This window comes from Callospermophilus lateralis, unplaced genomic scaffold (assembly GCF_048772815.1).
Source record: "Callospermophilus lateralis isolate mCalLat2 unplaced genomic scaffold, mCalLat2.hap1 Scaffold_89, whole genome shotgun sequence".
Taxonomy (NCBI): Eukaryota; Metazoa; Chordata; class Mammalia; order Rodentia; family Sciuridae; genus Callospermophilus; species Callospermophilus lateralis.
The window spans coordinates 1636482-1708570 of record NW_027517018.1 but is presented as its reverse complement, the minus strand read 5'-3'; positions in this window follow the sequence as shown (position 1 = coordinate 1708570).

Below are 72089 nucleotides of genomic sequence, written 5' to 3'. Positions count from 1 at the left end.
TTGATGTAAGCTTGTGAAGTACTTTTAGATATCCATTTTTTTCCATGATGATTACCATCTGACACTGTGCAAACATTTTTATGTGAAATACCACCAGAATAATTATGGGGTATTTGAAATCTCTTTATTTCTTTGTGTGTGTTTTTTTCTCTTTCTTTGTTATTTAATTGTTATTAATTATTAATATTTATTATTTAATTATTATTATTAATAATTATTTAATTATTTTTGTAATTTAATTGTTATTTGATTATTTAATGTTCAACATAGGGTAATGTTGCAAAAGTATATCCATTTTGCCATACAATTTACCATTCTTGGTTGGCTTATATGGACCACCACAAGTCCAAGTGGGTGGTATTCTGCACCTGTAGTAAAACAGCTACTAATAAAGTTACTTTCCGTAATGTTATACAAGGCCTTATTTAAGAATCAGTTTGATCTTTCCTTTTCTATCTTTCAATTTTATTTTAGCTTCTTGTCTAAGATAATACCTCTCAGCCCAACAATATTGATTCTTAACACAAAGCTAACTATTAGACAATGAGAAGAGCCACAAGATGAAGGAGCCTGGGCCCTGAATCATAAACAGAGGAAAGCTGCCCTTCTAATAAGAACACCCAGGGTCTCTGGTGTGAGCTGCACAAAATTTTCTATGGTGAGCCATTAGAAATGTAGAATGTTTCTATACCTAACCTAATTATTTACAAGTAAATAATAAGACATCATTGATACTGGTCACTGGATTTGAGGTTGATATTTCATGACAATTCATATTTCATGACAATCCTTGCTTAACCTTATGACAGAATACATGAAATTGTGTAAAATTTTTACATCTTCATTTATATATCTATTGTCAGAATGAAAAAATTAAAAAGGAAAATGTCTAAATTTTAAAATGTATTTGTAATATAGATAACCAAGTTAACCTAATAGTTTTTTATTCTAATTTAGGTTCCCTTTTGGAAGTGTCTTGTTGTAGACATAAGAGTTTTCATTTTACTTTAAATTTTTATAGTTGACCAGAAAAACTATATTAGTGATTTTGTGGAAATATGAAATTTTAAAAATCAAAAATAAAAACATTGATTGAATCAATAATCAGAAATTGACATCAGATTAAAGGAAACAAGACCTATCTAAACTTGATATTCTCTTGCATAGAACACTGCATGATCTCTGTTTAAAACTTCCTTTATGTGTTTAATCCAGCTTAGCATATTATTTGATAGGTTAGGTATAGAAACATTCTACATTTCTAATGGCTCACCATAGAAAATTTTGTGCAGCTCACACCAGAGACACTGGGTGTTCTGATTAGAAGGGCAGCTTTCCTCTGTTTATGATCAGGGGCCCAGGCTCCTTCATCTTGTGGCTCTTCTCATTGTCTAATAGTTAGCTTTGTGTTAAGAATCAATATTGTTGGGGTGAGAGGTATAGTCAGTACTAGAGTGCTTGCCTCACTTGCAGGAGAACTGGGTCCCATCTCAAGCACCAAAAAAGAAATTATAGGTTTTTCGCTAATCATGTAATCTTGGTGGACACTCAGTAAAGGCTTATTTAATCAGTAAGGGTTCCCATGTCTTCCTTTAATAAATCGGTGGCTTTTTGGAAGGTTGTTCCCTTTAGGTCATTTTTTCCTTTTCTTTTCCATACCAGAGGTGGATATATAAATTGATGCCTGCTAAAATTTAAACAGATTTATACACTTTTTTTATGTGTCCATGGATCCTTTTCTCCATACTGGGGAAGCAAAGAAGAAAGGAAAAATATGAACATTAATGATATGAATTAGTTTGAAATTATCTCCTTTCAAAATGGCATAGATGACATGATTATATATTCGTGTATCTTGTGCATGTGTACATTAACTGTCTGAATACACATCCAGAATCTATGCTGAGACCGACCAGGAACCTGGAAGTGGAAGTAAACCTAGATTCGGTATAACTATCTATGTTGTTTGCACTTTATCCTGTTAATATATTGTTTTTTTATAAAAAGAATTTATATATATTTAGTTGTCAACAGACCTTTTTTATTTATATGCAGTGATGACATTTGAACCCAGTGCCTCACATATGCTAGGCAAGTGCTTTATCATTGAGCTACAATCCCAGCTTCAAGTATAGTTTTTAAATCTTTACCTACAAAGGTCTTTACATTCAAAGGTCTTGACCAAGTAATCAGATGTTATTAATTTATTTTTTTTTATTTAGGGGAGTAACATCACTGACACCTGTACTGAAATGTTGTTGTGTGGAGTCTTACTGAAAATTTCCTCTGGAAATATTCAAGAATGGGTGTTTTTTTCTTTTTCTTTTTGATAACCTTTTGGTGTACTGCAAAAGGAAACACAGGTAAGATCATAAACAAATTACACTTCAGAAATGATCCATCCACCTCACAGCTCCCTATTTTCTTTTATGTTTCCCAGAGCTTATTCTTTCACCAGTAAATTGCTTTACTTCCTCAGCCTGTCTGATTGTTCTCTTCATCTTCTTGGTAGAACTCACACAAGTGTCACTACCATATCATGACACTGACTCCCCAGAGCCTTGGCAAGAAGAGGTGTTGGTTCCTCACCTGTATACCTCAAGGCCTACGGGAGAGGGCCATGTGTCTTCCCCCTTTCCCAATCCTGCTTTTTAACCATATCCACACCCACCCCACTTCCGTCAAGAATCTCAGCAAATGTGAAGTTCATGTCTTTCTGACCCACTGACTTTTCTGGTGACTCTCTTAACATCTCCCTGTTATACCCAATTCAGTGATTGCTTTAGCTCTTGGGGTACTATCTTTCCACCCTATGCTTGTCCCGATTTTTTGAGTGTTCAAAATCCATATAGAGATCTGTCCAGACTTTGGGACCTGAAAGTGCACAGTATCTTTACCTGCACTGATCCTTTTCCTCCATTACACTTGAGCCTCCTGTCCTGTGAGTGTCTTTACCTTGTCAATACCAGCACTTTTGAAATTGAAAATCTTCATTGTAAGCATCCCACTCTGAACACCATTCCCTGTCCTGCTACTTCTCTTCTAATGTTCTCACTGAAGCTACTCTCTGATCCTTGAGCCTATTACTTTGACTTCACATATTGCTTACTATCTCTACTCTTTAAAAAAGAAATGTATCTCTTATGTACCACTCTCTCCTATCTCTCTGCTCTCTTTCATAACTAACTTTCTATGAAGAGTTTTAGGTTGTCATTTTTCTAATCCCTTACTTATTTATCCCCCTATACAACATTCAATGAGACTTTTCCAAGAGCCGAGCCAATAGGAATGAAGCATGGCATTTTTGGTTGAAAAGGGGACACCAGCAAGCCATTGAGATGATAATGGTTATGTTAAGATGTGTATTGAATTGGATATTAGACCCCTGCTGTCTGCCTCAACCTGTTACTTTGGAGCTCTGGTTGGGGATGTGTGGTAGGAGGGATTTCCGGAGGAAGGATCTCCTGTTGGTGTGCTGAGGATCAAACCCAGGGCCTCGCACATATTAGGCGAGCACTCTTCCACTGAGCCACAATCTTAGCCCCCATGTGGTTCTGCAGATGCTTGGTTAGTGGCTGAGCTGTGCTCTGACTTGTACATGGTATTTTGGCCATTGAACACTACTGTGTTGCATGAACTTTCCTTTTGTAGAGGTGGACAGTTATGAAGAGTTGGTGAATTTGGGTCATGGAGGTCTTTTGTTACAGAATAGAGGATAACTTTGTAACTATTACAGAAACAAGCTGTTGTCTGATCTGTTTCTTCATCCTTCTCTGACTTTGATGGTGAAGAATTCTCTGATGGGTTTTCTGATAGTTGTGTGAGGGCCTCTATGGCGACCAATTGCTCTGTAGTTAAATTCTTATCATGCATCATGGATAAAATACATAATATAACTGGAGACCCATCTTTTGTTTCTTTACTTGGTATGTTCTCAGGAGGTTTTGGTTGATCACCTTCATTGTGTGCATTAGTATGACTATTTAAGTTTGCAGAATTTTCAATGAATGTGCAGTTAAAGCCAGGCTTTGGAAGGGTAACATGTGACTCTTCCTTTTGAGATGACCACCACTTCCACTAGAAGAAATAGAGCTCATGGCATTGTTATGATTGGCAGTATCTTTCAAAAATGTACAGGGATTGTTTTCCAATGACTTATCAAATTCTTCAATATTAAATTTGTTAAATGACACATTTGTTTCACTTGGTAAACACTGTACATTTGTAATGCCATTTTTACTCTTGGTACAAACAACTTAGGAGGTTTAATTTCTTCCTTATCATCTTCAGAGTTTTTTTATTTTATTATTTTTTTTATTTTTCAGCCTCTATTACACTTTCTCCTTTGACCTAATTTGTTAAATGTATTTTCTTGTTTTGTGTCCACCTCTCCACCTTGATACCTGTCATGCTTTCTTCATTTTTAGTTACATTTTCAAGGATATGTGTGTTCAATTTCAAACTATTTTCTTCCCCATAACCACATCTGCTGTATTCCATGGATTTTGACTTGGGGCCATTTAGTGATTTGTTGTGAAAATCTACTTTAGCAACTTTTCTCATCCCAATATTCTTCCATCTCTCTCTACTCTGTCCATAATCAGCAGCTGAACCCACTTAGTTGGAGTCAAAGAAAAGCCACTCAAGCAGGAACAAACTTTATTTCCAAAACTCCCGTGAATGCCACGCATGCAGCCTTCTCTCCGGACACACCACACTAACAGGAGATCCCTCCTCCGGAAATCCCTCTTACCACACTTCCCCAACCAATGGGAGCTCCAAAGTAGCAGGCTGAGGCGGACAGCAGGAGTCTAATATCCAATTGAATACACATCTTAACATAAGCATTATCATCTCAATGGCTTGCTGGCATCACCTTTCAACCAAAAATGCTGTGCGTCATTTCTACTGGGCTATGACTCTCAGTAAGACTTTAGTCTGCAAACCTGCTCTTTTCTAATAAACCACCATGTTTCCTAATCTAGTTGTCACTTTTCTACTCTTGAAGGTTTTACTTGTTTTCTTAGTAGCATTTAACTGGTTGAGTACTTCTCAAAATGCTAACTGTAGCTGGGACACAGGTTTCAGGAGATGGTACCAGTAGGCTTCATTCAATTCATAGGCACAGCAGAAGTTTGGAAGGTCAGGATTTTGAGTGATTGGATATGCTAAGTTCAGAAGTGAGAAAACTTACCAATCATTTTATATTAGAGTGAGAATGAGAGACACAAAACTGATTTACTAGGCAGAATTAAGGGAGCTTCAATCTAATTTCTCTTGAAATGAGTTTTCCTAATTCTGTTAGCAAGATGCCCAGAGGAAATTAATGAAAATTTGGCAGCTAAGTTGATGATATATGGCAATAAAGCACATGGATTATAGTACTAGAATTATCTAACAATAGATAGTAGTTTTAAAAATGCAATGACACGAAGAAAGAAAACATAGAACTGTAACATTTACCCTCATGAAAGGGAACAGGTCAGGAATTAAATTAAATTGTTAAATTGTCATCATCTCTATCTTAAAGTAGTTAAAAGAAATTCTGCCCTCCCACCCATCCTACTTTTTTGAGATGGGATCCTGCTGTGTTGTTCAGATTGGTCTTGAACTTTTGGGCTCAAGACATCCTCCTACCTTAGTTTTCAGAAGAGCAGGGACCACAGGCATGTGCCATGGTGTCCAGCTCAAAATTTCTTTTTACTATATGAAAATAAACTTACTAATATCTTTTATTGTTCTTTTCTAAATTTTTGGGTTTGATAGCATAGGGGCTAATAACAGGTTAATATATGTAAGCTTTAGGAAGTTTTACCCATGTACAACTAATCAAAAATTATAATGTGACCATGCACAGTGACACATGCCTATAATCCCCGGGAGTTAGGAGGTAGAAGCAGGAAAATCACAACTTCTTGGCCAGTGTAAGCTACTTAGTAAGGCCCTGACTCAAAAAATAAAAGGGCTGGGATATAGCTTATTGGTAAAGCACCCCTGAGTTTGACTCCCCAGTACTACACACACAAAAAAAAATGGTTAATGTGAATGAAGGTGTTTTGGTGGAAGAATTAAGGGCATCTGTTTGAGAATGAGATATTTTTTTCATGACAGTTGATATTGTTGATATTAATATTATTGTCTATCTATCTGTCTTGCTGCCATCAAATCCACAGCTTTGGCAAAATTAACATCAGTGTACCAATTGATGTTCTGTGATGGCTGTATTTGTTAAATAAGTTAACAGAAAAGCTTTACAAAGTTAAATTCCTGCTATTTAGTGGGCATCCTTAATGAATGTAAAATCTGACCTTCAGTGATGCCAATTTTCATAGTTACCTGTCCTGAATTCCTGATTTAAGGATTTATTTAGGCTTATTAACTAAGGACACTTGGAGGTTGCTGTCAACATGAAATGGGGAATGCAGAAGGATGAAAGTTTAGGGATGACAGATTCTCCAGTGAGATTAATTATCAGCTTAGTTTTATTACTAGTGATAAAGGACTATTAAGTCTGATGAGGGTTTAGGAATGATAGACCAGGTTTATACAGACTTTTTCAAGGAAGGAGCCCTATGTGTGTGGTGGGGAGCAGTGTGACAGTACCTTGAGACACCTCCTGTGTACATTCATTCACTTCAGGGCAGGCTCAGTTAGACGAGATGCTACAGGTAGTGAAAAGGTACATCTTGTTCTAGGTGTGTCTATATAGCACAGTAAATTAGTCATTGTTTGTGTCTATTCAACTGATAGCCAGACTTTTGTTAGTAAATCAAACTGAGGAGTCTGGGTCACTGAAATCTTTTGAGTGACTAATGTATTTTTTAAACCTCCTTGAATCATTTCTCAGACTCTTTTCTGTTTAATTTGAAAAAAAATATTTTGTTGTTTAAAAACACTTAAAATTGTTAAGAATTCTCATACACAACTACCTAGTTCATTGTTAACATTCATCTGTAAACCTTGGTGTTTTATTGTGTTATAAACTACTTGTGATTAAAGGTTGGTACTAGACATACCATACACAGATTTTTAAAAAAATGTTTTGAGTTATTTTTAAAATAAATGTGACCATTGGTTAGGATTATAAATGCATTAAAAGACTTGTTCAATAAGCCTACAGTAATCATATCATAAAATGAGTATAGGAGAATTTTTTTAATAGCTGAATGTCACTCAGTTTAAGAACTTCTAGCATAGCAGTTGTTTTGAAGAAGGAAGTACTCACTGAATTTGTTTAACAGAAAATTTTTAAAATGGGAATGACTGGCTACTGAACAATGAGAAATGAAGGTGAAATTAACCAAATTGTAGCATCAAAATATTCAACCTTTAGTGTGTGTCACAGTTTCATTGGGCAAGGCAGCAAAAGCATATGCTCAGCTCTCCTACCTGTGTATGATCTTTAGCCCCCAACTGCCATTTATTTGAAGAAATTAGTACATCAGTCACATCTTGTAAAGGAACTAGGACATAAGTCTGATCACTAAGTGCCAAAAAACTGTTGTAATGTTGATTTAATTGATCTCTCTCTCTCTCTCTCTCTCTTTAAAGAATCAAGAAAGTGTGATGTTTTAACATTGTTCTGCATGAGGTTTAGTAACAAAGTTTTTGTGGTTTCATTCATTTAAAGACACTTGAAGAACAGCAAGGCATCCACAGATGGACACCGGTACCTATTTTGGGGCCAGATCAACTCCAAAGTGATGGAGGTGGAGAATGTGAATGATGGCACCGGTGAGTGATGTAGAGTGAAAATGGAATGCCAATAGTGAAGTCCCTCAGAAAATGGAGTTCTCAGTTGAATAATTTATCTGCATGCATTATACCTTAGGAATATTTTGTCAGAGAGCCATCAGGCTAAGGGTGGAAAAAGGTTCGGTAAATGAGTGCAGGACTGTTGTGAACATGAAGAATTATGTTTGACTGAAACTCTGGCATTAATACAAGAATATTGAGGGAAGTCTAAGTGGTGTTCTATCTGAGAATGGCCATTTTGCTTTAATCCCACAGGATGTGCACAACTCCTGGTTTATAAAGTGGAAAATAACTCAGATCTCATAAGGTTGTACTTTATTGTATCAGTATATGTATGACGTTTTGTTCCTATAACAAATTCACCACAGAATGTAACAAACTGCAGATTTGTTTTTTGTTGTACAACTATGACTAATATAGACAGGCTTTCACTTTGCTTAAGAGAGGAAAGTCTTGGATAGAGATGATTTGTGTAATTTTAAATGCTTATTTTAAATACCTTATGACTCAAAGATAGCACATTTTTGTTTAGTAAATTTGAAGATATGGACCTTTTCAAGCAAGCTCATGAAATTATGATTAGTCACAAGCATTAAATAAAATGAAGTTAAAATAAATTTTATTTTCGATTTGAAAGAAGTTATCTATAAATTGAGTGCTTAGTAAATTGAATCACATTTTCCCCAATGATTTGTATTATAATTTCAAAGATAGACTAGGGAAAGTTATAGGATGAAATAAAATATATTAATTGTTGCTGAGTGACTTTTCATTTCTTTTCTATATGAAAGAAAATAATTTGCTCTATATTTTGCTCTGTCTTTATAATATTCATTATAAGCATGGGATTGGGGCACAGTTCAGCTGTCTATCTCCCATGTACCTCTTTTTTTTAAAGAATTTTTTTAAATTTTATATATTTTTAAAAATTTCATATTTTTTATGTGGTGTTGAGGATCATGCCAGGGGAGTGTACTACCACTTGAGCCATGCCCAGCCCCCCATGTACCTTTATTGTCATTATGGGGTCCCAGAGAAAAGAATGCTTATCACCTGTTAGAGGTAGAGATTTTTTTCATATGCTCACTTGTTTTCTATTTTTCTATCCCATTGTGAATATCATGTCATATAGTCTGGTACTTAAAAGAGTGAACCATGATTATGGAAATTGGGGGGGGAAGGCAGACGTTGGGAAAAACTTGGAGGTTCTTGAGACTAGGAATCACCTTTGAATCACATAGTCCTGTGGAGGGGATCCTTATTGACTAACTATGAGGCAGAGTGTGGGCCCATCAGACACTTGGCAGAGGTGACGCATTTCAAATCCCTTTCTGTGCTGCAGGCTAATACAGTTGCAGATGTTACCAGCAGACTACCTTTCCATAGCAGGATGGACCTATTATTTTTCCTTATGTGGCAGTAATTCATTTTATGCTAAGACTATGTGATGACATTTAAAAACATCATCTATCCATAATGTTATGATCCATCTTGCCTCAGTAATCTGAATGTTCAAGAGGATGTACAGAGCCGATTTTGCCCAAGAGTCAGCAGATAGAACTCAAAACCTTGACTCTTTTTTTTTAATTTGTCCTTTCTCTAATGGACCTCTCCCCTCCATTTAGTCACTACTTTTATTTTGTTTCTTTTTTATGCTTTTCCATAAGCTTAGAGGTCCTGGCCTTACTTCCTGAGGGATGGAACCTCTACCCCTTGTGTTCAAGTTCCTTCTCTATCCCACAAATGGTGTGATCACCACCATTGGTACCATCTGCCCTAGTGGTCAAAGTGAATTTTGATGATGTTGGTGAGAAACTGAGGCACTAGATGAAGAAGTAGAAGGGCACAGGGCCTTTGGAATTGTGGGCATGTAATGCAAAGTTAGGTGGACAGGGAGTGAGATCCTATGGGGAGTTATTTGGACAGAGATTTTATACAAATGGTCCTTGGATTCAGTCCCATCAAAAAGTTGTCCTGGGGCTGTGAAGATTACAGTGTTTTGGACCTCAGATCCTGGGGATAGGAACATTTTAGAAGACAGCCTAGTACCATTTTGGCTATAACTAAGGTGAAGGTGGGACATTTACTTGTCATAAGTTAGTTGTTTGACGGAGACTCTTTGGGCAAATTTGTAAGGTTCAGCTTTCATTGAAATTCATTAGACTATTATTCTCCGGGGCTATTTTGCCAGACAACCATACATAAGCAGTATGTTGCAGGAATTTGGCTGCAAACATTGTTGCTACAAGGTCACTTAGAGAATTGTCAGGCTCCAATTTTGTGCCTTCTCCAGCTTCCTACAAGAAAATTGTAGTTTCCTCTTGAGTGTATCCACTCAGTCTCCAGGGGAAAGTATATCCTCTATCAGTCTGGGAAATTCAAAAATAAGAATTTTTTGAATTTTGAAGATGAATAGGATTTTGAAAATCAATTAATATACTCTGTTAACATTTCCATTGATAGTGAAAATAAGGCTGGATTTAAGAACTCCCTCAAGTTTTTCAGCTGTTTCACATAGAGCAGTGTGGGGCCAGGGTCCAGTTTGCTAGGCACCCATGTGTTCATGCCTTGAGAAATAGGAGAACGGCAGATTTATACACGTTTTAAATCCACAGTGACCAAGTGGGGAGCTGTAAGGAATGCCAAAATTGATTTTGGTTGTTTATTTTTCCTAAAAAGCCAATCTGGGTGTTCCACCAACTTTCTCCCTTTCTTGGTCATTTCCATAATAGAATCTGCTGCTGATGATGCTGCTGATGCTGATGCTGCTACTTCTTTTAATTCTTATTGAATATTTTTAGTTACATATAACATTAGGATACATTTTGACATATTCACAAAAGCATGGAATATAATTTCCTCTAATTTAGACACCAGCACTTCTTCCCTGCTTCTGCCTCCCACTGCTCTCCCCTCTCTACTGACCTTTCTGATGATATATATATGTGTGTATATATATATATATATATATATATATATATATATATATATATATATATATATATATAAATTGACATAGTGTCTTGTTCATGATGGCATGCTCATGTTATGTACATAGGAAAGTTAAGTCAGATTTATAACACTGTTCTTCCCTGATCTGGTCCCTCCTTCCTCCTCCTCAATCTTCTTCATAACAATGGAGAATTCCTCAGCCATGAAGAAGAATGACATTAGGACACTTGCTGGTAAATGCATGGAACTGGAGAGTGTCATGCTAAGTAAAATAAGCCAGTACCTAATAGTCAAAGGTTGAGTGTTTTTTCTTTTCTTTTTTTTAATATTTATTTTTTTAGCTATAGGTGGACACAATATCTTCATTTTATTTTTTTATGTGTGCTGAGAATCGAACCCAATGCCTCACACATGGTAGTTGGGCACTCTACCGCTGAGCCACAGTCCCAGCCCCTGAATGTTTTGTCTGATATGCAGAAACTAATCCAAAATAGGGCTGAGGTGGGGAGAAAAAAGAGAAAGAGAAAGGAAAAAAATGGGAAATATATAAAAGTAGAGGAAATATCAGTAGAGCTACATTTCTTTTTGATGAACTCAGGTTTTAAGTCTGCTTATTTGATACATTGTGAATGGAGCTGTGATCTGAAAGATCCAGGAAGAACTCAATGCTGCCCACCTGCCAAATACTCTCCACACCTGGACCCTGGATAAGTTGAATGAGGGATGGGCAAATACTCTGACATTTATCTCCTATTGCCAAATCTAAAACCAATTACTCCATATCTAGTTATAAGTAATGAACATGAATGGATTGAGACATATATTTAAGCATGTTGGAACTTTTGATGGAAAACTGAATGAAAAAGTTTTCCTCCAATTTAAATTATAGAAATACTGAATATTTTTATATGCTGTATGTATAATTAAAATGTGTTTTTCCACTAAGAAAAAGCTCTGTCAGAAAACTCAATTGCATTGATTTACCTCAAAACTTGCAGAAGAAATAATTGCATTTGCAATGAGACTAAGCTCCCAGGTAACTTGTAAATATCTCAAATCTTTTGGGAAATAAATGATAATAATTTTATTTACAATGCTTACTGATTTATATTGTATCCTAGCTAATGTTAACAAAGAAAAATGTGATGAAATTGTGGAATGGCATGCAGAAGTACAAAAATTTGTCTGTTTACTTAAATGTGTTCCTGTTACTACTTCCTGTATTCAAGGAAGATGTTAACCGTATAGTTTGTGACCAGAATCAGATTCCCTAGATACCAATTCTGACTTTGGTGAAACTTAATTCCTCTTTGAGATTTATTTCTGGCAATTTTCATAATGCATATTTTGAGAGCCTTACAAAAAGTAGCACTAGATATTGTTATTCTCTTTTAAGACCTAGTTTATTTGTGTGTGTGGACAGAGGGCACCTATATAGGAAATGTAATCTATAATTGAGTTTTAGTAGATTATAGATATCAATATAGTAGTCAAATTTGAATAAGATATAAGACTTTTTTATTATTTTATCATTTGTTCTACAAATTGTTAATTGATACAATCTCATTTATTGATTCTTCATTTTACTTCTTGTGCTATAGGTGTCTTGTTGAGGAAATCGATTCCTAAGCACACAAGATGAAGAGTTAGGCCTACCTTTTCTTCTATTATGCACAGGGTCTCTGGTCTAATGTTTAAGTCCTTGATCCACGTTGAGTTGGGGTGAGAGATAGGGATTTAATTTCATTTTGCTACATATAGATTTCCAATTCTCCCAGCACCATTTGTTGAAGAGGCTATCTTTTCTTCAATGTATGTTTTTGGCACCTTTTTCTAGTATGAGATAATTGTATTTCTGTGGGTTTGTCTCTGTGTCTTCCATTATGTACCATTGGTCTGCATGTCTATTTTGGTGATAATACCATGCCATTTTTTGTTATTATACCACTGTAGCATAATTTAAGGTCTGGCTGTGATGCCTCCTGCTTCATTCTTTTTGCCAAGAATTGCTTTGACTATGCTGGTTCTCTTATTTTTCCAAATGAATTTAATAATTACTTTTTCTATTTGTATGAAGAATTTCATTGGAATTTTAATAGAAACTGCATTATATCTGTATAACACTTGTGGTAGTTTGGCCATTTTGACAGTGTTAATTCTGCCTAAGAGCTTTCCATTTTCTAAGTCTTTTTTAATTTCTTTCTTTACTATTCTGTAGTTTTCATTGTAGACGTCTTTCAACTCTTTTGTTAGATTAACTCTCAAGTATTTTATTTTATTTTTTGAGGCTATTATGAATGGGGTAGTTTCCCAAATTTCTGTTTTAGTGGGTTCATCACTGATGTGTAGGAACACATTTAATTTATGAGTGTTAATTTGATATTCTCAAACTTTTCTTAATTTGTTTATTAGTTCTAGAAGTTTTCTGGTGGAAATTTTTAGATCTTCTAAATATAGAATCCTGTCATCAGTAAGTAGTGATAGTGTGAGTTCTTCTTTTCCTAATTGTATCCTTTTAATTTCTTTATTCTGTCTAATTGCTCTGGCTAGTGTTTCAAGGATGATGTTGAATATAAATTGTAAAAAAAGAACATCCTTGTCTTGTTCCAGTTCTTAAACAGAATGCTTTCAATTGCTCTACAGTTAGAATGATCTTGGCTTTGGGCTTAGCATAGATAGCATTTATGAAGTTGAGGTATGTTCCTACTATCCCTCATTTTTCTAGTGTTTTGAACATGAAATGGTGCTGTATTTTGTCAAATGCTTTTTACTGCATCTATTGAGATGATCATATGATTCTTATCTTTTAGTCTGTTGATGTGATAAATTACATTTATTGATTTCCGTATGAGGAACCAACCTTGCATCCCCAGGATGTACCCCAGTTGATCCTGGTGCACTATCTTTTTAATATGTTTTTGTATGCAACTTGCCCAAATTTTATTGAGGATATTTGCATCTATGTTCATCAGGGATATTGATCTGAAGATTTCTTTCCTTGATGTTCTTTGTCTGATTTTGGTATCAGGGTGATACTAGCCTCATAGAATGAGTTTGGAAGGGTTCCTTCCTTTTCTATTTCATGGAATATTTTGAGAAATATTGGTGTTACTTCTTCTTTGAACGTCTTGTAGAAAGTGGCTGACCATCTGTTTGGTCCTAGGCTTTTCTTAATTGAGAGGCTTTTGATGGCATCTTCTATTTCATTGCTTAAAATTGATCTGTTTATGTATGTCCTCTTGATTCAGTTTGGGTAGGTCATGTCTCTAGAAATTAGTTGATGTCTGTGAGCTTTTTTGTTTTACTGTAGTATAAATCTTCAACATAGTTTCTGATTGTCTTCTATATTTCAGAAGCATCTGTTATGATATTTATTTTTCATCATGAATTTTAGTAATTTGAGTTTTCTGTCTTTATTAGCATAGGCAAGGGCTTATCAATTTTATTTTTACAAAGGCCCAACTTTTTGTGTTGTCAATTTTTGAATTGTTTCTATTGATTGAATTTCATGGATTTTAGCTCTGATTTTAATTATTTCCTGTCTTCTTCTGCTTTGGTGTTCATTTTTTAAATTTTTCTAAGGTTTTGAGATATAATGTTAGGTTATTTATTTGTTGATTATTTTTCTTCTTTTAAGGAATAAGCTCAATGCAATAAACATTTCTATTAGCACTGCCATCATAGTGTCCCCGAGATTTTGATATGTTCTATCAGTGTTTTCATTTACCTCTAAGAATTATATTTTCTCCTCTCTGATGTCTTCTGCTATCCACTGTTCATTCAATTGTGTATTATTTAGTCTCCAGGTTTTGAAGTAGCTTCTAATTTTTATTTTATCATTGATTTCTAATTCCATTTCATTATGATCGGATAGAATGTAGAATACTATCTCTATTTTTTGTAATTGCTAAGAATTGCTTTGTGGCATCATATGGTCTATTTTAGAGAACGATCCATATGCTGTAGAGAAGAAAGAGTATTAGTTCCTTGATAAATGAAATACTTTATATATCTTTTAAGTATAAATTATTGATTTTTTATTGAGTTATATAGTTTCTTTGTTTAATTTTTGTATGGTGTATCTCCAATAAAATTATAGGAGAGGTGTATTAAAGTCAACCAGTATTATGTTGTTGTGGTCCTTTTGATTCTTAAAATTGAGAAAGGCTTGTTTGATATACATAGATACTCCATTTTGGGGGGCACAAATATTTACAATTGTTGTGTCTTGTTGAGTATGATTCACCTAAGCAGTACAAAATGTCCTTTTTTGCCCTTTCTGATTAACTATGGCTTGAAGTGCACTTTATCTGCTGTGAGTACAGAAACCACTGCATATTTATTCAATCCATGTGGATGATATGTTTTTTTCCCCGTCTTTTCACCTTCATTTTGTGGGTGGCTTTGCCTACAAGGTAAGTCTCTTGGAGACAGTATATTGTTGGGTCTTGTTTTTTTAATCCCATCTGCTAGTTTATGTCTTTTGATTGATAAGTTTAACTCATTAATGTTCAAGGTTATTATTGAGATGTTATTTGTGTTCCCGATCATTTTGATTTATTTCTAGTTTTTAATTTGAATTAGTTTCTTCTTTGATCAGCTATTCCTTTAGTTCCTCCCTTCTCTGGTTTCCTTTTTTTATTTCATCTTCATGGAATATTTTGTTGAGAATATTCTGAAGTGTAGGTTTTCTGGTTACAAATTCTTTTAATTTTTGTTTACCTGGGAAGACTTTTATTTCCTTGTCAAATCTGAAGCTTAATTTTGCTGGATATGGTATTCTTGGTTGGCATCTGTTTTATTTCAAAGCTTGGTATATGTTGTTCTAGGACATACTAGCTTGGAGGGTCTGGGTTGAAATATCTGCTGAGATCCTAATTGGTTTCCCTCTATATGTAATTGATACTTTTCTTTTGGGGTCTTTAAAATTCTATTCTTATTCTTTATGCTAAGCATTTTCACTTTAATGTGCCTTGGTGTGGATATGTTGTAATTTTGTACATTATGTGTCCTGTGAGCCTCCTGTATTTGATTTTCCATTTCATTCTTCAGGTTTGGGAAATTTTCTGATATTATTTCTTTGAAAAGATTGTGCATTTCTTTGCTTTGTAACTCCATGATTTAATCTATCTCAATAAATCGTAAGTTTGGTCTTTTCATGTTATCCCATAATTCTTGGAATTTCTGTTCATGGTTTCTTAACATCTTCACTGTGTGGTTGCCTTTATTTTCAAGATTATATATTTTGTCTTCATTGTTTGAGGCCTTTATTTTCAAGATTATATATTTTGTCTTTATTGTTTGAGGTTCTGTCTTTGAAGTGATTTAATGTGTTAGTGATACTTTCTATTGAATTTGGTTTATTATTTTTTTCATTTTCAAGGATTTCAGTTTTTTCCCCAGAATCTCTGCCTCTTTATTAGAGTAATCTTTTGCTGCCTACATTTTCTCTCTTATATCATCCTTTACTTTGCAGATCATTTGAACTATGTACATTCTGAACTCCTTCTCTGACATTTCTTCTATTGTGCTGTCAGTGGATTCTATTATTGTAGCATCTTGGTCTGTTTTGGGCACTTTTTCCCTTTTTTTTCATGTTGTTTATTTTTCTTGCCTTCTAGCAGTGTGGATTCAAGGTATTGCACTTTCTACCCTATAGACTTACAGTGTCTCTGAAGGTTTCCAATACCTTGCCTTTAAGGGGGAGATCAATATTAATAGCACCCCGTGCAAACACTATGCAGCCTTAAGCCAGATAACTTGTATTAAGATGTTTACAGTTTAGCAATAAACAGAAATTATGTGTTTTATTATTATCAACAATATAAACAGTAGGTTTGCAAAATGGTCTAGAGTTACTAACGGTGGACAAAAAGAGAATTGGGGGAAGGTAGGATGTGGTGTTTATGAGGTAGGCAGTGAGAATATAGAGGTATTAGATTACAGGAAAAATGATAGAGGAATCAAAAGTGGTTGGCTGTTAGCAGGAGAAAAGAGAGACTAGGGTAAACAGATAACTGAGAGGAAAATATAGAGAAAGAGTAAAATTAATTAATTAATTAAAAAAGTAAAAATAAGAAAAAAAATTGGAAAACATTAAAAAGAAAAAGAAAAAAAACATGAAATAAAAGAATACACACCAACTGTAGTATACAAACTGTATGTACTACAAACTGTAGTATACTATTCAGACATTTCAGTCTTCAGTAGTCTGAAGCTCTTGATGTCTCATCCTGATCTACACAGTACAGAACAGCTCTCCCAGGCAGTCACACAGGATCCTGATGCTCAGCCCTCAGACTTTCAGAGAGAGAAGTTCCTGACTGAGAAGTCAAAGAGTCAGGGTGGGAGAGACAGTTTAGAGATTAGAGATCAGGAATTGTATGTCCACAGGCAATGTAAGGGGCTAAGACCTCTGCAGCAAGTTTGTGGCTATTAGCACACCTAGCAGGGAGAACTCAGGTGTAACCAAGCCTGCAGGGAACTTGGTGATGGTCTTCCAGGCCCTGGCTGTTATCCCTAGATGAAAGCAGGAACTCACACTGGCAGCAGTGGCAGAGGCAACCTGTAGGTACCTTCATGTTGGGTTTCTAGGCCCTGGCCAGTGTCCCAAGATGGAAGCTGCTCCTACTAAAGATGTTGATAGCAGCTGCGGAGGTAACCCACTATGGACACTACCACTTTCAGAAATGAGGCAGTGAGGGCAGGCCATGCAGTTGCCATGGGCAGCCTGTTTAAGGATGCAGCTCTGTGATGTGCACTGACACCACATATAACAGCACACAATGCAAAAAACATACAGCCGTAAATCAAACAGTGCCTATGAAGGCGTCTACAGTTTTATTGTAATAATAATAAATTATGTGATCAATTTTTGTCTATAATATATAAAGTACATTTGCAAAAGGGTTTACAATTTCAAATGGTGGGCAAAGAGAACAGAAGTGTTGTAGGATTTGATGATTATGACTAAGGAGGAAAAAAGAAGTATAAAACAAGTATAGGAGGAGTGAAAGAGGGATTAATAGATGTTGGCTGTTAGCAAGAGTAAAGAGAATCCAGGGAAATGTGAGAGGAAAAATATAGATGATCTAAAAAAATTAAAAATAGAAAGAAAAAGTAAAAATAAAAGACTACCCAACAAAATGGTAATATAGTATTCACACACCCCCAGTCTTTAATAAACTGATGTATGAAAAAATATAAACTATATTGGTTTCAAAAATGGTAGAAATGTGAAAGAAAAAGAAAGGTAAAAATAATCTCTATGAAAAAAATCGAAAAATTGTTTCTATTGGAGATCAAAAGTTTCTCGGATTACCTTCTCAACATGTACATGAGGTTGTCTGGTATATGATGCTAGCTCCACCTTCAGGATGGGTGGGATTGCTAGGGTGAGAGGGTTCATCATGGAGGTGGAACCACTGGAGGCAAGGTGTAGGCTTAAGTATGTTTTGATCTCTTTGCTGGGTGCCAATTGGCTGGAGATTTTACCTCATCATACCTCCAGGGCCCAGCTGTTGCAGGTATATGTTGCAAGACTGCAGTCAGAAATCCTCTTTGGATTCCACTTGGGTGGTGTAGGAGCCTGTTCATAGTCCACTGCTTCACCCATGGACCTGAGAATTCCTGGTCTCTGATTCAGTCTCAGAGCTCAATCTCTCCTTATTCCTGCCCTTTGGAATTCTCGGTCAGGTGCTTCTCTCCCTGGTCCTGGAAGCAGCCATATTGGAAGTGGAGGAGGAAGCCAGGTGAATTTCCATGACCATTATTCTCCCTGTGTAAACCTCTCTCTCTATGCTTGATTTTCTCCTGGTTACTTAAGCATGCTCTCTGTCATGCAGTGTGGGTTTGCCAGGCTTGTTTTCTGGGCCAGACTGGGCTCTGCCAGTACTTGGCTTTTGTAGCTGTCCGCTCAGTGCCGCACTGCCGCGTGGCTGCAACACAATGCTTCCTTCTGTTGTTCTCTGCATAGCAAGGGAAAAATGGCAGCTTCCTTCCTGCTCATGAATACCGCGCAGCAAAGATTACTGTTGTTTCAGGCAGTGACTCTGATCTCTAAACTCTGTGTACCCCGACTCACCTCAGTCTTCCTGAGAATGAGAGTTCCTTTAATTCCTTTATTGCTTTACTGTGTTCATGCAAGGTCTGCTCTGGCTTTTGCCTCCAGCCGCTCCCCTACCGTGGCTCTGGGGCTGATGATTTTCTTGTTTTATTATATTTACTATTTCCCTTATTTTATTATATCTGCTCTTCTGGGTCCCCGATCAAATTACACATGACTCTGGCCAACTCCAAGGGGTTCGGTGGCAGAAGACTTCTAGACCTGTGCCAGGAGCCCCCCCACCCCAGGCAGCCTTGTTCCAAAAATGGAGAGGAGAACCGTCTGGGCCGGGAACCGCACAGCAACATCCCTCCCCCAACAAGCTCCTCCACTACTGGGGCCAGGGACTGTCCTGGGAGGGCAACTGATGGGCACGGGGTGCTTTGGCCACTGATGCCCATGTGCCTTGCCGTAATCCCCCAATCTGTTTTGAGTGTCCAAGTATTAAATTCCAGTAAAGTCTCCCTAAATTCTTGATCATTCACCCATTTTGCTTAAAAGGTGCCAGTTTCCCTTTCTTCCTTCAAACCACAGAGCCACCATGGAAGCAACCCCTCTATTTTGCCATCTTCACTATCCTCGACATTTTCTTATTCTTAAGATGTTTTTTAAAAGTAAGATTTTTTTAAAGAAAAAATTCCACTTTTCATTTTTAACTCGTGTTTAAGATATTAGACATATTGTGTATAAAATTAAATATTGTTTCTAAATGATATTTTAAAAATATTTTTTCAATTTTTTTATGTGTAGGTTTTAAACTGTGTAAGACCATGAGCTGTGTAATTTTTTGTCCTTTTTCATTAAAGTGTTATCTTATTGAGTGTTTTCTTTAACTTCATGTCTTATTGCCAAATAAGCATATTTTTAAATTGGTGCCTTTTTTTTTAAAGAGAGTGAGAGAGAGGGAGATAGAGAGAGAACTTTTTTTAATATTTATTTTTTAGTATTTGGTGGACACAACATCTTTGTTTGTATGTGGTGCTGAGGATCGAACCCAGGCCGCACGCATGCCAGGCAAGCGAACTACCGCTTGAGCCACATCCCCAGCCCAGTACCTAATGTTTAATTGAGTAAACCAAAATTACCTTAGCAATTATAACATTAGCTCATATGCTACAGTATACGGGGTAAAAATGGGAGTTCATAACCCACTTGAATCAAAGTGTGAAATATGATATATCAAGAACTATGTAATGTTTTGAACAACCAACAATAAAAAAAATAAAAAAAATAAAAAAATAATAATAAATTTACAATGTTGAAAAGAGGACAAAGAGCATAATAGTTACTTCTGATACACTTAAAATTTGAACATTATGAATTGAAGGAAATTATTTAAGAATACAAAAAGTTTGAGGATTGAGCTAGTTTTTAGCATTATAATGAAAAGTCAGTTTGTTTTTAATGTATTTATTGTTGCCGTAAATAATGTCCTCTATTATTTTGAATGTCAGAAAATTGTCTGCTATTATTTGATAAAAATCAAAGAATTATTACAAAAATATGTTATATAACATTAAATATTCTACTTATGAGTAAATTGTAATTTTAAAGGTTTACTTTTGAAATTTATATATTTGTACTGTTGATTACCAGAATGAGGACTGACTACATTATGTAGACACCAGTTACTTGTTGTTTAAAATGAATATTTTAACATTTTCTTCTGTTAATCTTTGTCAGTGTATATAATACTTGGATATTATCCATCTTATTCATCCAAAAATATTGACAGGTACCAGCATGTCCACTGAGATTTCCAGTATATTAGTTTTGGATAAACCTTATCTCATTAAATGAAAGTGAGTGTGAATTAATTGAATTAAGTGTGAGAATTTACAAATTGTATAGCTTTGAGCAATAATCACATGTTCAGCTCTGATCCTTGGATTTTTCTGATTCTGGAAAAAATCAGTGACTTCAGAGACTATCAAACTGAGATACTCCACATTTAATTAATTAATTTTAATTAAGTTTTTTGATATTTTCTATGAAATTAATATTTTTAATCTACTGAAACTTGGAATTTCTGTTTTTCATTTAAGATAATATTTATTATTTAATTTTGATTTTTTTTAAAAAAAATTCTTCTAAGGAAAAAGCACTGTTGGGCTTTTCCTTAATCTTTGAGTGTTCTTTTTAGAGAAGGTTAGCTCTTGTTTTGAGTATATTGAAAAATATGCTGATTAAAATCATAAAACTATATACATCACTATATCCTTTTTTTAAATTTATTTTTTAGTTGTAGTTGGACAAAATACCTTTATTTATTTATCTTTATGTGGTACTGAGGATTGAACTCAGGGCTTCATATGTGTTAGGCGAGCACTGTACCATTGAGCCACAAACTCAGCCCATACATCACTATATCTTTTGAAGTAAACAAGAAGCATCTACTTATTTAATAAAATAATTCATACTTATGATAGCATTATGAAGTAGGTGGACTACATTTTGAGTCCTGTTATACTTTTATGTGTACGGTTTGCATATGTGTATGTGTGTAATTATGTCTGTATATATAGATATTTAAATTTTCATATAATTAAAAAATTGACATAGTAAAAGCATGTATACTTTAATAATTTAAAATTGTAATATGAAAGAGGATATTCTTTTAAAATATTGTAAATGCAGCTTTTATCCTATAATTTGAGACAAATTTGACAGTCAACTAATTTACCTGGGTTTCTGTCTATTGGAACAGTAGCCACATGCAATCAGTCCCTTGCCTGCTTGTTTGGTCTTCAGTTCAGCTGTATTATTTCCAAGAAAGTTTAATTGCACAGGCTTGAGTAGTCAGGTTCTCTTCATCGAAGAGTTGGGTGCACACATTAAAAGAAGAAAGAATCTGTGCAACAGAGGAGAGTGGGGTGGCTTGATGAGAACCCCATCCTAGAGAATGCATCAGTAGTCACAGGACAAGCAGGAAAGCAGTAGACAAGACCAGAGTGGTGGGAACATATTACAACATTGTGGAAAACATCCTCAGCTAAATGAGCAGGGATATTACAGGACCCGTCTAGTAGCTCATGGCCCAAATGGGAGATAAGATATATATTAGAGGAAGGAGACTTTATTTGAAAAGCTAGTTGGTTAAGAAGATAGAAGTTTCTTACCCAAAGTCCATCTTTCTTGGAAACTAATTCAGGAGTGGTTTATTTTGAGAGTTAAGTGGGTATTGTCATAATGGTAGGCACCTTTTCAGAGCTGGTGTGCCATATGATGCATACCTACCTGATCCTAGTAGTTCCCAGCTGGTTTACAGTTCTGCAAATTTGAAGAACAATGATCAATATTTCCATCAATTCTGAGCTTCAGGCATAGAAGAAATCTACATATTTTGACTTGATTCAGTGGCAAAACACCAAAGCCTTTTGAGCTAAATGTGGCATGATGAAAAAAATAGTAAAGTAAGAGCCAGTAGGGTGAGAAAAGGGCAGTGATGTGACTTGAGTAACCCAGGAGGGAAAGGAAGGAAGAGCCAGGTTCTAGAGGTGGTAGGCCCAGGGCATACACCTGTGCATGTTAGGAGCATTACCTTGATGACTTTGGTGTGTGAACTCATTGTCTTTTGGGCTCTGTGGGAGAAATTTGTTGTGCTGATTTTAAAGTAAGTCCAGGCAGGTGCAGTGTAATTTCAGTAATTCCAATGTAATGCCTATAATTCTAGCTTCTGAGGAGGCTGGGGCTGGAGGATTATAAATTCAAAGCCAATCTTGGCAATTTTGTGAGACCCTGTCTCAAAATAAAAAAAGGGCTTTGGATGTGGCTCACTGTTTAAACACCATTGGATTGAATTCCCTGTACCACACACATACACACAAACAATAAAGTGCAATGTTTAGTACATAAGCTACATGTGGCTACTTTGGTTTTCTTCATCTAGAGTTATTGCTTAAATGGTAATAAACGTAGTGGAATGCAGGATCTTTTAAAGTGCAGTGCAAGATTCACTTAGCTAATCACAGTTACTGGTATTATAGGGAAACAAGTTGTGGTTGGGCGGAGGGGTTGTTAACATGTATAATCTAAAATTTTTTTGAACAATTTTTTTCTACCAGTTTATTATAATCTCTTACTTGTTTATTTTTGTAGCTATTAAGGAGGGTTCAGAATATAATTATGAAATAAATAACTTTTATTTTCCCTCTGCCCATTAGTACTTAAAATGACTTGCATTATGAGGTTCTGCTACTTTAAACAGAATGTGAACGTAAATCAAATATGTAAAAGGAAGAAGAAAAGTACAAAAATTATAATGTCTGATATAATGTATTCTAAATCAAATGTTACCTGGGAGTTTGAAAGACCCACAACTCTAAAACATCATTTGATAGTGAATTTTGGGAATTAATAGTCTAAGAGCAGGTAATGTGTGGTGACATTTGGGTACGAATGAAAGAATGTGGGAAGCATATTATCAGAAACTGAGTGCCAAGAACCTCTGCTTCTGTTCAAAACTTACTAAGCAAAATCAATCATTTGAGAGAGGACTCACCAAGCCAGTGTAAGTGCTATATAGAGTCATTCTCTAAGCCACCTTTAACTTTTTTCTGGCTTCTCTCTTATCTATGGCCATGGCTACTCAATAAATTTTAGCGGAGACAAATAAAAACATTCACTGTTTGAGTCAGATTTTTCACTGCTGTGATTAAAAAATCTGACTAGAACAGCTGTAAGGAGGAAAAGTTTATTTGAGGGCTTATGGTCTCAGAGGTCTCACTCCATAGAAGGCTGGCTCTATTTCTTTGAGCTTGAAATGAGGTTAACATCATGGAGGAGTGTGTGGCAGAAAGAAGCCACTCACATCATGATGATCAAGAAGCAGAGAGAGACTCCACCCCTCTAGATACATCAAAGCCTCACTCCAATTCGCACCTTATCCAGCCACACCTTACCACGTTAGTTAATCCCATAGTTAACTCACTGATTAGGCTGGGGCTATAATCTGGTCATTACTCCTCCAAAGCTTCTTGCATTGTCTCACATGTGAGATTTTGGAGGACACTACATCTAAAACCTAACATTCACTTCAGTCACTACAGACACTGACACAGCCCTCTGAACTCCATTATTCTGTCTTGGAACCTTTGTTTCAGAGTGGTCTGCATGTCTTGGCCAGTAAAGTTTTCTTACAAGTTTTGTCACAGTAATATACCTGTTGGTCAGAGAGTGGCCATAATGGGCTTCCTGGGGACATTCACAAATCCATCTTCATGGTTTAGACAAAATTGTGATAACATAACAAATAGAAACAATTTGATGTGCACTCATCTTCAAGGAAATTATTTTGTGAACCTTTATTCATGAGAATTATATGAGATAATATGGTTTTCAAAGAATATGTTTTAACTACATGACATGATAATGGTTTGGTATTTGTGTTTCCTCATTTTATGGTAGCTGTGGTATATCCACTTGTTTTGTGTTTTATTGACTTATTCTCATTCTTACTGTGCTGTTTATTAAATAATAGAGGATTGTTCTGTGGGTACAAATCGTCCCTGAAAACTTTTATTACTGTAGAAACTTTAACAATATTTTTGGACATAGAACAAATGAATGTTAATAAGTTTGTAGTGTTTAATTTCATTTAATATGTTATGAGTTAGAAAAGTTACATAATTGAGCACTGACTATATCCAACATAGAGCTGTTTCTTTAGTTTTTAAATTCTTTTTAGAAAAGCAAAAATATCTTGAAGAATTTTGTGGTCTTGAAACTTTCATGAATTGAATGATCATGTTGATATATTATACTTTATATTTTGCTTATTGGCCTTTGCCCATTTATTTCCAGCTGACTTCCATAGCAGTGGACACATTGTTGTTAACAGTTGGAAGATACATAGTACAGCAAAAAATAAGTGGTTTGTGTAAATGGCAAAAACACCTGAAGAAAAGCATGAGTGGTTTGAAGCTATTTTGAAAGAAAGAGAATGATGAAAGGTGAGTATATGAATTAGGCACTGTGATTTTTTTGTTTGTTTGTTTGTTTAAAGATTGTAACTTGGCACTAGAGCAGATAACTGAAAAAAGTTATGAGAATGTGGACTAACAAATAATATTCACTTTGATTTGCTGTGTGATATAAGGTCTACCCTAAAATATTTTTGAATAATTAACAATATTGTTAAATATACAAAAGGGAAACTTTTTATAAAGTTAGCAACATAATTATAGTATAGATGACAATGTTTCACAAGACTGCCAATGTTTTAGTTTCACTTATTTTAACACTTATTCTGTTACTGGGCATGTCATTCTTGCTGCCTCCAAAAGCAGAACACAAAGTCTTCCTTTAAGCAGACTTCATTAATGTATCATAGTGAAGGCTGGGGATGTAGCTGACTGAGTGTTAGAGCACTTGCCTAACATGTGTGAGATCATGGGTTTGATCCCCAGAATTTAAAAAAAAATGTACATAGATATAGGTACTTTATCTATATGTATAGATAAAAAGAAATATAGAAAGAGATATGTAGTAGTGTCATAGGATCTTTCTGCATATTTAGGACCTCTATGTAAATTTAATAGTGTAATGAAAATCCTTTGATCAAACATGTTAGTTTTCTAGTTGTAAATTGAGTCCCTTTGTGTGTGTGTGTGTGTGTGTGTGTGTGTGTGTGTGTGTGTATAAATTTGAGATATTCTCAGCATGTCATTGAATATTAGGGAATGTAACCAGTAAAAAATTTGTTCAATTAGTTGTCCTAGGTAAAATTTGATTTATGCTTTTAGAAAGATTTTCAAAAGATATTTGACCTGGCAACATTCACTTGTGTGAAGCTTATTGACAAGCAAACATGTGCAATTCAGCTCAGAAATAGAAATACTTATATTTCTTTACCAATTGATTTGTTAATTGTTAGCAATCTTGGCACTGCTGATTACCCTTCCTAAGATTTGGGAACAAAACTTCTCTTGGTAATGAAATTTTAAGACAAATGAGCTTTCTTCTATCTTCAGGTGTTTCCCCTTGAATATACAAAGTTTCAACTTTAAGATATGTGTAGTTTACATCTGCATAAGAATTTGCAAAGCATTTTTAAACCCTTATTCTTTTGATTGATCACAGATGGAGAATCTGACAGAAAAATTTATAAGTTATAGATGCATAACTGACTCCTAAGATTTGTTGAATCTAGCACTTTGTTCAATCTAGCAATTTTTCAAGTAGAAAAGCAAATAAATTCAAAGGAGAACTGAATTTCTCATCAAGTTGAAACTTTAAATTTTTTTCTAGGAAAATCTTTGTCTTAAGATACCCAAGATAAAATATTGAAAGCAAGAGAGTGAAAAAAAATAAAAAGCACATTTTATAAAATAGGGAAATTGTACAATGTTTTAGGCTCTGATCCTGTGGTATTATTCATGATTTTTGGTAATTGTTAAAGGCTCCTGTATTATAAAAAAATAAATTTTAGTAGAAATTTTTTAGCTTAGAAGACTAAAAATAATTGAAACATTTCTTATTACAGTCCTTCCTCCGGCCTGTCTGCTGATTAATTTTTGCTCGTCCCAACATTTTATCTTTGGCACTAGCTTCTAAATAGATTTCTTTCTTGGGTTATCTATTCCCAGTAGATTAACTTCCACATTACACTGCCAATTTTACAATTTTCATGTCCAGCCTTTGTCCTCTGTCCCAAGCTCTTTACTTGTGCATTCGGTTGACCCCAGATTCCACTCAAAACTCTAGCACTGATGGATCCTTATTGCTTGCTTGTTTCAGGCCAGAAGCATCCCCATCTACTTCCTCTCATCAAACTCTGGAATATCCTGATTTCTTCTCTCTCCTTTACACCTACATTTGATCAGTTGCTGTGACCTATCATGACCACCCCCCCCCCATCTAATTCTCTATTTGATCTTTCTTGCCCTAGAACCCTTATTGTTTGCAGGGTCTTGTTCTTGCTTAAACTTTCACAGTTTCCACCAAATGGTCTCTGTATTAGTCAGCTTTTTTTAGCCATGACCAAAATACCCTACAAGAACAACTTGAAGAAGAGAAAAAGTTTATTTTGGGCTTATGGTTTCAGAGATTCCGTCCATGGTCAGCCAGTTCTGTTGCTTTCAGCCTAAAGTGAGGCAGACTATCATGGTGAAAAGGTGTAGCAGAGGAAAGTTTCTCAGCTCATGTCAGCTGGAAGGAGGGGGAGAGAGAGAGAGAGAGAGAGAGAGAGAGAGAGAGAGAGAGAGAGAGAGAATGAGAATGAATATGAATGAATGAGAATCAGACAGAGACAGAACTGAAGAATCAAAGATAAGTTATAGGCTTTGAGGGCAACAACCTCAATGACCTACTTCCTCCAGCATTGGCCCCTGCGTATAGTTACCACCCAGTAGTTCATTCATATTATGAATCCATCAACTGAGTTAATCCTCTAATGAGGTTACAAATGTCATGATCCAGCTTTTTCCTAAAATTCCCATCTCTGCATCTTGCTGCATTTGGGAACATGCTTTGAACACATGTTGCTTTGGGGGAGACATTCCAGGTTTAAGTCATATAACATTCTTCCACTTTGTAAATCCTAACCCCCTTCAGTTTGCTCTCCACATTGTCCTATGAACTTTGTTTCTAAAACAACAGAACTTTCTTTCCTATGCTGTACTGCCTTTTATTTCCTGCTAGCTAAAACACAGATGTTTCCCCCGCTTCTAACTTGAAACCATAAGCACCCTCCCTAACCCACCAGCACATCTCCTGCCTTCTTGCATAAAACTCAGGACTCTAAGGCCTCTGTGTTGCTTGACTTTAATTAGCTCTTGTAAATCCTTTGTGTAAAAATACCTATTTGTAGTGGTGCTCTTAAATATGGCCCTACTGCGAAAGATTTCGTAACATTTTCCAGGTAGAGATGTGGTACCCTGAATATTTCTTTATTTTATCAACCTTTCCCTTCACAGGGATGCCTAGGACCACCATGATGGTAATGCTCCTCTTTTGCTCTCACTCCACTGGCTAAACTGTGTTCATTTAGGGTATGATTGTACAAAGGCGCTCTGTGCTCTGGGAATCTTGTCCTGGTTATCTACCTAGCATATCATGAACTTCTTGAAAACTATGCCCAATCATAAGAGCTCTGTATCCATACCCTCTAGCCCATGGTAGACACATAATAAATGATTCTTTAATGAAGGCATAAACTAATGAATGAAGAGATTTTTTTCAATTACATGTCCTTTGTCTCATTTTTGATAGGTTTAAAACTAGGAATGGAGCAAGACACCCGAGTAATGATCTCTGAACAGGGTGAGAAACTTTATAAAATGATGTGCAAACAAGGAAATCTGATCAAAGACAGAAAAAGGAAATTGACTATGTTCCCTAAATGCTTCCTTGGAAGGTGGGGTTGGTAATCTGGGTGCATATACTTCTTTATGTTTCCCCTCTCACATGTTAAATTTACTTATTTTTCCTTTTTTTTTACAGGTTTTTAAAATATTTTTTTTATTTTTTAAAAGTAAATTGTACATTACAGGAAAAAAAAAAAAAACACAACCAAAGAACAAAGTCATCCAGTCACAAGAAGCTTAGTTGGACTTGTCCTTTTAAGTTGTGTGCATATATACACAATATCCCATTTTGATTAAGATTGTGGTGTGTATTATGCTTTTACACACATCATGACTATTCACCAATTCAAAATCCTGAAGCTACATGAGTATTTTTTGATAACCAAGAATACACTGCACCAACTCAATCTGTTATCCTTTCTTGGGGACAAAAATTTCACTGAAGACAGAAATGGCAACAGGCCTCTAGATAGACACATTGGCAGAGTTACAACTAAAACAATTCATTCCCTTAATGCTCAATTTAAAATAAAACAGCAACAGAATACACCAAGCTTATTTCATTAACAGATTTTTACTATTAAAATATTAGCAAGAATGCATGTTCCCAGTGAATTAAAATATTCCTATAGTACAGCCTGAAGATGCACAGACACCAGTGGCTCACATACTTATTTTTTCTATTTTAAAAATATTACTTAAGTATTTTTGAATACTTCTTTATGATCTACATTTTCTGGGCCATGGCCAGATGAGGGAATGAAAAAGAGAGCCAGGATCCTATAGATAACTTAAAGCATCCTTCCCTTCATCTATGACTTCAATAATATTTGATCTACCAAGTTCTGAGTGTGAAGTGGAGGTTGGGGTGAGGCAGGGAGTGGTCTGAAAGCTGATGTGTTTGTAGGGGACAGAGTGATGTGTCTGACATGGAAATGGACACAGGGCCTGAAAGTCAGAGTTGACGACAGATTCAGATTAGGGAATACTGGAGAGCTAAAGGCAAACAGTCTAAACTCCCAATCAATCTGGAATTTAGACAGCTGAGTTCAGGGGTAAGGGGAATAGACACATAGTCTAAACTAGTGAGTCCTGTGAGGGACCAGGCACCATGGATGATGTCTCATTTGTTTTCTGCAGACAGTGCTAAGTGGAATTCTCTGGTTTAATCAGTGCAAAAGCAGTGAGAAGAGTATCTGCTTCAGTAGCTCTCCTTAGGCTACACCCTTTGCTTGCTTCTTTCTCTGTACATAATTTCCAATAGACTAATACATACCTGGGAGTTAAATGCCTTTATTCTTTTTTTAAAGATGCAGAAATTATGGATCAGCAATCTTAAAAAGTTCATATAGTTTCTCAATGTTGAGTCCATTAAAGTAGACTGAAACAGTACTTCAAAGCATGGACTGCTATCTTGCTTTTTCAGTTCAAATCTTGGTGCGGTCACTAGATAGTCATGGTATTTAAGAAAGTTAAGTTTCTGTTTCTTCTGGAAACACAGAGATGATTGTAGTGCTTACCTGCAGTGCCCATCAGCATGTCTTTTAAACTGAGTTTGGGGACTTACAGAACAACATAGGCCATATCTGTTCCTCACCCCCAACTTAGGCCAGGAAACTCCCTTCCTACAGAGAATCCTGGACTTTCTTCTTCAGGGGGAATGGCCCTCAGAGCTGCCATACATCTGACCCCTGTGGCATAACATCTGACTTCCATGCTCTGTTGTCATCCCTCCAGGTGATAACTCTAATGCAAAGAGCAGAACATATGTGAATCAGCTTGACATAGAAGCTCAGTGCAGCAAGGACAGTGTCTCCTGTAACAACTCCATGGGTATAATTTCCAGTGTCCCCAAATGGATATGCCCTCTTGAAAGACAGTCACTTCATATTATGACTTTTCTTTAGAGGCATGTGATTGAACCATTAGGAGTCATTTTTACCATAGTAGTGCTGACACTGTAACTTCACCAGGTGAGCAGGTGTCTAGGGGGACAAAGCTAGAAAGTTATTCCAGATCAAATCTGGTTTTATTGAAGGAGAAAAGATTTTGCTGACCCTTAACCCATACTATCTCATATAGATGTATTGCTGGTAACAGTTGTGATGATACGTGAAGCATTTCTCACCATCTGACCCACAGGACAGGTTTAGAAAATGTTAACTATGTCTTTTCTCTCTGAAAGCAATCCAATGCAGCCAAGTTGCAGATCTCTCCTGAGTGAACCATGATTCCTTAGAGTGTTGTTGGAATCTTCTTGGTTCTGAGTAGGTCCCATGATAAAGCCATTCCTTAACTGTCTTTCTGACCTCCTCTCCCATTTCTAAAAACAGTATTCCCAATTTATAACGGTATTTAAATGGGCTCTTTCTCAACTTTGAATTTGACATTTTCAGGATCTGGTGACATCTGGATAGAGAATTACAGGTTAGCTGCATATCAACCATCTCAGCTTACTTGTCAGCCCCTGATAAGCACGTACTGTGTCCAGGCACTGTGTCGATGTGCACCATCTTATTTCATAACTTGACAGCACCATCACATTGATATTCTTGAGGCTGAGAGCTAATTGACTAGCCAAAGATCACATAGCTGGTAGAAGAAACAGGATTTAAATTCAGTTTGCCCTATTTCAAAGTACATGATCTCAACCATTATAGTTTATTTTACCTCATATTTTTATTTTCTTCTATTCCTTCCTTTTTAAAAAATTTGTGGTCTTTCTTTTGGATGGTTCTCATTTAATAAGTGAATTGGAAGAACTTTAACAACTTTTTCTGCCTTAAAATATGTTTCTTAGTCTAGACAATTTATTTTTAGAATTTCATATTAGAATCTTTGAAATATTTTGTGTTTCCTTTGGTTTAGCAATAAATGAAAAATAGTTTTCTGATTCTGTCTGTAGGTTTGATTCTCTGGTCTCTGTGTAACAAAAAAAATTTTAAAAGTCTAAAACAATTTCACTAGGATGTCAAAGTTTAAATGTTAGTATTTTTTTTTAAAAAAAAGCCTATGAGAATATTTTTATTTGTAAAATGTTTGTGTAATTAATGTTCTTTTAAGGATAGTTCATGAGCATTTACCTTTTTGTGGACAGTACTCTTGTAATTAAGGCTATGCTAAGATTTTCACTTTGGGTTTATGAGAGATCTCAAGAATTTGAATAGTTTAATAAATATAGTTTAGGAGAGTCTCAATGTGTTGACATAGGTTTTCTAGAATACAGTCCACCTTCTATGACTTGCAGGTCTTACATGTGAAAAAATATCTGCTGAATGGCATTGCCAGTATCCCTTTATACTTTGAGACTCCTTTCATAGTTGTTTCATGACTGCATGATACAGATAGATTTCCAGGGGAGGGAAATGAACTGTTCTACTTTTATTATTGGCTTTCTGTTACAGTGAATTTGTGTCGTGGTTGTTGAAAATTGGAGAAATTCATAGATCGGAAGAAGGTGTTCCCTTGGGAGAAGCATTATTAGAAAATGGAATTACCCACCATGGTGATTATATTTTTTTAATTTAATTACTTATTTAACTTACATATTTACAAATTGCCTGTCTCTTAATCTTACTGATTGTTTAGTTTGTAATTTTCTATGTTATAGGAAACTAACCATTTTCCTCAGCATTGTCAATACCTAATATGTGTAGAATAGTGAGTGTGGGTTGATGGTGATGTGGGTTTATGAAGTGTGGGTTTATGGTGAAACCATTGTTAACTTTAAAATGAACAGCCACCACATAGGCAGGAGTAATGATATGGATAGGTTATGTGGGATTATGGAGTAAGAGATGGCAAGTTATAACTGTAGTATATTCCATTTGTTACTTTTATTTATGTTGTAAATTAATTACAAATTAATACAAAATATAGTTAAAACAAACTTTAGTCTTGATCAAATTATCCCTCCTACCCCAGGCACCACTTTCTTCAATAATACATTTTGAAATCAAATCATTTTGAATAAAAATTAATTTTGAAATTTCATATGCAATAACCCTTCAAGTATCTAAATTATTAGAACTGCATTGGATTATGCTAAGTGAAGCTAGCCAATCCCTAAAAAACAAATGCCAAATGTCTTCTTTGATATAATGAGAGCAACCAAGAACAGAGCAGGGAGGAAGAGCAGGAGGAAAAGATTAACATTAAGCAGAGTCATGAAGTCAGAGGGAAAGGGAGAGAAAAGGAAAATTGCTTGGAAATGGAAGGAGACCCGCATTGTTATACAAAATTACATATAAGAGTTTGTGAGGGGAATGGGAAAAAAATAAGGAGAGAAATGAATTACAGTAGATGGGGTAGAGAGAGAAGATGGGAGGGGAGGGGAGGGGGGATAGTAGAGGATAGGAAAGGTAGCAGAATATAACAGTTACTATTATGGTATTATGTAAAAATGTGGATGTGTAACCGATGTGATTCTGCAATCTTTGTAATGTTTTGAATAACCAATAAAAAATAAATAAATAAATAAATAAATAAAAAAGAACTGCATTGGTATCTATAATGTGATTAATTCTTGGAGAGAGACAGTACTATGTTTTCTTTATGTTGTTGTTGTTTGTTTGTTTTTATTTTTTAGTTGTAGTTGGACAAAATGTCTTTATTTTATTTAGTTTTTATGTGGTAGTGAGGATCGAACCCAGGGTTTCAGATGTGCTAGGAGAGTGCTCTACCACTGAGCCACATCCCCAGCCCAGTACTATGTTTTTAAAATAAGCAAATAATAGATAGATAGATAAACTATCTATCTATCTATCTATCTATCATCTATCAATCCATGCTAGAGATTGAACCCAGAGCCTTATACATGACAGGCAACATTGGTTAAAATTTGATTTTAGTGGCCAGGGCTTTTACTATTATCAGGATTTGACCAGTTGTAATGTCACATTTGGTATTCTGAATTTTTGTCATGAGAAATTTTTTTTAAAGTGTCTGATTACCCCAAACTGGGGGTAAAAGAACATATGAAGATATGACAGTAGGTCAGCAGTGGGATGGCCGTAGCTGTGGCGGTGGCTGCAAAAACCCGAGCAGCTGCGGCTGCAGTGGAGGCTAGAGCCCGGAGGCGGCACCCCGGGGGAGTTTAAGATGGCGGCGGGACTGGGGGGGGCGGCGGGACTGGGGGGGGCGGGGGGGGGCAGCGTGCCTGCGGGAGGAGCAGCACTACGGACTGTCTAGCGGGCGGCTAGGGCAGGACAACATCACTGTACTGCATGTGAAGCTCACCGAGACAGAGATCCGGGCGCTCGAGACTTACCAGAGCCACAAGAATTCAATTCCTTTTCCACTTTCGATTCAGTTCCAAGGGCTTCAAGGGCTTGTCAAAATTCCCAAAAGTGATCCCCTCAATGAAGTACATAACTTTAACTTCTATTTGTCAAATGTGGGCAAAGACAACCCTCAGGGCAGCTTTGACTGCATCCAGCAAACATTCTCCAGCTCTGGAGCCTCCCAGCTCAATTGCCTGGGATTTATACAAGATAAAATTACAGTGTGTGCAACAAATGACTCATATCAGATGACAAGAGAAAGAATGACCCAGGCAGAGGAGGAATAAGGAAACCGAAGCACAAAAGTTATCAAACCCGGTGGATCATATGTAGGGAAAAGAGTGCAAATTCGGAAAACACCTCAAGCCATCTCAGATGCAGTTCCAGAGAGGAAAAGGTCAACCCCCATGAACCCTGCAAATACAATTCAAAAGACTCATGGCAGCAGCAGTGTTTCTCAGCGGCCATATAGAGACAGGGTGATTCACTTACTGGCACTAAAGACCTACAAGAAACCTGAGCTCCTGGCTAGACTACAGAAAGATGGAGTGAATCAAAAGGACAAGAACTCCCTGGGAGCAATTCTGCAACAGGTGAGGGCATCTAGGGAGAGGTCCTTCTGTATAACTTCTTGTTGAGAAGTTCACTAAGAGAGTTTATTATCATTTAATTTTTTTATTATTGTAATAGAGAAATTCAGAGTAATTTGATCAATGGTGCATGAAATATGTAATTGCCTAATATTAAGTTAAATCATCTTTTTTTTTCTTTCCCCTTTTTTATTGGTACATTATAGTTGAACTCAATGATGAGATGTGTTGTTACATATGTGCAGACAATATAAACATATACTTTGACCAATAGCACTCCCCAGAACTTCCCACACTCCGTCCCTCCTCATTTTTTAAATTATTTTTTAAATTTATATATGACATCTGAATGCATTACAATTCTTATTATGCATATAGAGCTCAGTTTTTCATATCTCTAGTTGTATATAAGGTATATTCAAACCAATTTGTGTCTTCATGCATGTACTTTGAATAATAAAGACCATTACATTCCAATATCATTTCTAACCCCATGCCCCCTTTCTTCCCCTGCAACCCCTCTACCCTACATAGAGTCCCTCTATTCCTCCAATGCTCCCTCTCCCTACCCCACTATGAATCAGCCTCCTTATATCAGAGAAAACATTTGGCATTTGTTTTTTTGGGATTGGTCAATTTCAGTTAGCATTATCTTCTCTAAATCCATCCATTTTCCTGCAAATGCTATGATTTTATTCTCTTTTATTGGTGAGTAATATTCCATTGTGTATATATGCCGATTTTTCTTTATCCATTCATCTACTGAAGGGCATCTAAGTTGGTTCCACAGTTTAGCTATTGTGAATTGTGCTGCTATAAACGTTGATGTGGCTGTGTCCCTATAGTATGCTGTTTTTAAGTACTTTGGGTATACTTCAAGGAGAGGGATAACTGGGTCAAATGGTGGTTCCATTCCCAATTTTCCAAGAAATCTTCATATTGCTTTCCATATTGGATGCACCAATTTGCAGTTCCTCCAGCAATGTATGAGTGCACCTTTTTCTCCACATCCTCACCAATGCTTATTATTGCTATTCATAATAGCTGCTATTCTTAAAGGAGTGAGATGAAATCTTAGAGTGCTTTTGATTTGCATTTCTCTAATTGCTAGCAATGATGACCATTTTTCATATATTTGTTGATTGATTATTTATCATCATCTGAGAAGTGTCTGTTCAGGTCTTTGGCCCATTTATTCATTGGGTTATTTGTTTTTTTGGTGCTTAGTTTTTTGAGTTCTTTATATAACCTAAAGATTAGAGCTCTATCTGAAGTGTAAGGGGTAAATATTTTCTCCCAAAATGTAGGCTTCCTACTCACCTCACAGATTATTTATTTTTCTGAGAAGAAACTTTTTAGTTTGAGTCCATCCAATTTATTGCTTCTTTTTTAAAATTTTTTTATTGTTAGTTGTTTAAAACATTACAAAGCTCTTGACATATCATATTTCATACATTTGATTCAAGCAGATTATGAACTCCCATTTTTACCCCGTATATATATTGCAGATTCACATCGGTTCCATATCCACTTTTTTACATACTAGTGTCTGTTGTATTCAGCATTTAGTCAAAAACTAATTGAAATGTGGGCTTATCTTCATGTGCATCAAATTTTACCATAAAATTCCATTAAGAGTAGTCAAGGGGCTGGTGTTGTGGCTCAGAGGTAGAGTGCTTGCCTAGTATACATGAGGCACTGGGTTCAATCCTCAGCACTATATAAAAATAAAGATATTGTGTCCACCTATAACTAAAAAATAAATATTTTTTTAAAAGAATAGGCAAGAAGTTCTCTTCTGCCTTTAGTCTCAAATCACCTAAACTTTTGCCTTAATTTTCATTTGTTTATGTATAGGTAAAGTTATACAGTATATTTTGTGGTCTTTGGTAAAAGCCAGGATATTTTGCCACTACATAATTTAGAATGTCTCCTGTCTTGAATATAACTTTCTGCTCTCACTGGCCTGCTGTTTTCTGCCACCAAGTGTGCCGATATCAGTCCCATGTCTGCATTAAATTATATAAATGTGTTAATACTCTGAGCAGTATTAGCTTGATGAGTTCAGTATATACTCTGAGCAGTATTAGCTGTGATGCGTTCCCTTGCAATCACAAGCTTAAGTATAATAATAAGCCATTCTTTTAAATTAAGTCAATAGTTTGTCAGATTGTTAATTTCCTGTATTTTTCATACTGGCTTCAGATCCACCATCAATGGTGATCCATCTCTGTTTTTTCTAAAGCAATAACATTTCCAAATTTAAGTTGTTCTTAAATTTCATCATTAAAAAAAAAAAAAAAAAAAAACCTATAGGCTTTCATCTGTTTTTCAAAGAATAACACTTTTAAATCTGTTTTTTATTAATACATTTCTTATATTCAAGATGTAATACTACATGTTATAAAAGAGAAAAACCACCAACTCCAGTTCAGGATTAGCCATTCCCTATCACCTCTGTCTGCCTCAAGGATCTTTTAGATCTGAACATCCTTTAGAAACAATTTAAATCCATATATCCCATAGAAGGTTTAAGAGCTCCAAAGAAAGGATGAAAGAAAAAGTGAGGATGAGAGTGTGTGTTCAGTCTTACATTTGAGGAATTGAGAATCAGGTTACATTTGACAAAATATTTGGTACTTGCACCTCCAGAAAGGTTATGGATTACCTTCTAGGTTAATGGATGGAGAGGGAAAAATAATGGCAGAAGGGGTTCTCATAGAGACCAATCATAGTTGTATGGTCATATGTATGTAGATAGATATATCTAAAAATGTAGGTATACTTGACCTCTGAGCAATTGAGACATAGAGTTATTAGGATTGGTTGGTAGAATCTAATGTAAAGACTCATCCTTGCTGTATATTAGAATACTCCAGGGAGCTTTTTTAAAAATGCCAGTGCCAGAATTCCACCCCATAGCAACGAATCCAAGGGTCTGAAAATAGGGCCTGGGCACTGATATTGTATAAAACTCTTCAGAAATCTAATGTATGATATGGGCTGAAAACTGCTGGTTTGTGAAAACATAGATACAAGGGCTACTTACATCTATCATTTGGGGGGCATTTGCTATGTGCTAGGCAATTCACTTGTGCAATCTCATTTAATCCTCAGAAGGAAGATAGCAAAAGCATATTTAGAATTTTTACTTAAAACAATTACCCTCTTGTTTCTTTTCCTGAACACTCCTGATAGCTAACATAAAATGACTTGTGCACCAATGAAACTGACTAAAAGTAAGCATGAAAGAGAAAGGGGAAAAAAATAACAAAATACTTAAATCATTCAAAAATTGGTTAGTCTGTCCCAGAGAAGCCAGCTGGCAAACAACTTGCCTAAAATGATCAGTCATGGTTTTTGTTTGTCAATAAAGATATCTGCTGATTCGTCGCTTGTATAGTTGTTTTTTGTACCCTGTAAACATTATTAATTCATCAAAGTAATAGGTATCTAAGGTAAACTAAGCTGCTAGCACCTAGTAAAATTTAAAAGCTTGTACCTGAATTTTAAAATGCTTGAAATCCATCAGGAAATATGGATTGTTACTAAAACGGTATATATTTATAAAGCTTTTTCTTAGAATGATGGTTTTCCTGGAGAAAAAATAAATTTTAAAAATCACAAAAGCAACTAGATAAATCTGAATAATGTTCTTCTTAAGCTTAACATTTGGCTATTTGGCTCAAGCTTAACATTCATTTATTCTACTCATTTTAAGTATAATTGGCCTTCCGTATCTACTGGTTCCATATCTACAAATTCAACCAACTGTGTATCAAAAATATTCAAAATAAAATTACATCTGTACTGAAAAAAAAAAAGAACATATGAAGCAATTTCACATTAATAGAGTAATTCTATTAGATTGAAGTTATGAGGCAAATGTGGTAGATTCATTTGTATATGGTTCCAGGTGCATTTTAAAGAAAATAGAATCCCTAAATTAAAGTTGAATAAACCATCTGTAATAAGAGAGCAAGTTTAAAAAAAAATTGACTGTTATTGCTATTATTCCCTCTGCAAATATTGTTGAGAATATCATCAGGTGCAATATCTTGCTAGAACGGGAGTTCTTGTTTTCAGGTAGCATATGCTTTTTCCATGGTATGCTGTTAATATTCATCTTGTTTGACTCTAGAATTTATAGTAAAATTCTTATGTGAGAATTCAGAGATCCATTTGTTAAATCCTCTAGTGTGCTGAAGTTGGCTTATAGAAGCTCCTGAGAGCTGATAATTAAATTTAAAATATTTTGCAAGCTGGTTGGTTGTTAAGAAAAATTATTATTAATGTTAAAACGATATAAACATTTACACAAGTTATATTATAAGTAAAGGTGATGTATTCTTGAAAGTTAAACACTTTCTAACTATTTCACTTCATTTTATTGTTACCTATATTCTTGAGGATATTTATTATTGAAGTTATTATTTTTGTGTGGTGGAAATGTGCTGTAACAGTGAGACACTCATAATTAACTATGTGTTAGTAACTGTAAGTTGGTAGTTTGAAATTGCCCAGAATGAGGCTGTTTATATCCCAGAAATTAACATATGCTACAAATCAGAGGTCCTCCTCCCACACTTTCCTCTACCTCCTGTATCTCTCTGGTTCTCTCAGAGAGAATTGTTGTAAGGATTACATTAAGCAAGATGCCTAAACTCTTTTTTAGTTAATAAATTCTTCATGCTAGATAATTTGGGCAGTGGATGGAATGTGTTTTTCCAAGTCTTCACTGTTTTTCCAAGGAAGTGGCTAAGATTGACAGAGTGGCCCAGGGCTGGAACTATTAGGGTCACAAGCATTTGCATTACAGTTGAACCCTCCCTTTAACAATGAGTTCAGCTACCACTTGTTTTATTGTGGCAAGAGACATTTGGGCCCAATATTTCCTTGAAGTTTGGAATATCAAGAGAATAATTTATTTCAATGAATATTAAGGGGCAAAATTGAGATTAGATTACATAGGAGAAATAAATGACCCATCTTGAAATACAGTATAAAATTTCAATATATTTCTCTTAATTTTTAATTTTTTCATATGTGTCTTTTTCTTTATAGCTTATCCTAAGGAAAAAGATTCCAAAGGCTGTATTGACTATTTGGGGTCTGGCAATAATCTTGGTTCAGTTTTATTGCTGCATGCCCCAAACTTTGGTGGGTTGGGTAAAACTGTGTGTGCATGCTCTTTTGCATGTGCACTGCATGTGTTTACTAACTAATGTTTTAATATTCAACTGGCTTCACCAAATGTAGTTAATGAGAATTAATTCTGACAGTTTTGTCCTCTTTCAGTGTTTCTAGCAGAAAGTCAAAGTCTTCTATGTAATCCTGAAAGTATAGCTTATTGCAGCAAATTTTTTCTTTTGCAAATGTTGTATTCCCCATAATGAAAATATTTAAATATAAACCTTTGAACTTTTAAAATATAAACCTTTGATCTTATTTTAAGGTTTTATTCTCTAAAACAATCATTTTAAAAATTTTGGAGTCTATAAAATAGCAGCCTGGAAAAGAGAAAATTTAATGGGAATATTTAATGGGATTCTTTACTGAGGTGTACTCAGCAAATAAAAGTTATATGTAATTATGGTGTACAACATGATATTTTTTATACATACACACATACACACACACACACACACACACACACACACACACAGTAGGAAATTATCACCAATCTAGTTAATGAACATACCCATTCCCTCACATAGTTATTATTTTTTGTGGTGGTAGCATTTAACATTTACTCCCTAAGCAATTTTCAAGTGTATAATACATTATGTAACATTTTCTTTGTTTATCCATTGATGGACACTTAGGTTGATTACATATCTTGACTGTTCTGAGTAATGCTTCAGTGAACATGGGTATGTAGATATCTCTTTGCATACTGATTTTGGATATATTTACAGAGGTAATATTGGAGGATCATCATGATTCTATTTTTAATTTCTGAAGGATCCTCCCTACTGTTTTCCATAATGGCTGTACTAACTTACACTCTTACTAACAATGTACCATAGTTTCCTTTTCTGCACATCCTCCTGTACACTTCTATTTTGTCTTTTTGATATTTGCCATCCTAAGTGATGTGAGTTGATATCATTGTGGCTTCAATTTATATTTCCCTGATCACTAGAGATGTTGAGCACCTTTTCTTGCATCTGTTAGCTATCTGAATTTCTTATTTTGAGAAGTACCTATTTAGATCCATTTCCTGTATTTCAATGGGAGTATTTGTAGTGTGGTGTTGAGTTCCTTAATATGTCTTGGAATTTAGCCTACTAATGGAATATATAGTTTGTAAATATTTTTTTCCCATTCCATATATTGCCCTTTCATTTTGTTAATTACTTTACTTGATATGCAGAAGCTTTTTAGTTTGATGTAATCCCATTAATTGATTTTTGGGTTTATTGCAAGCACTTTGGGTATTACATTCATTACTTATCTTTTTACTGGTAGTTTTATAGCTTCAGGTCTTTAAATATTTAATCCATTTTCAGTTGATTTTGAGTAGCGTAAAATAAGGGTCCATTTTCACTCTTCTGCATGCAGATATACAATTTTTCTAGTTCCACTTTTTAAAGAGAATTTTTTTTCAGTCAGTTTTTTATTGCCGTGACGAAAATTGCCTGACCAGAACAACTTAGAGAGGAATAGTTTTGGGGGATTCATGGTTCAGCATTCTTAGTCCACTGTTGGGCAGTTCTGTTGCTCTGGGCCCAAGGTGAGACAGCCCATCATGGCATAAGGGTGAGATTGAGGGAAACTGCTTCCCTCCTGACCAGGTCAGAAAGCAGAGAAAGAGGGAAGGGGCCAAGAGGAAGAACTCCTCAACAGCAAGGCCCCAGTGACCCATCTCCTTCAGCCATGCCCTACCTGCCTATAGTTAACTCCCATTCAAACTAGAATGGGCTGATCAGATTACAGCTCTCATAGTCAGGTCATTACCCCCAGACATTTTCTGTATCAACACAGAAGCTGTGGACTGATATCTCAAATTCAAGGCATTGCTCTGTCTTTTGCTATTGTGTGTTCCTGGTAACTCTTTTGAAGATAAATTGACTATAGATATTTAGGATTCTTTCTGAGATATTATTTTATTCCATTGATTTTTTTGTCTCTTTTTATGTCAGTGCTTTGATTTATTTACTATATAGTTTTACTTTCTATCTAAATTATGTCTTAAAAATTTTATACTTTAAGAAAAATAATATCAAAAAGCCCTTGTATTAGAGCATATCATGTATATGATAAATTCATAGTACAATTGAATCCTGCTATTAATGATTTAAAATATTATTTTTGGATTTATCATAACATTGGGATGATTTTTACACTGGTTGAAATTGGTATAGTGATTGCAGGATATTGACAGTGAATTTGCTTGTTCTTTCAATATGGCATTGACATGTCCCTTGAGGCACCTCACTTGCTTTTACCATTCCTTTATTTTTCAGAGGGTGTAAGATTGTATTGTCATCTTCATAGTCTGTTTACCCCAGTGATAAGGTGAGTCTGGTTTCTATGTTCCAGGAATCTTAAATAGAAATATTTTTATTGCATATTAGAACTTGGATTATTTTGTCTTCTTCTGAAAGTGGAAATTTTACTTTATTTAGTATTTTAAGTAATTATTTATCTTAAAGTATGCCTTAATTTTTCTGAGACTCTATGCTGTGCCTTTCACTTTTTTATATTGAGTTCCAAAGTTATTTTGCTTTTATTACATGGTAAATTATAAACTTGAAAATGGAACAATCCACACTCAGTTAATATTAATAAATAATAGTTAACTGGAGAGAATTTGGAAATACCATGAACTCTGAATGTTTATCATTATGATTACTTGTATTTTAACCTTTTTAATTACATTGTATAATTAATTATTAGATATATAGTTTATCTTATGATAGTTCCTTCTAATAGTCTTAAGAAAAGTTTTATATTTGAAAATTTAAAATTTCTTTGAAATTACCAAATACAACTTTTAAATTTTATTCTTTCATGTATTTGTTACTGAAGAGATATGGCTTCTTTGATAGGAGGAATTAGGATTAGTTTTGTTTTTGACTTCGTGAAAGATCTAGAGTTTTATATTAAGATTACTAATAGATTAGATAGTGAGGAATATTATTGAAGCTTGGTAATATACATTAACTGATAGAACATTAAATTTATTTTAGGTGGCTAGATGCTATTTGGAGTTTAATAGCTAGATCATATTTTCAGAACAGAAATGTGTGCTCCATTTCTGAAATGAATAAAGATGCTTTTCATTCTTGGCTGCAGGATCCAAATATTTTATGTGTGCAGTGTTTCTATTTTTCATTCTGATTTTCAATTCCAAGAAATGCGAGACTAAAAGAGAGAGAAGGAAAGAGAGATTGCAGAAAGCTGTGTCTTAAGTGTGTGGTGTGTCCTTTCACACTGCATAATCACACTGCATGCATATCCTGCAGGAGAATTCAAGATCTTATCCATTATTCCAGAAATGTTATGTGCACTTTTTCAAACAGGCTTCACAAAGTAGAAAGAAATGAAAATAATGAATATTTATTGACTTTACTCCATGATCCTATTATGGATACCCTTCAAATATTTTGAGTAACTGAATACTAAGTACTTAATAGGAATTGGGTGATTTTTTTCTGCTCGGTAAGTAGAAAATAGGAATGGTTTAATTTGCCATGTCACCTGTGTGCATATTGATCTTATATGTGTGAAAATATGTTCTAAAAATATATTTTAACCATATGGGATTTCTTATCCAAAAGGGTACATTCTCTAAGACTTGATAACAAAGAATCATTCTCTGGATAGAAATGGTAATTGTTTTTGACTTGTCCAAGGAAAATTGAATGGGCCAAAACCCATAATACAAAGGGAATATATGTTCGTCATGCTTTTAATATGCATGGCTTCAACTTACATATAGAAAAATGGGTATATTAACCACAAGTCTACATGTGTTGTATAACACACTGTCCCTTTTATTTCTTACTGATGCTTATGGAATCCCAGATGGAATGCGTGGTGAGGTATCAGAAATGTAGAAGTGGATTTAAAAGATTCAAAAAGAAAAAGCTGCCTTTGATTATTGGCTGACCTAGTTTATTTATATTGAAATCTCATAAATTCAACTGTATCTTGGAGCTTTTTAATGCAAGTGGGTAAAAAGATGGAAATATTAATTGTAAATTACTGACAGAGGCTAAACAGTGAATAGAGCTAGTAATTAGTAGACACTTTAAGCTTTTGCAGTTTGCATTTTCTTTTTGACATTTTGAAAGGACCATGATTTCCTCATTTCCTTTTGATTCAGGCCTGCAAAATGAATGAATTATAAATTTCTGCCCTTGGGTCTGATCATGAGACTTTGTTGGTATCTAACTGAACTTTGAGTGATTATTTCCCTCAGTACTTGGAAATCTACTGAACTTGATGTAGAGAACCCATTGGGCTGCTTTTTCCCTGGAATTTTGGTGTCACTATGTCCGTGCTCTGATCAGGCAGAAGAGGTGACAAGTGCTCAGTGTATCTATTTCAGGGTAGGCCTGCAGGGTTTTCAGGACAACAGAGCCATATGGACAGTCTTCTTTTAAATACAAACCCTTCCTTCTTGGAGAATACAGAAGTGGGAATAATGGGCATTGCTTTCTTCTCCACATTTAGTTTAGTAGAAACTTCTATGTGACTTAAAGGAAGAAGTTCTGTTTTAATTTTTCTTTATTTATGAGGTGTTACACCTCCAGCTAAATTATTACTAGATATTATAACAATAGTAGCCTATTTGTATATAAGAAAATGTTCTGCTTCAATGTCATAATCAGTCTCTCTTCCCCTTGTATGAGACGATGAAGGATTTTTTTCAGGCATTGTCCACACTTTGCAAACATGTACATTTGTGCATTAATGGGCAATTGATTCTCATTAAATTGGTAAACTTTTGTGTTGTACACCAACACCAAATGAAAAATATGTCGCTGTGCTCACTTATTATTTACTCAATGTATTTGGATTCTTTTTCCTTTGTAGAGATAAAGATTACCATTTCAGGACCTACAAATCTGTTGTCATGACCAAGAAATTGATAGACTGGTTAATTGCACAGGTAAATACACAAGTTTCTGAGTTTCATTTACTACTGTTCTATACTTTGAGCATGTGAGTTTGGCACTTTTTAAAAAATTAATGTATGCCTACAGATGAGGTACAGTGAAGTATCTTTTCCATGGTCATATCACTAATAGGAAGCAAAGTTAGAATTTCAACATAGATATTCTCAATTCAGAATCCTTAAACTTAACTTTTATGTTGTCTTGTCTTTTAAAAGTATCAGCTGAGATTGATCAAAAAACACTAGGCATAATTTGAGCATCATCAAATACTTGCTACAATTTTTTTCATGTTTTTTTTTACTAGTTTGTTTTAAAGTATCTTTTTGTTAGTCCTTGCAAATGATTCTAGTTTCCCTATGCCTTTTTCTCTATTAGATAACAATTGTGCTTTGGTAATGTGAGTTTTCATATGTCTGTGTATATTTTAAGTAGCAAAGTACAGATTTTATTATTGTTATTGTTTCTTCACTTCTCAGGAATTGGATGCTGACAGCTTGTGTCAAGAAAATGATTTGCTTCTAAGTGTAGAACAAATTAAGACATCTAGTACATCATAAATATATTCAAATATAGTACTTATTTAGATATTTTCTCATACTAGGTCAGTTAATAAGTGAATGAAAATTCACTAATTAAATTAAAGAAAAAGCTAAAACAACTGATACCCTTTTAACTGAACTTATTATCTAGGAGAAAAGATAGTGCTTATCTGAAATGTTGTTATTACACTTGGATATTAGAGTCAATTTTATGAGCAGATAAACCATTGTTTTTAAAAAAAGTCTCTATCTTTGTTACAAGTAGATGATAACATTTGGTATTTCATCATAAAGTCTTTATTTTTGTTTCATTATTAATATTTAAACCTATTAGTTTCATCTCTGCACATGTAATTTGATATTTTTATTGTTTAATATTATTTTTGTTTTTATTATTATTTTTTTCTGTGCTGGGGATTGGACCCAGGGCTTTGTGCATGCAAAGCACAAAGCACTCTACCAGCTGAGCTATATCCCCAGTTGTTTAATATTATTTTTAGACTCTTTAAGATTACTTATTTTTTTAATGACACCCAGATTTTTACATTTAAATGTTAATATTTTAGATGAGACTGAACGATTACTTTCAGATAAAACCCTAATTTGTGTATCCAGCATGAGGTGAAACTTACCCTGGGTTCTTCATACCCAATGGGTAGAATTTAAATGAATGGAGGGCAAGGGAAAGGGCATTGCAAGCATGAACAATTACCTGAGTGAACACAAGGACGAAAATGACAGAGAATTCAGGCCACACAGGGAGGCTGAGCTGACTAATATGAGAGCTCTAGGTATTAAGCTTTGTAATGTGAATATGGAGAGGGACAGTAAAACTAGGGACATGGAAGGTTTTGAAAACATAATAAAATTTTTGATATAAATGTAAAATTTTGGAACATGAAATTCCTGTGTAGAAAAGTTGAATTCTATAATAGCATATGTTAATTCCCAGAAGAAAAGTTGATACTTTGTACAAGGAAAATTCAAATATCAGACTAGGGTGTTGACAATAGAAATTAAGTAGAATTGATAAGGAAGAGAAAATAGATTTGGTTGAGGATCTAAGCTCTAAAGAATATGCTAGGGAAAAAATGAGACAATATGTGAGAAAAAGTTGCTTAAACTATAAAACATATAAATATGAGATTATATAGCTACAAAGATATGTGTTCATAGAGGTAGATGGATCTTTATCAGTAGAATTGTGTTTTCCAAATCAAAACTACATTAAAACGTTGCTTGGGCTGTTTTGTTGGGTTCTGTTGCTTGATATGATTATTTCTTTTGGCTATAGAGTGAAAGAAAAGCTTGCATTTGCTGGCTTGACCAAACACTTTCAGGTCTTACAAGTCACCAGAGATTAATAGACTGTGTTAAGAGTGCCTCAAAAGCAAGGGCATTTGGTGGAAGAGAAGAGTGATTGGCCAAGATCATGCAAACTGGTTTTTACCTACCTATATTTAGAGCATCATCATTTTATAGGCTATTTTCCTGTTCCTTAACCATGATACAGTATCTAAGAAATAACAGGGATTATGTGTAGAGGCAACAAATATTATATACTTATATATTTCCATATTTAATAAAAATTTTACCCAGAGAATATTAAACATTTTTATTTATTGTCAAAAGAAAGCATTTTTGTATTAAATGAGTGTTGGATGCATTCTGTCTTATGAAATAATGGATGTATCTAATAACTGTTGGATGCATTCTGACTTAGGAAACAATGCATGCAGATATATGAATGACTTTATCGAATATAGTGCTAGGGGCATCAAGTGTGATAAGATACAGGACAGCCTGTGTTGATTCTGACTTACACAGTACTTTTTGGTTAACAGGAGGATTGCCATACCAGAGAAGAGGCAATGATATTTGGCATTGAACTCTGTGACAATGGATTTATGCACCATGGTAGGGATTTTTGTCTTGGAAGCTTACAGATGCATTTCATTATTTTGGTTCTTCTTAGGACATTGGGAGTATCTCAGTACTCTAATGATGTGCAGAGGAACCAGCAAGTCTGACTGGGTGTTGCCCTGGGTCCATGCTGAGTCACCATATCGTCAATCCATTTCATTGCTGGTGCCATTCCTGTGTCAAATTGCTGTTTTCTACCAGTTGCCATGACTTCTTTTATTTTTCTAGATGATGCTAATTGCAGAAGAGCAATGGCTTGAGTTAGAAGTTTTGGTTTGATCATGTACCTCTTTGAATTGATTTCAGATTAGACTCATATTTTTAAAAATTACACTAGAAAGTAGAATAATTAAATGAATTATGGCTGAATATTTATTGTTTTTGAGGGGATATTTTCAAAATCTCTTTAGGGAATTAAATTATAGATCTCTGGGGAAAATGTTTCTTTTTGGCCATTAGTGACTGATTTTTTTTAGTTTCATGACTTGATTTTGATGATTTGCTGAAAGTCATCAAACAAAAGTTTTAAATAAAGTTCATAGATTTATCAAAATAACAAGATTGGATTTTTCCTCTCTTCACACTCGGTTATAGAATCTGTGGACTCAAAACATTTTTCTTTCGAAAAAAATGTGCTTCTAACTATGTTCCATAGCACTTGTATTCATTTGCCAGTTATTTACAGAAGGTTGTTACACCTTTATGAAAGAAATATAGCCGAATCACATGGGTTACACATCCATGCTAATGTATGAAATATGATATGTCAAGAGCTTTGCAGGGTTTTGAACAACCAATAAAAAAATAAAAAAAGAAAAAAAGAAAGAAATATAGCCAAATTCCTAGCAGTTCTGAGAGCATTCTTGGTTATCACGTGTTAGTTGGGGATTTCTGTCCCTTCTCTGTGTAGACAGATCACTATGTGGTTGGACAAGAGAAACACTAGTCCCTGAAGAACCATTTAGTGGAAGAAATTATAATATTTTAGGGAATTAAAACTAGAATATCAAGCTGATAATTCTCAAAAGTTTTGATTCATTCTTCATTTTAACATAAAACATCAGGAAGCAGTATATTTACCTAAACATTTATTGTAAAATATTGTATTACAACAGAGTAGTGATAACTGACAAGGGAAAAATAGTTTGCCTCATGCCTGGCTATATTGATGCCTTCCCCTGTTGCTTTTGATGTGTTATTTGATGAATGAAAGCAGCTATAGCAGAGCTTTGTAACTCTGTTTATCTCATTTAGGCAAGATTTAATCTAAAATATGTTATCATTTCTATTTTTCACCATGACTTTGTGTTGCTTTTATGTCATGGTTGATACGTTGCCAGTGAGTCTTTCATTCAGAGATCAATACAGTCTTCCCATCCAGGCAACTCTGTAAAAATAATGAAATGAAATAGCGGTCTTTTTGGATTGCTTACCAAGTTTCCAAGTTATTTACGAAGATCACCTCTTTGTAGTTTAATGCAACATGGTGAAAATTTTATTACCCTCATTTTGCAGACTAAGAAAACTGAAGTATGGAGTGCTTAGGTAGTTTTCTCATTATCACATCCAGAATCAGTTCCAGACCTGGACTAATCCATCACAATTCTTTCTACTGTGCCCTGTGACCACTATCTTCCCTTTAGCTCTTAGTTCTATGAATCAACTTGTACCAAGAAGTATACTTCAAGGTACAAAGGACAGATGAATAAGAAATACAGAAGATTTCTCTTGTAAAGCATTTTGACAGATGTCAGGATCTCATTCTGTACAAATTCTTTAGTATTTAGACTTTGTTTAAACAAGGCTAACAAAACATAAACTTTATGTCATCAGTCCATGCCAAGGATCCTAAGGGTTTTGGTGAAAAATATTAATGGTCAGATAGAAGGAAGAAAACTGACCTTGACCGAAATGAGATTACTTGAGAACATTGCAATTTTGAGGTGGTACCGGGGATTAAACTCAGGGGACCCAATCACTGAGCCACATATGTAAGGTCCTTGAATAGCATCTGGATGGCCATCTTAAATGACAGCCAACATTTAAAGAAAAAATTCACTTTCCAGCCTAAGGGTCTTTCTGAGAAAGGCTCACCCTCCCTGATACCAACCTCTCCCTTAACAGCCACAGTGGAACCCACCCGGCTGTAATCCCTGAGCCTGCCCCATGAAAGTCCTGAACCCCAAACTTGTTTTGCCTCTCTCCATCTATGGAGAGATGTGCCTTTGTTTGTCAGCTCTGACAAATAAACAATCCTGTGTATCTCTGCCTACTCTCCGTGTTTTATTTCTCACTCACCTGTCTCCTAGTTCCTGGATTTCCTGTCACATCCCCAGCCTTATTTTGTATTTTATTTAGAGACAATGTCTCACTGAGTTGCTTAGAGCCTCAATTTTGCTGAGGATGGTGATCCTCCTGTCTCAGCCTCCTGAGCTGTGTACTCCATCACACCTGGCTGAATATTGCTTTTAAACAGAAAAGAACTATGTGGAAAAAAAAAGATCACATTTCACACAGAAAGCATGTTTATGTGAAAGTCTTAGAAGAAAAGTGACACATGGGACTTGCTCAGACATGAAAGGCAACCCTTCACCTATTTAAATTTTCCATAATTGTGCATGATATTAAAAACATGCATAAAATGATTACTATGAGTTGAGAACACCATAGGTTTCTAAGTTTGCTTTGCAGTGCATGTTAGGATTTATTAAAACCTTTTAGTTAAGTTTGGATTTTAATCTGATCAATGACAGACTTGGTTAAATAGAAAAGAAGTTAACATTGGAAAAATAATTACTTTAAAAATCCAAAATCCTTTCAGTAACAGCAATTTAAAGGAAACATTGATTTGAAATTATAGAAAGAAATAGAAAAAAAATCTGAGGGATATTTGTGTCACTTGTCCTAGAAATATAAAGTTGAGATTGTGGGTAGATATTTTATTTAACTAATGTCTACAGATGTGGAAATTTTGATTTTTTAATTAATTGAAACCATTTAAATCTTTCTGTTTGTGTAGTCCTGGAAAAAAGTGAATTCAAAGATGAGCCCCTACTTTTCCATTTTTTTGTGGATGAGGAAATGGAAGGATCAAATATGAAACATCGACTTGTGAAACATGATTTAAAAGTTGTGGAAAATGTTATAGCCAAGTCACTTTTGGTAAGTTAGTTAATATGTTAAGCCTTTTCATTAGAGAGTGGCAGAAGCCTGAATAAACATATTTGGTGGTGATACATATGCCTTCATTCTGTTTTAATTATAATTTTTCACCAACAATGCTATTATTTTGCATTTCAGATTAAATATAATGATGGTAGTTATGGCTTTGGGCTAGAAGACAGAAATAAAGTTCCAATAATAAAATTGGTAGAAAAGGGGTCTAATGCTGAGGTAATGTACATTAGCATTCTTATTTAAAATTGTTGTCATGATAGACAAACATAAATCTTCTAACAAATAGAAATCAACCTTATAAGTATCCTTAGCAAAGACAAATGTCTTTGCATGGTCTTATTTTCAGGTTCTACCAAATACCCTTGAGATTAGTGGATGCTGAACTCCTATCTATGCATTCAGAGATATTTGGGATAGGGAGGTGGTAGTAATTCCTGGGATCTACAACTCTGATCTTCTTGACCTCTTGGGAGGCCAAATACCTTGGCACCTCTTATGTCCCTGGGGCCTCTCTAATCAGAAATTCCAACTGGAAACTTATGGAGACATGTTTTTCCAGGCATTTTCAACAGATGCTTTGGACGCCCAGCTTCATCTGCTGTGACACAAATGAATGCCCTCTCCTAGTGATACTGCTGGTTATCTTCTCCCTCAAATGTACCTAACATTAGAGGAAGCACTCTGAGGCAAGCATATAAAGTAGGGTTTATTTAGAAAGGGGTAACATAGACTTCTCCCAGGAGGGAGAAGTGGGCCATAGCTTGTATCCTAGTATCCCAGGAAATGAGGGGTTTTGCCTTTTTTTATATGTCCTGGGCTTCCTTTGTTATTCTGCTCTCTTCCCCCTTATCTCTCTCCTCCCTGCTATGACTAGGCCAAGGAAATGCTGGGTGGAATTTCCAAAAAGTAGGAAACAGGTGGGCTAGAGTGGCCTGGGAAGAGTGATCTGGGCAGGAAGGGGGCCCAGGGTGAGTTAATTAGCAACTTTTACAACTCCCTGTAGGGAAGGACAATACCTGGGACTGGTTACCATAGCAAGAGGATTGGAGCTGGGGAAGGTTCTTGATAAGGGTAGAGGAAGGGCTCTGAAAGAATTAACATTTCAATCCCTTCATTCTCTGGATATGACCCTTGCCAATCTGCCTGTCTCATTCTGGCTTCAGCAAATAGGCAGCCAAAAGCAGCATGGAGTTTATGGGAAGTAGATTGGCTAAGAAAAGCTTCTGGTTGGCTTGGTGGAGTGATGTCTTCCTTGTCCTCTCTCAGAATCTTGCACTCTTGACACCTCTGTGATTACTGGAGCTCTCTTGCCCACTCCTCTCCTCTGCTGGAGACTCTGATGCTAATGAAACTGGTCTTGAAAATCAGTATCTGGTCCTCTTCAGTTTTATTTAAAGGACAGAATGGAGAGAAAGACAGTTCAGAGTCCACAGAGGAGGGAGTCAAGAGCTGGTGCTGAGGGAATGAGGGTGTCTTAACCCTTTTATAGAATCTAGATTTCCTTTCTTCTCAAGTTTCCTACTCCTCCCATTTTTCCTATAGGACCAAAAACCCTGAGAGAAGCTGCCCTTGGGGTATATCTCCCTATTTTCCATAGCTGCCCTAAAAAGTAGGAAGGGAGGATGGTGTGGATACTCAGGTCCTTTTGCCAGGGTCTTAGAAATGTCAGGCTAGAGGTGCCCATTGAGTGTCATTGATATGTCGGTAGATATATACACACAGCAAGGATTGAAACTCTCTTAGTATAAAAAAATTTAGCTTGGGGTTTAAATATAGTTTTAAAGGGTGAAATTTTAAAAGGATCTCTTTATACAATAGAAAAAGGAGTAAGAGGAGTACAATGTCAATTCAAGGAGGAAAGGATGAGAAATTCACTGAAGCTTTGTAATCAAATTCAAAACTAGATCCTCAAAAAATGAAAACTTTGTTATTTTTATCCTTTCTGTAAATTTGCATAAAACATTACAGATGTGTTTAAAATGCCAAAGTGTGTAAGCTCTGAATTGTTCAGATTCTAGTTCTGTGAAAACTTAGATTTCTTACTAAGTCACCATTTGAATTATATATATATATATATATATATATATATATATATATATATATATATATATGTGTGTGTGTGTGTGTGTGTGTGTGTGTGTGTGTGTGTGTGTGTGTGATTTCTCTTTTAGATGGCTGGCATGGAAGTTGGAAAAAAGATTTTTGCTATTAATGGTGACCTGGTTTTTATGAGACCTTTCAATGAAGTGGATTGCTTCTTGAAATCAAGCTTAAACAGCAGAAAGCATCTAAGAGTTCTTGTGAGCACAAAGCCAAGGGAGTAAGTTGTATGATTTTTGTGGGATTAAAAAAAAAATTATACAAAAAATGAGTGAAATAAGAAGTTAACTAAGTAAATTTTAGAATTAAGCATCTCATATTTTAGAACATAACCATCATCCTAAATACTATTCTGTAGGACATGGACCCTACATTGCTTATAGTGGATGTGGCTCAATGGTCAATTACCCCAGAATTCAGGCCCCAGTATAAAAAGAGAGAGAGAGAGTGAGAAAATTATGAATGAGAATTCAGAATTGCGTGTGAAATTGTTGCTGAAAGCTGGAGTTGCAGGCCCTGTTATGCTCAAATTCAGGACCCCCAAAGACCACCAGAGACCCAAGATCGATGTAAGCAGCAAAGAGGTGTTTATTGCGAGCTAGCTCGGTCCTCTGCATGCACACACAGCAACTGGTGATGCTGAGAGGCCCCGAACCCAGGGTTGGCAGCATTTTTATACATTCTTTGGAGAGGGCAGGGACTTTACATACATCATAGCCTCTTTTAGCAAATCATCACACACTGCGGGAAAATCAAATAACAACTCTAAAACATGATTAGCACATTCACTGGTGGGAACAACTTGTCTAGGGGTGATTGGTCAGTACAAAGGGAGTATTCATTTGAACTGATTGGTTTAAGCCAAGAGGGGTGTACATGCTGAACTACATGGTTTCCCAACACCATAAACTACTGGGAGGGTCATCTGGCATCCCAGGTATTTCCCTGTCTCATGCTGATTGGTGGCTGCTAGGGGGCTGCTATGGGTCCCCATCTAGCCTGACTGAGTCAGAAACACCTGGCACAACAGATCTCTCCTGTAGATAAACAACTTAGCAGGGTGGGAATGTGCCTAGGAGTGCTCTGTGGGTTTTTCCAAGGACAAAGGTCATGTCTCTTCCTTGGACAGGCTTTGCTCTGAGATAGAGGCTGGTTTTTCACACCCATGAGGGGTCATGTTGTTTTCTGGGTCCTGGCCCACCTTAGAGGGAAAGGGCCAAAATGTTGGCTTCTTTTTACTTCCTTGACTTTTGTTTTCCAAGTTTTGGGTTTTAAACACCTAGCAAGCCAGTTTCACCAGTCTTAAAGAGGGAGTAATAGGTTATAATTTCAAGATTGATAATTTTAGAGTTATCATTTTCTTTTAATTGGGGTCATTATTAGTACTGGAAGTCAGCATTATATACTATTTATCCTGTCAGTAATGACTTATTATCACAAATTAACCCAGGTTTTTTTTTTTTAGAAGTAGTACCTCTGTGAAACAGTAATAGGCAACAGTTACAAAGTTTACAAGGAAAATACAAAATGAAATTAATAGAGCAAAAACATATTCAGTTTGTGTAATAGCTATGAACCAAGAAAAATGACTTTCATAATCTTGAATCTTTACTTATATATTATATGCCCTGTTTCAGATCACAGTCATCTTTACAACAAAAATAAATCATTTGAAAACAATTTTAAATGAGCTGAAGTCTTGTTAAGCTCGAATTTGGGACCCCCAAAAGACCACCAGAGACCCAAGATCGATGTAAGCAGCAAAGAGGTGTTTATTGCGAGCTAGCTCGGTCCTCCGCACGCACACAGAGCAACTGGTGATGCTGAGAGGCCTCGAACCCAGGGTTTGCAGCAGTTTTATACATTTTTTGGAGTGCAGGGACTTCACATACATCATAGCCTCTTTTAGCAAATCATCACACACCTCGGGAAAATCAAATAACAACTCTAAGACATGATTAGCACATTCACTGGCGGGAACATCTTGTCTAGGGGTGATTGGTCAAGACAAAGGGGATATTTGTTTGAACTGATTGGTTTAAGCCAAGAGGGGTGTACATGCTGAACTACATGGTTTCCCAACATCATAAACTACTGGGAGGGTCATCTGGCATTTCCCTGTCTCATGTTGATTGGTGGCTGCTAGGGGGCTGCTATGGGTCCCCACCTAGCCTGACTGAGTCAGGGACACCTGGCGCAGCAGATCTCTCCTGTAGATAAACAACTTAGCAGGGTGGGAATGTGCCTAGGAGTGCTCTGTGGGTTTTTCCAAGGACAAAGATCATGTCCCTTCCTTGGACAGGCTTTGCTCTGAGATAGAGACTGGTTTTTCAGTCTAGCTTACTTTGGAGCTATCCTAACATTGAGTAAGGTGGGAAGCAGAGCTTTATCTCAGGTAAGGTGGGGCTCTTTATAAATAGCACAATACAACATTACATCTGAAACATGAATTAAAGAAAGGCTAAGAGAGCTTTTAGCTTCTTTTTGTGGAAAAAAAAGTGGCAGAATACTTCCATGTTTTACAATGTCACCTTTAAACAGATCAGGCTGTCCTTGTTATTTTCCAAAAATGCATTTAAATTTCAATTTTATTGTGAAGAGTAAGACAAAATTGTATAAGTAACTTATTAATAACAGGTTAATTTATCCAGCTATAAAATTTCTAATAACATGAATAAATACCAACCAAGTTTTTTTTTTAATACAAATTTGAGAGTTTTGCTACACATACTTTTAGTTCAGAGAATACCAACTTGGCAAATTGCTTTCCTTAGCTTCACATTTACTAACTTTAACTTTCACATTTAACTGACTTTAACTTTTAAGGTACAATTTAGAATCCAGAGTGCATTTTCTAAATATAGAATCATGTAGTTGGCAAATAGTGAGTTTGAGTTCTTCTATTTGTATCGCTTTAGCTTCTTTCATCTGTCTGATTGCTCTGGCATTCTGTTTCGAATAGAAGTGGTAAAAGGGGGCATCCCTGTCTTGTCCCAGTTTTTATGGGAAATGCTTTCAATTTTTCTCCATTTAGAATAATGTTGCGTGCAACTGATGTGATTCTGCAATCTGTATACGGGGTAAAAATGGGAGTTCATAACCCACTTGAATCAAAGTGTGAAATATGATATATCAAGAACTATGTAATGTTTTGAACAACCAACAATAAAAATTAATTTAAAAAAATAGAATAATGTTGCCGTTGGGCTTAGTATAGACAGATTTTACAATATTGAGGTGTATTCCTGTTATCCCTAGTTTTTCTAGTGTTTTGAACATGAAGAGGTGCTGTATTTTGTCAAATGCTTTTTCTGCATCTTTTGAGATGATCTTATGATTCTTGTATTTAAGACTATTGATGTGATGAATAATATTTATTGATTTCCATATGTTGAACCAACCTTGCATCCCCAGGATATAAGCCAGTTGATCGTGGTGTACTATTTTTTTTATATGTTTTTGTGTGAAATTTGCCAGAATTATATTGAGAGTTTTTTTGTGTCTTTGTTTATCAGAGATATTGGTCTGAAGTTTTCTTTCCTACATGTATCTTTATCTGGTTTTGGTATCAGGTTGATATTAGCCTCAGAGAATGAGTTTGGAAGGGTTCCCTCCTTTTCTATTTTATGGAATAATTTTGAAGCCAGATTTAAAGTTATGTAGTCAGTGTAGTTAGGTAAATCGGGTCTAATGTCGAGTGAGATCTAAAATGGAGGCCATGTTAAGAACGAATTCTGGGAAAAGTTGAGCAACTCTTGGATAGTTAATGAAGTGCAGGAAAAAGCCCAAGGCCAGAGTCCATCCCAAAGAAGTGTTAATAAACAGCCCCCAGCAAACATAAAGATAGCCCATCCCAAAGGAGTGTTAATGAGCAGTCCCCAGCAAACTTGAAGATAGCCCATCCCAAAAAAGTGTTAATGATCAGCCCCCAGCAAACTTGAAGATAGCCCATTCCAAAGAAGTGTTAATGAACAGCAAACTTGAAGATGCTGACTCAGAAGTGCCCAGATTACTTCTTTGGCCCACCTGTGTCCCAACCCTTTGGGCCTTCCCAACTACATTCCATCACTGAAAACTATAAAAAGTGGAACACATTCGCCCTTCAATGGATTCCATCTCTTGGATCCCCTTCTTCCTCCTGGAGGGAGAAATCTTTTCTGCTGTCCTTTAAATAACTTTTAATTTTCCACTCTGTCCTTGCCTGGGCGTGCTTCTCTGGTGTTATTCTTCAACATTGGGGAAGCAAGGACTCGTCACCAGTGAACAGCAGTAATATATTGGAGGTTGCACTGAGATGCTACACTGAGGTAAGCGCCTCTCCACGCACCCCATGTTTGTCTAAGGTGCATCTTTTTCTCTCTTTCTCTTTGGAGGGTAAGATGGGCACCCGATGGCTACTTATGCAATTAGTGCAGCCACCACTCTTCGAGACTTGGGTTAGAGGCTTCCCGGCCTAGGAAGCTCTCAAATCACCTGTTCAATACAAAGCAGACATGTTGGGTTCTTCCAAAGCCACTTCCAACTTTTCTGTCTGGGCCCAGAGAGCAATTGGTGTGAGTACACAGTGTCCCTAAATCCTGATCTGTCTCGGATGTGTGGAGGTGGAGGAAGGAGTTTGGAACAACTGCAGTCTGGGCTACACTCAGGCATATTCCTAAGCTCCCTTTCTCTTGAGCCCCCTCCCAACATCTCTAAGTGGTATCTAGGGTGATTGCTAGATGAATGGCACTGAGGGAAAGTCCCAATTACATTTGCCTCTGTATGGGCTATGCAACACTCCCAAGCCTGCTTCCATTCCCTCCAGGATGCTCCCCTTTTTTCGCAGGTCAGAAATGTTAGCAATTCAGGTTGTAGGACTGAGAGAAATGCATGGGATAATTAGTAAAATCTGCCCAGGTTCCCTAAGATGCATAGGTAACTTTCACTAGTCTGTTTTACTGCTCTGATATTTAAAATATGCTGTGTTCTCTTTAAGCTGCTAGAGAGGCATTTTTAGAACCAACTCCTCCAGTAATCGCTCTGATAGAAAGCACTACATTACAATCAGTAGATATCCCTCACCCTTATGCGGTTCCTCTAGTCTACAGAACAAAGGGGACAAAAGAGCACACAATTTTCTTTTGCTGTGGGTTTTTAGTGGCAGGGAGGAAATCAGTTAAGCCCTTAAGTCTGAATCCTCCCAGGGTCTTTGGCATGGGGCAAACTGAGAACCTATCACTTTGACAAAGGGGACCAGAAACCCCTTCGCAAAGCAAGGTGAGAGATGGGTTTTCTGGACCATTTAGGAAGCTCAAGCTTAGGGAGATGAACAGTTTTCTCTGGTGTGGGCTCCTGAGTCCTGTTTTCTTTTCTTCTCACTCAGATGGGAGCTTCACTTTCCAATATGCCAGGTACACCACGTACCTGCATATTGAAAAACTGGGATAGATTTGACCCTTAGATGCTCAAGAAAAAGCACCTCATTTTCTTCTGCCACCAGGCTTGGCCTCAATACAAACTCCCTAATGGAGAAACCTGGCCACCAGAGGGAAGTATCAATTTTAATACAATTTTACAGCTTGATAAATTTTGCAAAAAAGGAAGGAAAATGGTGTGAGGTGCCATATGTTCAGGTTTTCTTTCCTGTCTAAATTATGCCAACAATGTAAAGTAGACTTAGCCATGATATCTGCCATGAAGAGAGAAAAACTTGGGGACTCACCTACTGAGGACAAGGAATCAGGATAACCCATAAAATCTCTATTTGCTGTTGGTGTGCAACAACAGCCTTCCTGTCCCCCATATCCTGGCCTCCCTGCATCTGTTCCAAAAGATAAACCAAATATATTACCTCTCCAGGAGATTCCAGGAGGAGAATTTGGGCCAATCAAAGTACATACCTCCTTCTCCCTTCAAGACCTAAGCCAGATAAAAACTGACTTTTGGAGCACCAGATAAATATATTGAGGTATTTCAAAACTTATGCCAGATATTTGACCTCATTTGGAAAGATATTATGCTGTTATTCAACCAGACCTTGACTTTAAATGAGAATGAGGCTACTCGGAGGGCAGCTGAGGAATTTGGGGATGAACTACACCTTGCTCCTTCCCCAGCAGAACAGACTAGGAGCAAACCTAATTACCCATCTGGAGCACAGGCAGTTTCCAGAAATGATCCTGAGTGGGACCCAAATGATGAGCAAGATGCTTGGAAAATTAGCCATTTTCAAGTGTCGGTCTTTGAGGCCCTTAGGAGAATCAAGCAAAAGCCCAAAAAACTATTTTAAGATTTTATAAATTATTCAGGGCCTCCAGGAAAGCCCTGCTGTTTTCATGCAGAAACTCAGAGAGGCAATGAGAAAACACACCACCATGGATTCTGAATCCACAGAGGGCCAATTACTTTTAAAGGACAAATTTATCACTCAGTCAGACCCAGACATCGGAGGAAGTTACAAAAATTGGCATATGGCCCTGATAAATCTTTAGATAATATCCTCCGACTTGCTACTTCCGTTTTCTATAATAGAGATATAGAGGGAACAAAAGGAGAAAGAGCTCAGAGACAGAAAAAGAACTGAAGCATTGGTATTTGCCTTTAGAGGAGTAAGCTCCCAGGGTGTAGGAGGAAAATGAAATGCTCCTCAATCCACAAAAGGGACGTGTTTCCATTGTGGAGAGGTAGGACATTTCAAACGGGATTGCCTGAAAGCCAAGCGTCCACCTCAAAGGCCCTGCCCTAAATGTCAAGGCAATCACTGGAAGAGTGACTGTCCTCAGGGGTGTAGGTTCTTGAAGCCATACTCCTCCACACAGGCCTGATGTGGCCTGGGCTGGATTCTGGCTCCCGTGACTCCTATCACTGCATGTGAGCCCCAGGTATGCTTCCCTGTAGGGAACCGAAAGGTCAACGTCCTTTTAGATACTGGCGCCAGTTATTCTGTGCTCATCTCTTATCCTGGATCCCTTTCCTCTAATACTGTAACCATACCAGGGGTGTCTGGATGGCTTATTACCAGAAGGCTTACTCCCCCACTGAGTTGTGAGTGGGACAGGGTGATGTTTTCTCATGCATTTCTGATAGTCCCTGCCCCTTTATTGGGAAGGGACTTACTTTCATAACTTCAGACGTCCATTACAATGAATTTAGGACGGAGAGGACCATTATATTTGCCTTTATTAGAATGTGATATAAACCCTGAAGTGTGGGCTACTGAAGGCAAAATTGGAAGGGCAAAAAGTGCAGTTCCAATTAAAATAATGTTAAAGGACCCTTATGTCTTTCCACATCAGAGACAATATCCCCTATGTCCAGAGGCAAAAAAGGGCTTATTAAAGATCATTCAGAACCTCAAGAGACAGAAACTTTTAGTGCCCTGCAATAGCCCATGTAACACACTCATTTTAGGAATTCAGAAACCCAAGGGGAATGGCCACTAGTTCAGGACCTGAGAATAACTAATGAAGCAGTTGTTCCTCTCTACCCTATGGTTCCTAATCCATACACCCTGTTATCTGAGATTCCAGCAGTCGCTGCTTGGTTTACTGTGTTAGATTTAAAAGATGCCTTTTTTTGGTATACCCTTAGAATCCCAATCACAATGTCTGTTTGCCTTTGAAGAGCCAGATAGTGGATCTCAACTAACTTGGACTGTATTACCCCAAGGTTTTAGAGACAGCCCTCATTTTTTAGGCCAAACCCTAGCTAAGGGTTTAACAGAGTTCAGAGATAAGACATCTCTGACTGTCCTACAATATGTAGACAATATACTTTTGTGTGCCTCTACTGAAAAGGAATGTCAAAAGGCTACTAAAGAGCTTTAAAACTTCTTAGCTAGTACAGGTTATAATGTCTCAAAGAAAAAAGTTCAGTTATTCCAAGAACAAGTTCAATATTTAGGATTATATCTGTCTCAAGGAACTTGCAAGCTAGGACCAGAAAGAATACCCCCCCTAGGACAATATCCTCTACCTCAAACCATAAGACAACTTAGAGGCTTCCTAAGGATAACTGGATACTGTAGGCTTTGGATCCCTGGATATGGGGAAATAGCTAAACCTCTCTATAGCCTCCTCAAAGAGACACTATGCCAAGGAATGATTTCTCTCATATGGGAACCAGAACAGATTAAAGCCTTTAAGGCATTGAAAGGGCCCTTACTCCAAGCCCCTGCCCTCAGCTTACCCACTGAACAAAAATTCAACCTATTTGTTACTGAAGGAGGAGGAATAGCCCTAGGAGTGGTCACACAAAAGAAAGGACCAGCTCAACAGCCAGTAGCTTATCTCAGTAAGGAGCTTGATCTAGTGTCTTGAGGATGGCCTCATTGTTTGAGGATAGTAGCAGCTGTGGCCTTGCTAGTCCCTGAGGCAATTAAAATCACCCTGGGAAGAGACCTTATATTCTACACCTCCCATGATCTCTCAGGAATTTCAAATACAAAAGGTGAACTATGGCTCTCAGACAATCGCCTTCTAAAACATCAAACCCTATTTTTAGAAGGGCCTGCAACTCAAATAAGGACTTGTTCTAATTTAAACCCAGCTACCTTACTCCCAGAGAAATTAGATGGAAATTCTGAACATGACTGCCAACAAGTAATAGCTATAAATTACTCAGCTCAAAAGGACCTTCAAAACCTTCCCCTATCCAATCCAGACCTCACCATGTTCACAGATAGGAGTTTTTTTATGGAACAAGGAGAATGCAAAGCTGGATATGCTGAGGTGACCATACATGACACCATTGAGGCAAAATCTTTGCCCCCAGGCACAAGCTCACAAGTAGCTGAATTGATAGCCCTAACAAGAGCATTGGAAATAGGGAAACAACAGAGAATTAATATTTATACTGACTCTAAATACGGCTACCTAATCCTGCATGCACATGCAGGAATTTGGAAGGAAAGAGGATTTCAAACAACTGGGGAACGTCTATAAAGAACTATGAGCAAATCTTAAGACTGCTAGAGGCTGTCCATTTACCCAAAGATGTAGCAGTAATTCATTGCCAAGGACATCAGAAAGGGATAGATGAAATAGCAGAAGGAAACAGACCAACAAACCAAGGAGGCTGCTAAGGGAAATTCACAGATAACTACCTTAGCCCCTTTGATATGGACAGGCCCTCCCCCAGAGATAAGACTTCAATACACCCAGGAGGAAACTAAATAGGCACTATCTAAAGGAGGTATTCTTTTACCCTCTGGGTGGATTCAAATGGAAGATGAAAAACTTTATTTACCTGCTAATTCCCAGTGGAAGATTTTACATACCTTTCATCAATCTTTCCACCTAGGAGAAGAAAATACTCTCAAATTAACCCGAGAGATATTTGAAGAAAAAGATCTTTCAAAGACCATCCTCCAAATAGTCAAAGCCTGTGACACATGCCAAAGAAATAATCCACTTAATTCTGCCAAAAAGCCCCCAGGATTACAAAGAACGGGACAGTTCCCTGGGGAAGACTGGCAACTTGATTTTACCCATATGCCTAAGAGTAATGGATTTCAATATTTATTAGTTATGATAGATACTTTTACTTGATGGACTGAATCCTACCACTCCTGAACTGAACCAGCAGGAGAGGTAGTCAAGGCATTATTACAGGAAATAATCCCACAGGTCTGCAGAGTGACAATGGAGCAGCCTTTAAGGCAGCTATCATTCAGGGGATATCCAAAGCCTTAGGCATCAAATATCATCTCCATTGTGCTTGGAGACCTCAATCTTCAGGAAAGGTAGAAAAAACTAATGATATATTAAAAAGATATCTAAGGAAACTCACTCAAGAAACCCACTACCCATGGCCTAAGGTGCTTCCTTTAGCACTGCTCAGAACCAGGAACACCCTCAAAATATTAGGGCTCAGCCCATTTGAGCTCTTGTACGGTAGACCATTCCTAAGAAATGATATCCTTAAAGACCAAGAAACTGCAGATCACAAACTTGGCCAAATTGAAAACTGAAATTTGCAAATATCCTATATCAGAGCCAGTTACTTCTCCACCTCTATATGAGTCTGGAGATCTAGTTATGATTAAGACCATACCTTCAAACTCTCCAAACCTAGACCCTCTTTGGAAAGGACGTTTTTCTGTAATCTTATCCACCCCTTCTGCAGTAAAGGTGCTGGGACAGGAGAATTGGATCCACTACTCTTGGATTAAGGCCTGCCATCCTGAGTCGATACCCAAAGAGACTTCTTCTGCCCAAAAAATTGAGGAGCGATACTCCTGCACTCCAGTAGAGGACCTAAGATGTCTCTTCAACAGAGAAGATGGTGATATGTAAACTTTTTCTTCTCTCTTTGTTTGCTACCATAAACAGATCAACAGACACTAACTCTTTTATAATGTGGGTTCAACAATATGCCACTAGGTTACAGAAAGATATATGGATATGTGGACTATAACCCCTTTCCAGCACTTCTGTACTACCTTGGTGGGTATCCCCCTTACAAGGAATTGACTGTTTAAATTTACAATCCTTAATGTTACAACAAAATAAAGAAACACCCTTTTTACAAAATGCCTCTCGTGAAGATGTTAATATATGGCCTATAAATGAAACTTTATCACAACCTGGTCATGGAAAGATTTTCATTTTAAACCAGACCAACCTTCAGACTTCCACTACTGTTAAATCCATATAGGCCCATCTAATTCTCTCCTTCCACCACCCGCACCATCAATATGTCACAGATACAAAGATGGTTACTATCAGATTTTGGACAAAGATTTATGGCTCACTCCCACTATTGGGCATTTAAACCAAAAAGCCTCAATCTGTTGTGAACAACGAAACCATACACATGACACGTGACCTAATGCCACTTGAGAATTAGGATGAACCCCAGAGTCACAATGTCAACAAATTATAGTTTTACAAGCCAATGATTGGTTTGGAACAAATTGGCTTTCTAGACCGAAAACTATTTGGCCAGCACCCAATGGGACTCAATGGATATATGGAACTAACCTATGGCCCTGGCTTCCCCCAGGCTGGATAGGAAGATGTACTCTTGGGTACCCCTGGATGCAGGGGAGATGGACCCAAAATATAACGCAGCCAGAAAATCTCCCCAGTTTCAAACACAGATGGGGACAATCTGTGTTTCATTGGTATGATCATCTAGCTTCTCTGTTTATCCCACAAATTGGTTTAGAAGATGTAATGTGGCATGTAGAGACTTTAAACCATTTAACTCAAACTGCCCTCCATGATGTTGAAGAGAGTATCTCTCTCCTTAATACTAAAATAACACTTAATAGGAAGGCCATCTTACAAAATCAGATGGCTTTAGATGACCTCACTGCAGCCCAAGGTGGTACTTGTGCCATTATTAAAACTGAATTTTGTGTTTACGTCCCTGACAATTCTGGCAATGTGACAAATATCCTTAAAGATTTACATGTTCAGATAAAAGCCATGTAATCATCAACTTTGTCATGGAAACAAATCCTTAGCTCCTGGTTCTCTGGTACTTCCTGGTGGAAAACATTGTTATTCTCTGTCTTTGGCATCATACTCATTGGCATATTCTTGTGCTGTGGCATTTATTGCTGCATCAGTATGGTTCCATTACTAATGAATTTTTGTTTCTCTTATAGACCACCCATCACTCAAATGGCCTTCCAGCCTATTACTTCTCAATCGGATTTCTATCATGGACCACTAAATAGACCTGATTTTTAATGGGGGACTCCATTTTCTCTCCCTTTCCTTAATGTTAATCTTTTCTTCCTGCTCTTCCTCCCTGCTCTGTTCTTAGTTGCTCTCATTATATCAAAGAAGACATTTATTTGTTTTTAGGGATTGGCTAGCTTCACTGAACATAATCTGCTCTAGTGCCATCCATTTCCCTGCAAATTTCATGATTTTGTCATTTTTTTAGTGTTGCATAATACTCCATGGTGTATAAATGCCACATTTTTTTTTAATCCATTCACCTACTGAAGGGAATCTGGGTTGGTTCCACAGTCTAGCTATTGTGAATTGTGAATTGTGCTGCTATGAACATCAATGTGGCAGTATCCCTGTAGTATGCTGTTTTAAGGTCTTCAGGGAATAGTCAGAGAAGGGCAATAGCTGGGTCAAATGGTAGTTCCATTCCCAGCTTTTCCAGGAATCTCCATACTGCTTTCCAAATTGGCCTCACCAATTTGCAGCCCCACCAGCAATGTACAAGAGTACCCATTTCCCCACATCCTTGCCAGCACTTGTTGTTGTTTGATTTCATAATGGCTGCCAATCTTACAGGAGTGAGATGGTATCTTAGGGTGGTTTTGATTTTCATTTCTCTGACTGCAAGAGATGGTGAGCATTTTTTCATGTACTTGTTGATTGATTGTATGTCCTCCTCTGAGAAGTGTCTGTTCAGGTCTTTGGCCCATATGTTGATTGGGTTATTTGTTATATTATTGTCTAATTTTTTTGAGTTCTTTGTATACTCTGGATATTAGGGCTCTATCTGAAGTGTGAGGAGTAAAAATTTGTTCCCATGATGTAGGCTCCCTATTTACCTCTCTTATTGTTTCTCTTGCTGAGAAAAAACTTTTTAGCTTAAGTAAGTCCCATTTGTTGATTCTTGTTATTAACTCTTGTGCTATGGGTGTCCTATTGAGGAATTTGGAGCCCAACCCCACAATATGTAGATCGGAGCCAACTTTTTCTTCTATCAGATGCAGAGTCTCTGATTTGATATCAACCTCCTTGATCCATTTTGAGTTAAGTTTTGTGCATGGGAGAGGAGGGGATTCAAGAGAAAAGGGAAATTGCATGGAAATGGAGGGAGACCCTCATTGCTATACAAAATTACATATAAGAGGTTGTGAGGGAAATGGGAAAATAAACAAGGAGAGAAATGAATTATAGTAGATGGGGTAGAGAGAGAAGATGGGAGGGTAGGGGAGGGGGAATAGTAGAGGATAGGAAAGGTAGCAGAATACAACAGTTACTAATAGGACTTTATGTAAAATTGTGGATGTGTAACCGATGTGATTCTGCAATCTGTATTTGGGGTAAAAATGGGAGTTCATAACCCACTTGAATCTAACGTATGATATATGATATGTCAAGAGCTTTGTAATGTTTTGAACAACCAATAAAAAAAAATTAAAGGGGGACTCCAAACTGCTTGCCTAACATCGTCCCCTTTCAGCCTGAGGAAGCCAGAACGACTTCACCCCCTTTCCTTACAGCAGTAAAGAGTTCCCAAAATTAGAAGTGGGGAATGAAACCAGATTTAAAGCTAGGTAGTCAGTGTAGTTAGGTAAATCGGGTCTAATGTTGAGTGAGATCTAAAATGGAGGCCATGTTGAGAATGAATTCCAGGAAAAGTCGAGCAACTCTTGGAATGTTAATGAAGTCCAGGAAAAAGCCCAAGGCCAGAACCCATCCCAAAGAAGTGATAATGAACAGCATCCCCCCTGCAAACATGAAGATAGCCCATCTCAAAGAAGTGTTAATGAACAGCAAACTTGAAGATGCTGTCTCAGAAGTACCCAGATTACTTCTTTGGCCCACCTGTGTCCCAACCCTTTGGGCCTTCCCACCTACATTCCATCACTGAAAACTATAAAAAGTGGAACACATTCGCCATTCAATAGATTCCATCTCTTGGGTCCCCTTCTTCCTCCGGGAGAAGTCTGTTCTGCTGTCCTTTAATAAACTTTTAATTTTTCACTCTGACCTTGCCTGGGCATGCTTCTCCAGTGTTATTCTTCAACATTGGGGAAACAAGGACTCGTCACTGGTCAACAGCGGTAACAATTTGAAGACTGTTGTGTATAGTAACAATAATGACAGGTCTTCATGGATTAACAAAAAATCAAAGGAGAGGCTTAAATCTCTTCTTTGCATCCTTTGTTTTGCCCTCTTTTGTCTTTGACTTTAGCCCAAGAATATTACTTTACCAAAAAAAAAAATATTTTATCATCCAGAAACATTTCTTTTACCTTCTAATTTTCTGTACTAAAATATATTTCCATACCTATAATTTCTATTTTTGGATCTTTCTCTTAAATTCATATTCTGAAATAGTCCTTGTGAATTTTATCTGTGCATTTACTTTACACAACAGATTTCATTTTAGGAGAGGGTTGGAAAATGTAGCATATACAAAACCTGTGCCTTAATCTTTTTTCTCTCAGGTTACATTCAAGGGGTTGGAGGACATGATATTTTTGAGGCTGTTCCAGTAATCAGTATCACAATGCCATCAACTTTAAGTGAGTTCCCCACTGAGAGTTGTGTTGGAAGGCATTTTGGGGGCCTTTTTCTTATACGGTATTGATAAGCAATGGGGGAGTCCCCTTTTCATTTTTTCTTTGGGCTTCCTTGAGGATCCCTTTGCAAAGGCTGCCTAAAACACAGGTTGGCCTTAATTTTTGTCTTTTTCTTTTCTGGGTGCAGTTATTTATTTTGCCAGCCTCCGAAGGCATTGAATCATTTTGTGCCAGTGATGGCTATCCCCTGGCCAAATGGGGCATCCTGTCAGATCCTAAAGGGGAGACTGTTCCTGTCTCCAGGTAATATACTAATAGTGCTGAAGCCACATCATTTGTGGCCATCAGCTTCCACCCAAAAGAGGCGGAAGGGGCTGGGAGGAAGGGCAGAGGACAGGTTCTCTTTGGCCATTTTTTTCTACAGCCCAGGCAGCTTTCTTCCCATTTTAGGGCTGGTGAGCTGCTTGCTATCCTTGTGATCCAGAGGCAATGCATTTTGGCACCTTGAATTAGTTCCTGACTGTTCAGATGCCTTATCATGGAACTGCATAAATGCCTGTGCGTACAGAATTTCTTTCATAGGCTTCACCCCTGATAGACTAACTTTAACTTCAGAATTGTATAATAATCCAGAAAAACCATATAAAGGTCAGATTGTGTTACAGTAAACCCTCTTTATCATAGTCAGGCTTATCCTTATAGGTGGCCTATGCATCCATGATCTCTGTGCTCTAGAGACTCCACTAAGATCAATGTAGTGTGCCTCAGGACTTAAAGGACCAGTAACAGACAAAACAAACAAACAAACAAACAAAACCCCAAAAACAGATAACAGAGGATCCTAAAACCAGGGCTGACAGACGGGAGCCTTTAAAACACAGACTTGCATGCACAAATTTCTTTCACTTTACTTTACCTTTGACAGACCAACTCCAATTGCAAGATTGTACAGTAATCCAGAAAGCTATTCAAAAGCCAGATTGTTACAATAAAACATTATCTTGGACAAAGCTTTAACTTACTTTATCTTTGACAGACTAGCTCCAATTGCAAAATCGTACCAAAAAAAAAAAAAAAAAAAAAAAAGAACAGAGAGAGACAACAGAGAGGAGCCCGCAAAGCAAGTCTGACAAACAGGGACCTTTACATTGACCATCCAAGATCTTTTGCAAGACACTACCTGTAAGATCAATGCAGTATTGGCCATGTCTTAAAAGGGACAGTAACTAATAGAAACAAAACAGAAACACAGACAGATTTTCAGAGGGCTTTCCCGAACCATGGCTGATTAGACGGGATCCTTTAAAACAGACCAGAAAGGAAAATCCTTCAAGTTCCCAACTCCCGCTCTGACTTTTATACCAGTGGTACCACAGATGTTCCCATGAAGAGGGACAAGATGGTATCACAAAGGGAAACCAACTATGTAGAACCAAGGGTCTTGGTTCGGGTAAGGGGAGTGGAACTTATCGAACAGCCAAGGTATGGCACCTTTACTGCATCCCTTTTTTTCTCAAATAGACCAGGATGGAGCAATCCATATAGTTTAGGGAAGGAAGGCAGGGGTTCTGTGAAGCAAAAGCTGCTTCGGTAGCTGCTGGGGATGGTCCCTCAGTCCCTTTCTTTACTCACATTTAATACCTCCTCTGGTTTGACCGGAGGTACACCCAGTCACCTGTCTCCTAACTTTACAGCAGTCAGCTCTCCAAATGTTTGCCTTACATCCTCAGCATGCAAGTGGTGTTCCCTGGAGAGCCAGGCCTGCCAAAGAAAGCTGGAGTGGGGGCCTTCTCTTGGGTCCCACCTGGGGTGCCAATTTGTTGCTGAAAGCTCAATCCTTGTGAGGCCGCCAATCCAATAATGAGGACGTGGTTTATTGGAAATTGTGGGGGAAAAAGAAGTTTATTGCTTTGCCAGCAAAAGAGAAACACAGGGGACTCCTGTTCCAGAGGCTGTGATTCTGCCCATCAGCAGGAACAAGGGGCCTTTAAAGAGGTGTCTCAAAGGCTACATTCCATGCGTTCTGAGTTATAGTTTTAGTTCAAACGTTAATTTGGGAGATTGTCATTTCTGAGATCTTCTGGTACCATCCCCAAAGTCTGGATTACTTCATTTCTATGGTGGGTGTGTACTCAAGGACAGATAACCCTGTGGAGCATGGGGAAGAAAGGTAATGCTGTTTTCCCTGAGATTAGCCACAGGGAGAGATTAGGGAGGACTAGGCAGAGGAGAAAGAAATGTGTTCATTTTAAAAATAAGTGCAGTGGAAGGGTACCAAAACTTATATTCAAAGCACAAAGAGGATCACTGTTACAAAACTATCAGACTTTCTGATGCTCTGAGGTAATTAGACACCATTTTTTTCTTTTTTGGTATGTGCTAGGGATTAAACCCAGGGTCTTGTGCAAGCACTCTACCAACTGAGCTATATCCCTAGCCCAAGACTCGATTTTTAATTCAGTGCTCATAAGAGCATATCTAGCCTGATAGATGCTCTAGACTTGTGTATGCTTGGTAATATGCTCATTCATTTAAAAAATATATCTGTAAAAAGACCTATCATCTTTCTACCTATGATTAGAAAAATATTCATGTTTATTGTAGAAAAGTAAGAGAGTACAGATTTTTCTGAGGGGAAATATTTTTCTTACAGTCTTATCACCTATAAATCGCTATTTTTTTTTAAATTTAGGGTGTAGTGAATTTTCTTAATGTTAATGCACATATCTACCACCTTATACATACAGTGTGGGGCCATGCTTTATATACTACTATGTGTTCTGTTTTTTCAAGACATATTGTAAGTAAACTTGCAATTGAATGAATTTTCTTCTGAAAATCATTTTCATCAGTCTACTAGTATTACCTAGTCAGAATTGCCCTGCTTGTTTAACTGATTGAGATTATACATATAAAGTACTTAATGCATTATCTTCATGCACCATGATGATGCCACAATTACTGTTCAGATATTACTTATATCATTTATCAATAAGCGACTTCATTAATTTCCAGATAAATGATACTTACCACTTCAAAACCAAGATTTTTTTAACTGCTTACAAAAATTTAGGTACATATAGTATTCTTTCTTGTCTTAAAATGTATTGTTATATGAAAAAAATGCATATTTATATATAATCATGAACAGCTGGAGGTACTATGTATAGCTTACCTGAGTCAAAGAGCAGTCTAATGGTCCAGATTCTCCCTAGTAAGTCTGTTAATGGCAGTGTGAAATCATTAAAGTGGATGGATGCTTTAGCTCCACCAGTAACTTATTAGGTGGTCTAATAAAGTGTGACTCATTAATTAGAGTTAGTAATTTGGGAAGACTGAGCTAGGGGGCAGCAAAGAACCACAACAGTGTCTTCCGTCTAAACGTAAGTATGATCTTTCTCTCCCTTAATCCAGCTCTGCCTGGGATGAGGCTCTTCCACTTGCCTATTTTCTGATACTTTGAGGAACTTTAACAGGGAGAGGCAGATTGGAATAAGATAAGAAAGATCAGATAAGAGAGTAGTAATTCCAAAACAATCATTAGTAAGCATTAAGGCTTTGCCTTTTTCTCTCTGGTTTAACCTCATAATTATTGACTGGTGTGCTGACATATGATGTGAGAACACCCTTCTAACTGCTAATATGTGGGTGTGAGGCCACTGTCTTCAAACTAAACAGACAACGGCAAATCCCCATCCTTGAATTAGTGCTAGGAGAGCAGAGCTGGGACATGGGGGCTCTGATCCATCCCTCAGTGTTTGCTGCATGGTATTTGAAGCCTGAGGTCCAATCCTCTCTCTCTTCCTCTACTTACCAGCTAAATGTGGTACTTCACTTCACTTCAATGTTCACTTCAGAATATGTGATCATAAGATGGGCACAGGTGTGCTTATACACAGAGCTGCCAAGACACTGTGTAATTCTAGGCACATGAAGAACTTAGTGAGAGGTTTAACACATAGTGAGTACTCTTGTCATACCATACATGGTACTTTTACCCATTTTCTCATTTCATTTGTTCCATTGATTATTATATAAAGAACATATTTTGTTTTATGTCATATTTAAAGTCTAGAAAATTTGAGTTGAAAGGACCTTCCTAAAAGGCAAGGCTTGGAAATACTAGGGCTTCATTATGAAAAAATAAATTTCATATTTACAATAAAAAGGACCTATTTTGAATTGTATTTAAAAACTTTTCTGAATATGGTATATTCATTTTCTCTTTTCTTTTTCTTTTTTTGAAATGTATAACTTTTGAGTCTTTATTCCATTGAGTACTATAAATCACTCATTAATACACACATACACATACACATATAAATATTTGTCTTTCAGAGAAAGTTTTGAATGCAAATTTACTAAGAGAATAGGAAAAAAAAGTTGTAGTACGGTATTTTAGAAAATATATTTAACCAGTGTAAATAGGCCAGAGTGACATTTAATGTGAGAAATCACAATTTTTATTGCATGATATGTACATATTCTTTGCACAATTATGCTAATTCCCATCCAGGAAAATTTTTGGTGAAGTAAAATACTCATCTGCATTAACAATGTCCTTGAGGACATGCTGTGTGCACTGTAGGAGTTTACCTACATCCCATTCTCTACCCGCTAAATGCCAGTAGAAGCTCCAAACAACCAGTTATAACAATCAAAGACATTCTCCACCGTAATCCAATGTGCGCAGACCCACAGTGTGGCTTTATCTATTATTAATGGAATCAAATGTTTTGGAAATGTCAATACTAAATTTACCATTTCTATCTAAAAATTAACATCCAAATTATGTAAAATGTTACCCCATTATTACAAGTGTTTTTGGAAAGTTGTGACATATTAAAGGTAATTATAAAGATTTACTTTATTCTTACTGTTCATTGTGATATCCCTGCTTGATAAGGCATTCCTGATTTTTTGTGGTTTCTTTCTTAAATTGATGTGAGAGTGAATGGTGATAACCATGTTTCTGCCTTGTGTGAATTTTCTGCTAAAAGAGAACATGTCTCTTTTCTTAGGAAATCCATGAACTTAATTAGCTACTGTGGGCTACAAACAGAATGCACACAATGGCTCAGCACAGCAGGTATTTATTTCTCACACTCTTAAAGTACAAATGGAGGGGATTTGGATAGAGGTGGGGAGATCTCTGCTCTTTCCAATCAGCTACTTTTATCTTACATCATAGTTCACTTCTCCTGCCTTTGGCTCTCAAAGCTACCCTGAGAGGTCATCTTCCTTCAGATCTAGAGTGAAAGAGACCTCAGAAAGCGCTGCATGGAAGTTTTTGAGGGGCTTCTTAGTCACAGCTGACTCACGTTTTCCATCCCTTCATATTTTATTTCTGTGTGGATTTACCATAAATATTCCCTTTTTCAAAAATTCAGGTTTTCTTTTTAATGTATTATTCTTTTAGAATTTCACAGCATAAATACTAAAGTTAATCAGATTCTTTAATTATTTTGATGTAGTGTTTGACAGCTCTGTTCTGTTCTTTATAACTTGTTCTTTGTTCCTGTTCTTTGATGAAATTCCCAACAGGTAGAAATGTATAAACATTGTGTTTCTGTTATATTAATATTCATCAAGAAATTTCATAAGGTACTCCTTTCTTTCTTTGTAACAACAGTAAATTAATGAGAGAAGCTTCCATTGTATTAAGTACCTAACTAAGTCATGGCACTGTCAGAGCAGTTTATCAACAGTGTCTCTGTTGATAATAACCTGCAAAGTAAGTTTTAACAGTAGTATCTTTCTGTGATCAATTTCCATGAAGCTTTGTGTCAGAGAAGTTCAGGAGTCTAACTATTCAGTGCCTGATTGAGGTTTGTCTACCCCCAGACTCTGGCCTCTTTTCAGGATATGCTATGTAATGATTGTGTTCAATTTAGAAAATAAGTATTGTGTACCTGCTATGTGATTTTGTGTTGGTAGGGACCAATTTTATCTCCCAGGGCTTCTAGCCAATGTCTTTCATGTGGTGCACCCTCCACATGTATTTATTGAAAGAATGAATAAAG